The sequence below is a fragment of the Beta vulgaris genome, chromosome 3, assembly GCF_026745355.1.
Source record: "Beta vulgaris subsp. vulgaris cultivar EL10 chromosome 3, EL10.2, whole genome shotgun sequence".
NCBI lineage: Eukaryota > Viridiplantae > Streptophyta > Magnoliopsida > Caryophyllales > Amaranthaceae > Beta > Beta vulgaris.
The window spans coordinates 27,540,760-27,612,848 of NC_079204.1; the positions used below are offsets into that span (position 1 = coordinate 27,540,760).

At 36.0% G+C, this 72,089-nt stretch overlaps 4 protein-coding genes and 3 long non-coding RNA genes across 7 annotated transcripts in view; 2 read left to right on the forward strand and 5 right to left on the reverse strand.

The window, feature by feature from the left end:
* Positions 1-3,458: 3,458 nt before the first annotated feature.
* Positions 3,459-6,599, forward strand: LOC125496021 (uncharacterized). The gene is made up of 3 exons (XR_007272674.2): positions 3,459-4,643; positions 5,772-5,836; positions 6,483-6,599. It is a non-coding gene; the product is annotated as an uncharacterized LOC125496021 (long non-coding RNA).
* A 2,505-nt stretch (positions 6,600-9,104) lies between these two features.
* LOC104884040 (heat shock 70 kDa protein 8) lies at positions 9,105-13,041 on the reverse strand. Its single transcript, XM_010668631.3, has 2 exons — positions 12,784-13,041; positions 9,105-10,973 (listed from the first exon to the last, which is right to left on the reverse strand). Exon 2 carries the CDS (start codon positions 10,970-10,972, stop codon positions 9,257-9,259), a length of 1,716 nt encoding a protein of 571 aa, XP_010666933.2. The 5' UTR covers position 10,973; positions 12,784-13,041; the 3' UTR covers positions 9,105-9,256.
* A 19,295-nt stretch (positions 13,042-32,336) lies between these two features.
* On the reverse strand, positions 32,337-35,796 carry LOC104884039 (40S ribosomal protein S18). Its single transcript, XM_010668630.4, has 4 exons — positions 35,636-35,796; positions 35,345-35,505; positions 34,060-34,248; positions 32,337-32,639 (listed from the first exon to the last, which is right to left on the reverse strand). The coding sequence occupies exons 1-4, from the start codon at positions 35,636-35,638 to the stop codon at positions 32,534-32,536; spliced, it is 459 nt and encodes a 152-aa protein (XP_010666932.1). The 5' UTR covers positions 35,639-35,796; the 3' UTR covers positions 32,337-32,533.
* A 1,641-nt stretch (positions 35,797-37,437) lies between these two features.
* Positions 37,438-40,938, reverse strand: LOC125496022 (uncharacterized). Its single transcript, XR_008968790.1, has 3 exons — positions 40,631-40,938; positions 38,252-39,953; positions 37,438-38,162 (listed from the first exon to the last, which is right to left on the reverse strand). It is a non-coding gene; the product is annotated as an uncharacterized LOC125496022 (long non-coding RNA).
* A 5,748-nt stretch (positions 40,939-46,686) lies between these two features.
* Positions 46,687-48,417, reverse strand: LOC130590912 (uncharacterized). Its single transcript, XR_008968789.1, has 3 exons — positions 48,281-48,417; positions 47,510-47,569; positions 46,687-46,830 (listed from the first exon to the last, which is right to left on the reverse strand). It is a non-coding gene; the product is annotated as an uncharacterized LOC130590912 (long non-coding RNA).
* A 541-nt stretch (positions 48,418-48,958) lies between these two features.
* LOC125495578 (uncharacterized) lies at positions 48,959-50,118 on the reverse strand. Its single transcript, XM_048640339.1, has 3 exons — positions 49,616-50,118; positions 49,322-49,451; positions 48,959-49,198 (listed from the first exon to the last, which is right to left on the reverse strand). Exons 1-3 carry the CDS (start codon positions 50,116-50,118, stop codon positions 48,959-48,961), a joined length of 873 nt encoding a protein of 290 aa, XP_048496296.1.
* A 15,969-nt stretch (positions 50,119-66,087) lies between these two features.
* Positions 66,088-72,089, forward strand: part of LOC104884038 (primary amine oxidase 1) — a 7,475-nt gene continuing 1,473 nt past the window's right edge. The window contains exons 1-3 of the mRNA XM_010668629.3: positions 66,088-67,360; positions 67,941-68,054; positions 70,415-70,953. Of these exons, the coding sequence (XP_010666931.2) occupies positions 66,125-67,360; positions 67,941-68,054; positions 70,415-70,953 (1,889 nt within the window). The 5' untranslated portion in view covers positions 66,088-66,124. The remainder of the gene's footprint in view (positions 67,361-67,940; positions 68,055-70,414; positions 70,954-72,089) is intronic.

The following is a 72,089-nucleotide window of genomic DNA, read 5'->3' on the forward strand; positions in this document are numbered from 1 at the left end:
GTTCAGTTATAATAACTAGTTACTTGACTTATTAGTTTTAAATGATTAAATAATATTAATGGTTCTATTATTATTTTAAACTTAATTAATTTAATAATGGACGACTAATTATTGGTGCTTAATTATGAACTCGATTAATAATATATTTTCGAATGGTTATATAATATGTAATAATATAACTTTAATATTTCGATAATTTCTAAAAGTATAACTAAAGGAGCTATTTCACCTAGTTACTGATTAAAGAGTCACCTTAAGAAATTATTAACGATTAAGAAATAACGACCTGTTAATGAGACCTTTATGACGTTATAATGAACGCTATGACCTTAATAAGCGCTAACTAATATTTATGCTTAATAGCTAAATAATGAAACGTTCTTTAATAAAACTATTCTTGAATAGATAAAAGAAGATAAAGGATATTACAAGCCTCCCCCGGCTATCATGGTTGCTGCTAACACCCGCATTCCCCTTCGAAGTATGTTTTATGATCATGATTAATATTATGTTTTATATATGGATTGCGGGAAATGAAATGTTTTATGGTGGTTATGATGATACGATGCTATGAAATGATGACGATGATGTTATGATATGAAATGAAAGAATATAATTATTCATGATGATGATGATATGCTTAAAAGAAATGAAACAAGATAAATTCAAGTGAAAGACGATTCTTGGCAAGTATTCTGTTATCCCGGGTCGTGCATGTACCTTCCGGCCGGTTAACCACCTTCCGTTTAGTGAGGGCTATTGTCCTCGGGTGGCACCGCGCATTCTGGGCCAATAACGCCACCTTTCGTTTAGTGAGGGCTTTTGTACTTGGGTGGCTGCCTTCCGTTTATGATGTTACTATGTTCTGGAGAGACGTCACTTCCGTTGTAGTAGCCAAGTTAACAAAGTAAAAGATATATGATGATGAACATGATAAAGAAGAAAATGTAATATGATATGCTATGTTTGCAAAATAGTTTTACTTATTCTCTCCTTCATCTTTATAAACAAAATTATGTGAAATGAATTTACGATGTTAGAGTAGTATGTTACTGAGCCTCGGCTCATGACGTTTTGTTTTATGTTTTAGGTATGAGAGAACAGTTGTGGATCACTATTATACTGTGTTATGGAGATTATGTATGATCTATGAGGTTTTAGGATATTTTGTATGATGGACAAAAAAAGTATAATTTTACGATGAGTAATTGTATAGTGAATTTTTAATTTTAGGCTATTATTTTATTTGTGGGCCATAACCCACATGATTAAGTTATACTTCCGCTTACAATTAAGGTTATGTATTTGTCGGGGCGGTATAGAGTGGTATCAGAGCCAAAAGCTAGTCGTAAGTGCGGAGTAATAGACTTTGCACCGCCTAGGTGTGGTCCTTTGGGAAATTAGATATTGAGGAAAACTCGAGGTTAATAAATGACCATTTGGGTTAATATAGCCTGAGATATAAGACAATGGATGAAAAATATGAGGTTTACTTCCATGAATGATTTATTAGGAGTTGAGGATTATTTGGGTTATTAGAATCTTAAAGAAGTGAGGATTTGAACTTATGATCTTTTGAGGTATTATTTGAAGATTAGTACAACCTAAAGCTTTGGGGTTACTAGAGTGTAAGATGTTAAATGGAAAATTTTGAGATTTAAACTTGGCATGAATTATCTGAAAAGATTGATGTTGAATAACCTGAGGATAAAATGATGGCTATTTGAGTAATAGGGACCAAGGTGAATGATCTTTTGAGGTATGAGTAGTAATATTTGATGCTCGAGGTAATACACGAAATAATATTTAGATATGCCATGATGAGTAGGGTTATATTATTTGTGGGATGATAAAAAGGCTAAGCTATATGAAATCCTGATGGTTATAAGTTGAGATTGAATTTTACTTTATAGGAGTTCATATGACGATTTTGGAGATTCAAAAATTTTGAAGGAATTTAAAAATTCTACTCGAGGAATTAGAAAGCAATTACCGTTACTTCAGTTATTAAGGATTTTAGTTTTGATGGTTGAAGCACTTCATAATGTGATGCGAACCACTTTTTGGGATGTTATGGGATTTGTAGTGAAAAATAAATTATGACTAAGTAATTGAAGAGTTAGGCAAATCGATGTCTTGAAGGAAAATAGAAATTTGCTACTTGGAGATGTACTAGCTATATGGAATATAATTAAGAAATAAGCATGATATCGAGATGAAACTTAAGGTGCATAAGTGCTCGATTTTTTATTTTTATTTTTTCTATTTTACCAAGATTTGGGATAAAGAATTTCTAAGTTTGAAATGTTGGTTTCTTCGTATATGTTATTGAGATGATCTAAAAATGAATTCAAGTGATCAAGTTACCAATAAAAGAGGATAAGAGAAAAATGTTGAGGAAATTGAAATTGTGATGAGAAGTAAACCATTATTTGGATCAGTGATGCCTTGAATAATTAAGATCATGAGTATTGATGTTAGCTAGGTAAGGAAGTTGGTAAGGAGTATGTTATGACATTGTCAGCTTAGTAAGTGCTTAACTTTGAGGCTATGATAATGATATTGATTTGGTATGATAAAGTGATGATTGAAAATTTGGGAATGCATAAATATTAGGTTTAGGGATCTTGGATGAATACCTTAATAGATGATATTGTTATTATAAAGACAAGGGTAAAATGTGATGCTTATTTGTCCCACGAAGTTTGCGAATGTATAAAAAGCACGATTAGACTCTTCAAAGGGTTTATAAGAATGAGAGGAAGGGATTGATATATTAAAAGGCATACTACCGTACTGAATTTGAGTTTAAACTTTCTTGTAAAACTGACGGACCACGTATGAAATTGAGTCATAGATATTTGAATCCATGAGGATTCAACATATGTTATGGAAAGTAACGTTATATCGAGAATATGTGAATGATGTGAGTTAGAGAGTAGAAACTAGTGATAGAAATAGTACGAGAATCTAGGCTCTTATTTGATGGATGTATAAACTTATTGTGGAATGGATATTGATGATATATATGTTAGATGTTCTAGGAATTATGCGAAATCATTTATGAAAAGTAGTTATCTTACCATCCCCTAAGCAAATCAATAAAAGGAGAGTCGTGAATAAAAGTAGCAGATAGCACTATTCTGATAGAGAACATAATTCGAGAACCTAGGCTTGTATTTGGACAATGGACGAATGTACACCATAGTTAAAAGAAATCCTTAAAATATGTGTGGATGTCGAAAGAAAGTATAACTGATCAATTCATGGGAAATATTTTGCCAACAAAGTTAGGCCTTTTATTGACTTTTCAAACATTGAGATTTCGATATGAAAAATCATTTGTTTATAGGTGTGCTCTAGACATTAATGTATAAGTTTATCCAAACATGTGTTGTTTGTGACTAAATGAAAGTTTAGTTGACCAAGAATATATGCTATGTATATGTGATTATGTGATTATGTGATTCTGAAATTTTTTTATAGAACAAAATGCGTGACGTTTTATAGCTGACTATGTTTTTAAGTTTCGCGAACGAAACTTTTCTAAGGGGGTAAGTATGTAATATCCTAAAAACTTAACCAAGTTTAATGAATTAATTAGTTATAATTAATCACTAATTTGACTAAGAGTTAAAATTTTCCTTCTATTATGTTAAACATAAATTACTAGACTTTGTAAAAAGAGGTAATTCTATCCTTTTGTTTAACCAGAAAATATTAGACTTATATTTAACTATCACCCAACTAGGTGGTTGAAAGTTGAAACAATGACCATTTTCTGATTTCATAAATAATTAAAGGAAATTTATTATAGAGGTTGACTCCTTTCTTCCTCCTTCTTCATTCCTTCACTTTCATGGCAAACACATGGCAAACATGCCCAACTGGCTCAGCTTTTTCTCTACCCAAGCCACTCACACCTTCATCTAAGTCAACATTTCACTAAACATATTATTCAATTCCATAACTCAATGGTTTACATCCACAATTTTGGTCAAAAACCACCCAACAGAGCTCATGGTTTTTGAGCTCCAACAATGGCTATAAATACACAATCTCGTTGCTCAAACACACCACACAGATCAACATTACTCCAATTAGAATTACCTCAAATCTAATCAAGAAACAAAAGGGGAGAAGAAGAAAGTTAAAAAGGCCAAAATTCGTAAAGGCTATTTCGCACACCAACACCACCATGGCACCACCACTACACCACGACGCTTGACCCCCATTCAACAGTCAACACTACTCGCCCCTCCTACCACCGTCATTCGCTGAACCACCACCGCACCAGCCACGCCAGCACCCACCCTCTCTCTCTCTCTCTTCCTCGCACTCTTCTTCTTTCTCGCTCATCCTCGCGCCTTGCTGTACCACGCCACTGGAGGTTGCCGCGCTTAGTCGCGCCCCCACCTCACCGTTGTCGCCGGTCATCTGCGCACGCCGGAGCTCCGTCGCGCCAGCATCCGCGCGCTCGCGTTCTCTCTCTCTCTCTTCCTTTCGCCCTCCTCTTCGTCGCGCCTGCTGCACGCGCAGCACCACCGAGATCCCCGCCATCTCTTCGTCCCTCCCTTCGCCGCTTGTCGCCGCCGGAACCGTCCTCCTGCTGCAGATTGTCATCCCTGCTCTAAGAAGCAGAGGTAACGACTTCTTCTGTGTTTTCTTGTAAAAATTCTGATCTTCCTAAATTCATTTATCTAAGCCCAAGTCTAGCTCTTTTGTTGTTATATTATTTTGGGCCTACGAGAAAACTTTTGGACTAAACATAAGTGTCAATAAATCTGATTTTATTGTGCTGGGCTAAAAAGATAGTTTAAACTTGTTGTATGGACTTGTTATGATTATTTATGGACTGATTTAGTTAGTTTTATTAAACCACTTAGCTTATTTCCTAAAACCATGTTTGCGCTATAATTCCTAATGACTACTAAGCTATTTGAGTTAGTTAAAACTTATTAAAATCCAATAAGTTTGTTATTTATAACTTGAGTTTAAGTTATGATTTCTCCACTAAGGGCCTATTCTTTTCGGCATAAAACAGCTGAACTGAACTGAACTGAACTGAACTGAGTTGAACTGAACCGAATTGAACTGAACTGATCTGATCTGATCTGATCTGAACTGAACTGATCTGATCTGAACTGAACTGAACTGAATTGAACAGAACTGAAATGAATAGTTATATGTGAGAGTAAAAGTATTGTCAAGAGCTGAACTGAACTGGTCTGAACTGAACTGAACTGAACTGATCTGAACTAAATTAAACTGAACTGAACTGAACTGAATTGAACTGAACTGAACCGAATTGAACTGAACTGAAAATAAGTTGGGGAGAACAGGCCCTAATACTTAAGTTCAGTTATAATAACTAGTTACTTGACTTATTAGTTTTAAATGATTAAATAATATTATAATAATATTAATGGTTCTATTATAATTTTAAACTTAATTAATTTAATAATGGACGACTAATTATTGGTGCTTAATTATGAACTCGATTAATAATATATTTTCGAATGGTTATATAATATGTAATAATATAACTTTAATATTTCGATAATTTCTAAAAGTATAACTAAAGGAGCTATTTCACCTAGTTACTGATTAAAGAGTCACCTTAAGAAATTATTAACGATTAAGAAATAACGACCGTTAATGAGACCTTTATGACGTTATAATGAACGCTATGACCTTAATAAGCGCTAACTAATATTTATGCTTAATAGCTAAATAATGAAACGTTCTTTAATAAAACTATTCTTGAATAGATAAAAGAAGATAAAGGATATTACAAGCCTCCCCCGGCTATCATGGTTGGTAAGCAGGAATTCAGGTAACGTCTACTGCTAACGCCCGCATTCCCCTTCGAAGTATGTTTTATGATCATGATTAATATTATGTTTTATATATGGATTGCGGGAAATGAAATGTTTTATGATGGTTATGATGATACGATGCTATGAAATGATGACGATGATGTTATGATATGAAATGAAAGAATATAATTATTCACGATGATGATGATATGCTTAAAAGAAATGAAACATGATAAATTCAAGTGAAAGCCGGTTCTTGGCAAGTATTTTGTTATCCCGGGTCGTGCACGTACCTTCCGGCCGGTTAACCATCTTCCGTTTAGTGAGGGCTATTGTCCTCGGGTGGCACCGCGCATTCTGGGCAAATAACGCCACCTTCCGTTTAGTGAGGGCTTTTGTCCTCGGGTGGTTGCCTTCCGTTTATGATGTTACTATGTTCTGGGGAGACGTCCCTTCCGTTGTACTAGCCAAGTTACCAAAGTAAAAGATATATGATGATGAGCATGATAAAGAAGATAATGTAACATGATATGCTATGTTTGCAAAATAGTTTTACTTATTCTCTCCTTCCTATTTATAAACAAAATGATGTGAAATGAATTTACGATGTTAGAGTAGTATGATACTGAGCCTCGGCTCATGATGTTTTGTTTTATGTTTTAGGTATGGGAGAACAGTTGTGGATCTATTATACTGCGTTATGGAGATTATGTATGATCTATGAGGTTTTAGGATATTTTGTATGATGGATAAAAAAAAGAATAATTTTACGATGAGTAATTGTATAGTGAATTTTTAATTAGGCTATTATTTTATTTGTGGGTCATAACCCACATGATTAAGTTATGCTTCCGCTGACGATTAAAGTTATGTATTTGTCGGGACGTTTCAATGAGTGGGTCTGTTTGAAGAAATTATATCATACGTATACGTGGTGTTAGATGAGTGCGAAGACTTGGAAATTCTTTACTGACTTGACGCTTAAAAAATGAGCTCGACAAACTACACAGCTCGAGCGACATCAACGAATATGTGAGTGCATGTGGAAGCAAGATGACCTTATTTTGGTCCTCGGTTGTTAAAATTTGTGATAGATACATAGAATTACAGCTCTTCGAGTGCAAACGTGGGTCTTGGGGTCTTCTCTCTCTCGAATAGTAAGAAATCTGATTTTACTATGCTGGGCTAAAAAGATAGTTTAAACTTGTTGTATGGACTTGTTATGATTATTCATGGACTGATTTAGTTAGTTTTATTAAACCACTTAGCTTATTTCCTAAAACCATGTTTGGGCTATAATTCCTAATGACTACTAAGTTATTTGAGTTAGTTAAAACTTATTAAAATCCAATAAGTTTGTTATTTATAACTTGAGTTTAAGTTATGATTTCTCCACTAATACTTAAGTTCAGTTATAATAACTAGTTACTTGGCTTATTAGTTTTAAATGATTAAATAATATTAATGGTTCTATTATAATTTTAAACTTAATTAATTTAATAATGGACGACTAATTGGTGCTTAATTATGAACTCGATTAATAATATATTTTCGAATGGTTATATAATATGTAATAATATAACTTTAATATTTCGATAATTTCTAAAAGTATAACTAAAGGAGCTATTTCACCTAGTTACTGATTAAAGAATCACCTTAAGAAGTTATTAACGATTAAGAAATAACGACCGTTAATGAGACCTTTATGATGTTATAATGAACGCTATGACCTTAATAAGCGCTAACTAATATTTATTCGAGTACCCACTTGGCTCATGTTCGCCGCCACGCCCAATTCGTGCTCAAGCTCGAGCTTGCTTGGTTTATGCTCGAGGAAGCTAAGCACGCTTATGAAGTCATAGTCTGCTCGAAGAGGATATAAGTCTACTGCTAGCTCGAGCTACTCATCCCCTCCCCTGCTCAAGGCTCGAAGTACTCGTCCATCTCCTCTGCTCGAGCACTTGTCTCTCTCTCTTACTCGAAATCATGCGTCAAGTCTCGGCCCTACTCGACGTCTTATTATTCCTATGTCTCAAGCTTCCTCGTCGACAGCTAGTTGCACTTCCCTCGACCTTTTGATTGCATGAAGGCACTTACGTTGCTCGAAGGAAACGAGTGCGCGGATTGAGCCTTCAATCTGCTCCAAGTGAGTTATAAGTATTTGAAAAATGAAAGTTGGCGCCTAAAATATCGACAAGTAGCATTAATATTGCTCACCTAATGACAACCAAGTATTAAATGAGTTCGAAGAGGTGGATTTTCTTAGCACCCAAATACACATTGCTCGAGCAACGTCATGCAGACTCAAAATATTTTGGGTGCACATGAAAATAACAAGTCAACGTCAATTTTATACTTGGAAATTATTAGATGCCTACATTTCAAAAGGCACCAAAGTGGATTACAAAATACACCTTACAAATACATATATTAGCAACTGGCACCTGGCCCACTTGTGTATACATATATATTGTATACTTAGTCTACAAGGTTCAGAGCTACTTTCGGGTATAATGGTCAACAAAATACCGCTGAACACGCGATCTACACAGGGTCTTCTATCACATACTGTGCATGGGGCTAATGTTTGGGCCCTAAATATGGCGAGCCCAATAACATGTGACAAGGTGAAAATACCTTCACCGGGAACTAAGCATTCATCACATAATAGCTCGTAGCCTTGCTAGGCCCATAATCACTTAATGGACTAGAATACCCCTACTGGCAGTACAAATTACAGTTCCCATCCGGAACAACTCCCTATAAATAGGGAACGCTCTCCCCATAATTCAGGTATCTAATCTCTATCACTTGAGAACTTCTCTCACTACTTTCTCCCTCCACAAAGTTATTTACTGACTTGAGCATCGGAGGGGCGTTCCCGGGACACCCGGGGTAGGTTTCCTTATTTGCAGGATTATAGCCGACCAAACGATGTCTACTCGACACAGACGGGGCACAGCTCGAGACGACTCCCAAAATATCACATACAATTTACTCGAAACAATATCAAAGTAATCATTTTAATACCAACTTCATTGTAATTCAATACTAACGCACATTTACATTAATACCTCCAACTTATAAAATTACTTTGGTCTCTTTGTTGAGGTCTGAGGGCTCCAACAATTGCATTGCCAAACAGGCAAACACACCTCGCTGATGCCTATGCTAATGCTACTTTATGCCTAATTATCTGTGGTTTTTTTCCGAGCAATATCCACCGCCATAATTATCAGTTAAGAACACACGCATTGAGTGAGAAATTCTAAGGACAACCAGATCTTCGGGAATAAATTTATTATGATAAATTTATTATGATGTGCATTAGCATGATACTTTATTCAGAGAATTACATAGAAACTCATCACCGCTACCTCAGTTTATTACCACCTACAGAAAGAAGCGAAACTATACAAGACGGAATTATTTCATGCCTACGCCTTCTTCTGTACTGTGATCAAATCCATCGTAGATCCATAAGTCCTTTTAAGAGCTTCAGCACACCAGCCATGCCCATCATCTATAGTTGGCATCCTAACCTCCATGATTGGAGTGACAGGCTGCTGGTTGCCTGGAATCACAATGCCAACCAGGACTCTCAGAACATTTGAAGCATCAATATCCATGCACACGTTAATCTCGGGAACTCCTTTTGGCAATGGAGGGATCCCACTAAGCTTGAAATACCCAAGTAAATGATTCTTCTGTATGTTTGTTTCATCGCCTTCATAAACAACAATCAAGGACTCAGTCTGGTTATCGTGGACAGTCGTAAAAACCAGGTCCTTCCTTGCAGGGACTGTAGTATTCTTTGTGATGATGGGGATGAAGTTGTTTCCACTAGCTTGAATCCCGATGCTCAGCGGAGTAGCTTGTATCGTCAGCAGGTCCAGATTCCCGAATGGATCGCTAATACCAGATGCCACTGCTCCTTCCAGTGCAGCTCCACGAACTGCAGCTTCAAGTGGATTCATTCCTTCATAGAGTTTCTCTCTCTTGCAAATGCTCTTAATGAGATCTCTGACCCTGGGAATCAAGGAACAGCCTCCAACAAGTATTATATCACTAAGATCATCTACTTCTACCTTTGCATCATTCAAGCATTGTCTTACAAGGTCTTCACACTGATCGAAAACAATCGTGTTTACATCCTCAAATTCCTTTCTGTCCAGAATCTTTGTAAGCCGTATACCATTCCCCAAGTCGACATCAATGTCAAAGCTAGTTTGAGAGGAAAGCATATGTATAGCATTCTGAGTTGCAACTCGAAGAGCAGCCATCGACTTGCTAACATCGAGTCTGTGGCCTGAGAAAATTGAATCGTACTCGGGTAAGAGATGACGCATCAGGTTCTGAAGGAGGTCTTCCCCCCCAATGGCAGCTCCTGATAAGGCTTTTATCTGTGAAACACCACCAGCTGTGGCACAAACAGCTACATCACAATAGCCAGCTCCCATATTGAAGATAAGGGACATTTTCTCACTTCCACTGCCCATATTCTCATGTACAGTATGTTGCTGCTGCTGTGCATATAAAAGTGCCACGGCAGTTGGTTCAGGCATTAGTCTCAGAACATGAAGACCTGCCATAGCACAGGCACGTTCAATCCTTGAGAGCTGGAAACGGCTGAATGAGACTGGGATTGTCAGAACTACATTTTGTACAGGCCGTCTTAACTGAAATTCAGCCATGGCCCTTAATTCTACAAGAAAAATGGCAAGAACTTCTTCAGGTGTAGTAGATCTCCATGCATTACTGACCAAAGCAGCAATAAAGGGCCGCACACCAATGTCCAAGGTCTGAACTAAAAAGGGTAGGCTTTTGGTAGCGTGAACAACAGGATCTGTGTCAACCCTACCAATTAGGCGCTTCATATTGAAGATTGCAGAACCAGAAAGGATTTCATGCTCATGGGTAGGTTCACTGCTGACTCCACCAGTAGGGACTTCGTCTTTGAAGCTCACATATGACTGCATTATTTTCTGGTTCCTAATGTTTTTAAGTAACTCCACTTCAGAACCATTCCAAACTGCTACACTACATTGTGAAGTACCGATATCAACACCAATTGCAATTTCTGGAAAGCTAGAAGATTTTTCCCCTCCAGTGGTTTCACTGTCAGAAGCTACTGTGTATGCTTGTTGGGACATTCTGTTTCAAACAAACAACTTCCTTAATAGATCACATTCTTAGACAGAACAAAATTCATACATATAAAAAGCATCAAGCATGCATGCTCCAGCATCCAAAACCAAGTAAGATGACCCCCTTTGAAAATAACATTTTGTTTCTGAATCATGTTGGTCATTTATATAACTTGCAAAAAACATATTCATCTAGACATCAGAGATATACTCCACTGTCCGAACATCTAACTCGTACAAAGACATTGGACAGTTGAAACATGCACATTGAAATCAATGAAAGCTAGAAAATACAGCCATATGTAACAGTAGTAACCCAAAAATTGCTATTATCCGAAAATGTGAAAGAATATTTGTCTGACCCACAAAATTTCATCCTTTGGATAAAAGATTGGGGAGAAGCGGCATAAAATGAGAATGGGGGAATAGAATGATCAGTCATATTAGTGCTGGATCTATTCTCCTCCCATCAGCAGTACTGTAAATTGCAGAATGAACCTTATTCCAATACCATTTGTGAAATCAGAAAAAAAAAATTAAAAGAAAAAGAGGAAGAAAGATGCATGTAGACAGTAGACCTTGTAATTGGATGGGATAGGCCAACTGCCAACTTGGTGCAGGTTAACAGCGGGTATGGCTTCAAATACAAGTGTTGATCATCAATAGTATCTTGTAACAATAGAATGAAAGGGACTCCAATATCTGACTCCTTGAGTCAAGTTCTAGCTCAAGCTATACCCCCCCCCCCCCCTAAAGTAAAATCGCTGAGCTTTTAGTAAGAGCACTATGCAGGCGTATGTAGCACAAAAATACTATGACCTGAGGTTTCGTGCTACATAGGGCAGGATCCCCCAACATTCAGACATACTATAAGTCTATCAATATGATAGCCAAATCATACAAGCAATTCCTCTTCAAGTGAACACATTTTTAAACCAAGGAAACATTATGTGTTTCACAAGAAACATAAGTGAGGGAAACCTCATTAAAAGTAAAAAAAATTATGAAGGATAGGGGATGACAAATTTGAAATCAAACAACATGAACAGCAAGACAGCAACAAAGCTGTCCAAACTATGCTACATCAGCAAAAGCTCAAGCAAAACTCAATAATATCAATAAAATTAGAGCTATTCTGTAGGCATCGATGCTCCAAAACTAGATGACTGATAAACACAAATGATTCAGCTTCGAACACACAAATTATAATCTATTCAGGGAAACTCTGAGGTAAAATCAGCAAGCTTCTGATAAGAACCCTAGGCAGGTTCTCCCAAGTTTGGGTAAATGCAGCAATTTCGTCGAAAAACCTTCTAGTCAGAAATTATAGTCAATTTGATAGTCAAGCCATAATTGCCCAGCAACTTGGATCTCATAACCTTTATAAGAAAACATCTCCATGATCAAAAATTCATTCTGTGTTCCACAACATAATTAAGCTCCAACCCCATATTAGTTGGCCAACAATTTGACAAAATTAAGCAGTGAGCCCAGAAATTAGATTGTTTCTTCTTCAGCCTAAACCCATGAAGAAAACCCCAGAAATACAGAAAAATGGCATCTTCTTAAACAGAAAAAATAGAGGCATTAGCAGAAAAATATGGCTGACAAATTAACATAGAGATTACAACAAGAGGAAAAAAAATCCTACAACCCACTAAACAATTAATACATGAAAAGCTACGATTAAATCTCCACATTAAAACTGAAATATTACAAAAGAAAAAACATAGAACGTAAGTAAAGTATAAGTTGACGATTGCCAAATAGACAAATAATACATGCAATATTCAAAGAAAGAGAATTGTGTAACATACATAATTGGGAAGCAGCTAAGAGAGAGAAACAGCGGTAATATTGTAGAGCCAAGAAGTTTGAGAGAAGAGTTCTAGTCCAACCGACTGAGTTGCAGATGTAAAGACAAAGACAAGGAGTAATATTGCAGTGGGAACTGGGAAGTGAGTGGAATGTCCTAGAGCATGCCAGAAAAAGAGGTAGAAACTACACTACTACTCCAGAAGCTCCCTCTTTTTCAGAATTTGCTACTTCCCGAAATTTGATGTGCACCAGTCTATGACCGGATCGGACCGGACCCGAAATTGAAACCGGCTGAATCTGTGTGAATCGGAATCTAGCTTTTGTGAACCGCAATCAAACCGAAATTATTTTATTTTTCAAAACTTTTTTTATTTTTTATAAATATATTTATAAATTAAATATATTAAAAATTCATATTTTTAATAACAATAATCTTAAAATAATAAATAGTAGGTTTTTAAATTTCTGATGTTTTAATTTTTTTAACATGTAAACTTTTTTTTACTAAAATAATAGAAATTCCGATCCAGACCGGAATTTTCCGGGTTTGGACCGAACCGGACCGGAAACCCAGAATCGTGAATTGTGGACCGCAAATAGGACCGAAATTCCGGTCCAGTCCAAATTCCCGACCGGTTTGTGCAAACCCCTATTTATGCATATTGGCTTCGTAAATGTTAATTAGTTTAGTTCGTTAAAATCTGAGCAGATAATACATATGATATAATATTAAATTCATTTACATTATTTGTCATTGTAGCTTACTTTACACCAAAAAAATGAACAAATTATGCAAATTGGCAAATTTATTGGCATTTTTATAAAGAAGATGTCAAGAATATATGGTCATAAAGGTCACAATTTTGGTATGTTTTTATTAAAAAAAACGATAAACTAAATTAGAGTTGAATACTTTTACCTCTAAAATTAAATATTAGTGGTGCATTTTATTTACGTAATGGCATTTGATTGGCAAATTATGTTCATCTCATAGATATACTTTGATAATCGGTATACTATCGATTCTCCTCATACTCATACTCGTTCTTTCCTTCCACGTGATGGGTTTATATAATTTACCAAGGCCATCATTACATCATGGATAATTTACGAAATCCAAAACCAAGCCCAAATCCAAGCCATTAGCCTACATAGTCATTAATATGAACTAGACCTCCTATTAAATCACCATGGACTTAACCTAAAAATAAAAAAGTCCAAAAATCTTAACCGACAATAATATATCATCGATATTATTATCTAAAGCAAAATTTTAAATCCTACTTGGCAAGCTCATGTTCACAAGCAATTCTAGAGCACAACCAATGCAAAACTATCATATAGGGTGTCCATATAGGATTGGCCTTGGGTAAATCCGAAATTTACAAGATTTCGAAAATTATATGGCTTAATTATGGGTTTGAGGTAATTATGGATGATTTGCGTAAATTGTGAAATAAATAAGGCAAGGTAGTTTTTATAATCTCCAGTTCCATTTTATTTTGGCCGAAAAATATTCACTCCCATATTGTTATACTTCCGTTTTTCCTTTGTAATTCATATATGGTAATGAAATTAAAATATCAATCATGCATGATTTATGTTAATTGACAATCAACTATAATTTCAGCCAATCAATTAGACCATTCACATAAATATCCGAAAATAATATATTTTACAAAGCTCTTTTTAGTACAAATAGTAATGATTTATCATGCGTCATCACTACTCAATTTCGTGTTTTCAATTCGCACTGTCATGCCAACTTCTTCCCCCCACCTCAAAAGCAATATCACGCCCTCCACCAAACCTAATACAATCTCATAGTTAGAGGTGTCAAAAACTGGGCCGACCCACGGGTGAACCCGCATGCGACCCAGACCCAACCTGTTCCGAGCCGAGAGTGGTCGGTTGGAAAGCCGACCCATTCCGACCCAGTGTTCACCCGTGCCCAGTTTAACCCGTGGAATTAGTAACCCAACCTGAGTTGGGCCGACCTAGTTGTACCCGTACCCAGTTGCACCCGTGAATAACGACCCAGACCCAACCTGTTTCCGACCCAAAATGACCCGCACCCAACTTCACCCGCCAATGACCCAGTTAAACCCACCCAGTTATCACCCAACCCAGTTATCACCCAACCCAGTTACCACCCAACCCAGTTGTGACCCAACCCAGCTATCACCGACCCAGTTTTGACCCAACCCAGCTATCACCGACCCAGTTGTGACCCAACCCAGCTATCACCGACCCAGTTGTGACCCAACCCAGCTATCACCGACCCAGTTGTGACCCAACCCAGCTATCACGACCCAGTTTCGACCCAACCCTGTTAGCACCCGACCCAACTAAACCCGACTCAATGCCATTCCGACCCAACACCATTTATTTGTTTTTGGGGTGCAAGACCGAAGACGTATAAGATTACCATTTATTTCAAGTTTTATCTTTCTTTTATTTTTTTCAAAAATCGATGGAACACATTTTTTGATTTTTTCTGACAAGTACATTAATATTTGGAGTAGTTCTCGATTAGGCGGAGGCCGGAGATGAAACACATAGTTTCTGTTGTTAGACATGCATTTAAGCCATGACTTTCGTACACCATAGGACATAATCCATAAGGTATCTTAATTCTTAACCTCCAACTTTTTTTTAATTTATGTAAATAGTTGAATTGAATTAATCATTATGTACATTTTCAGCCCATTTATATTTGGAACGTGTTTGAACGTGTTTGAACAAGTGTTTTGAACGTGTTCATTATGTACATTTTCAGCCCATTTTCAGCCCATTTATATTATCCATAAGACTTACTTAATGTTTAAACGTGTTCGGTCCTTGTTACTTAATGTTTTAATGTCTAATAAAGAAATAGTGAAGACGAATCTCTCTAACGATCAAACATTTGTTTTACTTAGTATTTAATAAATATTAGAAATAAAATAAATAAAATCAGACTTAAAGTATTAAATAAAAAAAATATATGAAATTAAAATTGAACAAAAACTGCCATTAATCATTCCAAGCTTCCAACATCATTACAAAATCAGCAACCCTAATATAAAAGGGGAAACATCCATTACATCCAACAAGTTAGATTATCATTACTAATAAGCAAAAAAATTACATAATGATCATCATTTACATGGCCCAACAAAGCAGCAAAAAGTTAGTACAAAAAATTCCAATATCCTACCAAGGCAGCCACTAATACTCCCCTTCAATTCCAAAAAATTTCAAAAAGTTAGTACAAAAAGTTGGTATCTCATGACCTTCATCAATGAGAGTGTGTTCCCATGTTTCAAAAACTTGGTATCGGGTGAATTCTCCATCTTCACCCTCTACATAAATCTCCAAATCATCCTTGCTAACACCACCACCAGCCTCCAAGACACCACCACCAGCATGTACCCCACCACCACCAGCTTCCAAACCACCACCACCAGCCTGCACCCCAACACCACCAGCATGTACCCCACCATCGACAGCCTCTAAACCACATACTATCACTTTTGTAAACACATTTTCTTTAGGGTCTTTTTTTCCTTCCTCACTAAGTCGTCTACATTTCTGTCTTAGAGATCTCCTACAACCCCCCTCTCATAAATCACCTTACCCTTACCTTTGTCCAATTTTGCACTTGATGTACCTGAAATTATAAACTCAAAAATTTCTAAATAAAAGAAAATATTAAAAATAAATACCAAAGACAGATTTTTGAGAGAAATAAGGCAGCAAAAAAGAATAAAATATCTAAAACATTTGGTATAAAAAAATAGCTCTCAGGTGCAAATTTCACCTCATCATCGAGCACTCGACTCTAATTGACAACACAACTTAACACAACAAGAAAGCCAGCAAAGAGACACAAGCATCATCAATACCAACCAAGTATGTATCATGTTCAATTAAGGCAGCAACAGAAATGAGAGATGCATTGTGACACTAAGGGCAAAACAAGTGTGTAAAGTTAAATGTTGGCAAAAAAAGTCGCTAACAACCATAGGGCAAAGGTGGAAGACAAGAGAAAGAACAACTACAGCTCTCAGGTACAAATTTCACCTCATCATCGAGCACTCGACTCTAATTGACAACATAACTTAACACAACAAGAAAGCCAGCAAAGTGACACAAGCATCAACAATACCAACCAAGTATGTATCATGTTCAATGAAGGCAGCAACAAAAATTAAGAGATGCATTGTGACACTAAGGGCAAAACAAGTGTGTAAAGTTAAATGTAGGAAAAAAAGTCGCTAACAACCATAGGGCAAAGGTGGAAGACAAGGAAAGAACAACTACAGCTCTCAGGTACAAATTTCACCTCATCATCGAGCACTCGACTCTAATTGACAACACAACTTAACACAACAAGAAAGCCAGCAAAGTGACACAAGCATCAACAATACCAAGCAAGTATGTATCATGTTCAATGAAGGCAGCAACAAAAATTTAGAGATGCATTGTGACACTAAGGGCAAAACAATGTGTAAAGTTAAATGTAGGCAAAAAAAGTCGCTAACCATAGGACTCCAATTATCTTTGCGCAAGGGACATTAATTTATTAAGCAAAAGGATATTGAACAACTAAACCAAACCCAAAATACAGCCATCAACAATGGGCCAAAACAAAAACCAGCAAACCACCATCACCAAAACAGCCATCAAAGGCCAAAACAAAAACTAGCAAACCACCATCACCAAAACAGCCATCAACAATAGGCCAAAACAAAAACCAGCAACAAACCATCACCAAAACAGCCATCAACAATAGGCCAAAACAAAAACCAGCAACAAACCATCACCAAAACAGCCATCACATATAAGCCAAAACAAAAACCAGCAAACCACCATCACCAAAACAGCCATGAAGGCATGAACCATCAAACAAAAACATCACAGTTTAAGGGATTGAATCATAATCAATATCAAAAGGCTCCGTATCCTTAACAACCTCAAGAGACTCCTCATCCTCATCCTTAGAATAACCAAATATCCAATTTTGGCAAGTCACTATAGCCTCAACATTTTTGGGCAGCAAACGTGTGCGGTACTTTGTTAAAATTCTGCCCCCCATACTAAATGAAGACTCGGAAGCCACAGATGTAATGGGAATAGCCAAAACATCTCTAGCCATCCGAGCCACAATAGGATAAACAGTCACATGAGATTTCCAAAAGCCAAAACATCAAAGTGGTCATCTTGGTCAGGAGGAACATGTGGGGCATTGAAATATGATTCCATATCATTTTCAACACCCCTACTAGCAGCAACATTGGCACCAAAACTCAAAAAACAGCAAAGTAAATAGTATATCACTAAACTATTCCCAAACAGCAATCACTAATAGATTAAAATGATACACATAATAGCCAACCTTTCCTAAATTGGCCTTCTTAAATGGACGGGCAAGTGACCTTGCAAAACTTGGAGTGGAGGACTCAGAACCGGTAGTCACAGAAGATGTAGTGGAAGAAGATTGTAGGTGAGAATAAACAGTAGCATAGTGCATATACAACTCACTAAAAGCATCAACAGCTTCTTTAACCTTACCATTAAGATCTTCAGGCAAATAAACAGTAGCATACAACTCATGAACAAAGTTTTTTTTGTAACGGGGATCAAGCATAATAGCAATAGTAAGAATTAGAGAATAATTTTGCCAATATTTGTTAAATTTTTGATACATAGGAGCCGCCATAAGACGAATAGAATCAGTTGGGTTTTCTTGAGCATAATACAAAAGACTTTCAATCAAAACAATATTCTCCACATATAAGTTAGCAGTGGGGTAATCAGAACCAGAAAAAAGACATGTAATATCATAAAACGGTTCAAGAAAATCACAAACATTTTGGACAGTTTCCCATTCAAAATCACTTAAAGAACATCTAAACCATGCTCAAGCAAACAATACCTATCTACAGCCTCCCTAGCTTCTAAACACCTACGAAGCATAAGAAAAGTAGAATTCCAACGAGTACGAACATCACCAATTAACAAACCAGAAAAACCAGTGTTGACATACTTAACACAATCATCAAACCTCTCTTTCCTAATGTTCGAATAAGAAACATATGAAACAACTTGTTGCAACTTTGTAACAGTTTTATCCATAAACTTAAAACCAGCTTGAACAATCAAATTCAATATATGGGCAGCACATCTAATATGAAAAAATTTACCAGAACAAGGCAGCATATTAGTCCTATTTAAGTCCCTCCATTTCTTGAATCATAACATCATTGGCAGTAGCATTATCACAAGTTAAAGAAAACACTTTATCTCTAATATTCCACTCATCAAACAAATCAAGAGTAAACTTACCCAACTCCTTACCAGTGTGGGAACCAGGAAAATGTCTAAAAACAAGAATTTTAGAACGTAGCACCCAAGAGTTATCAACATAATGAGCAGTCAAAACAGTGAAACTAACATTGTTAAGAGCAGACCACAAATCACAAGTACAACAGATTTTTCCTTCTAAATTACCTATAGCTATTTTTAATTGAGTTTTAAGGGAAGCAAACTGATTAGTACAATGCTTAAGCATAGTATTCCTAGAAATATGTTTCACATTAGGATTCAAGTAAGAAAGTAATTCTCTATGCTTAGCATGCTCAACCATCAAAAAAGGATATCCATGACACATAATAGCTTCAGCAAATATACGACAGAAAGTTTTTTGATCATAATGAACCCCAGGTTGAAGTTGCTTAACTTTTAAGTAAGGTTCACATTTTTCTAAGTGTTTATTTTGATTATTAGTACCTTGTGTTCCCTCAGCACGATAGGTTTTAACATTACAGTGCTTACATGTAGAAAAAATCTTACCATCTTCTGTTTTAAACAAAGTAAAGTGCTGCCAAACCTTAGCTGTACGCCTCCCAAACAGGACAGGGTCATGGGTTTGGGGAGAAACAGTTTCCTCATCAACAGACAAAGAATTCGACCCAATAATAGAGTTCAGTATCAATGGATGAACTGAAAAACAAGTCAAACGTATTGAATTCTAGGGTTAGGGTTCGGTAATGTGTGGGAATAGATCAGATTTAAGAGTCAAAGTCAAGTTTAATGGTTTAGGGCAGGTTTAAGAATGTTCCAGATCTCCCATTAAAAAAACAGTCACATAATGAATTTATTATTCAATTCAATATAAAAGAATTTATTCAATTTAATATACAACTATAATTATTATAACAAAATAAATGTTCCAGATCTCACATTTAGGGTTTAGGGCAGGTTTAAGAATGTTTACAAAATGTATGTTCAGATCTCACATAAAAAAACAGTCACATTATGAATTAATTAATCAATTTAATATAAAAGAATTGATTAATTTAGTAACAATTATAATATTTTCACAAATTTATGTTCCATATCTCACATAAAAAAAACAGTCATGTAATAAATTTATTCAATTTAATATAAAAGAATTGATTCAATATAGTATACATTTATAATTGTTTTAACAAAATGTATGTTCAAAATCTCACATAAAAAAAACAGTCACATTATGAATTAATTAATCAATTTAATATAAAAGAATTGGTTCAATATAATATACAATTTTAATTATTTTACAAAATGTATGTTCCATATCTCACATAAAAAAAACAGTCATGTAACGAATTTATTCAATTTAATACAAAATAATTGATTCAATTTAGTATACATTTATAATTATTTTTACAAAATGTACGTTCAAAATCTCACATAAAAAAACAGTCACATTATGAATTAATTAATCAATTTAATATAAAAGAATTGGTTCAATTTAATACACAATTTTAATTATTTTACAAAATGTAAGTTCCATATCTCACATAAAAAAACAGTCATGTAATGAATTATTCAATTTAATACAAAATAATTGATTCAATTTAGTATACATTTATAATTATTTTTACAAAATGTATGTTGAAAATGTCACATAAAAAAACAGTCACATTATGAATTAATTAATCAATTTAATATAAAAGAATTGGTTCAATTTAATATACAATTAGGGTTTAGGGTTTAGGGTTTAGGGTTTAGGGTTTAGGGTTTAGGGTTTAGGGTTTAGGGTTTAGGGTTTAATCCCCAACCCTAAACTCAAACCCTAAACAAAAATCCTAAACTCTAGACCCTAAACAGAAACCCTAAACTCAAACCCTAAACAAAAACCCTAAGCTCTAGACCCTAAACAGAAACCCTAAACACAAACCCTAAACAATCAAACCCTAAACAGTCAAGCCCTAAACAGTCAAGCCCTAAACCCTAGTCAAGCCCTAAATAGTCAAGCCCTAAAGGCTAAACCCAAATACAAAGCTCAAAAGACTGTCCAATATAAACAAGAACCCAGAAAAAAGCCCAAAACTTGCACCCAGAAAACAGGAACATACATGAACTGATGAACAGAACTTATGAGAACCCAGAACACAAACCCTAGATCATTTTATTATTTAACATAAATAAATTTTATTAATTTTATTATTCAATTTAAGTAAAAGTGTAAAATCCGAGGCTAGATTCTAGAACACAAACCCTAGATGATTTTATTATTCAGATCTCACATAAAAAAACTAATTATGATTGTTATATATAATTATAATTATTATAATTAAATGAAGAACTAATACAAAGGCAAAATAAAAGGCAAACCGCAAAGGCGCAAACATGGCTTTGTAACATACAATGGCAAATTCAGATCTCACATTTTCCGTACATAAATAAAAGGCAAAATAATACAAAAAAAGATAGAAAAAAAATCACTATGAAGAACTGAACTTGAAAAACAGTAGCAAACATGGCAAAAGATCACAAAATAATCTAGATCTGGACACAAAAAAAACTTAAAAACATACAAAAAGTAAAATAGTAAAAAAACTGAACTTTACTGAAATAGCAAATATGGAAAAAAAATCTCACAATTTAGATCTCACATATTCCGTAAAAAACTGAAATAGCAAACATGGAAAAAAAATCCCAAAATAATCTAGATCTGGACAAAAAAAACAAGTAAAGGTAAAAAAAAATATAGATCTCAAACAAATGTCACATGATATTCAAAAAATAGTATAGATATCAGATCTCACATAAAAAAAACTTTAAAACATAGTCACATACTCACAATCTCACATATTCCATATAAAAATAAAAAGTAAAATAATACAAAAAAAAGATACAAAAATAAATCACTACGAAGAACTGAAGTTGAAAAAAAGTAAGAAACATGGAAAAAAGATCCCAAAATAATCTAGATCTGGACAAAAACAACAAGTAAAGTTAAAAAAAAGTATAGATCTCAAACACATGTCACATGATATTCCGAAAATAGTATAGATATCAGATCTGTAACATACTCACATTCACAATTTCAAGTAAAATAATAAAAAAATCAAGATCTTAAAAAAAACAAGTAAAATTAAAAACAAACATCATATTCCAGAAATCTGCAAACTGGACCAGCTATATTCCCACAATCACATGCAAGTGCAGATCTTCCTAAATCTAAAAAAAAAAAACGAAAACGAGAACTCTAGGAAAAAGAAAACTTACCTGGTGGTTGCGACATAATTTTTTGAAGAATAAATTTGCGTTTTTTTTTTTTTTGCTTTATTTTGCTTCTTCTTGGACGAAAGCTTTGTTTTTTATGATCTTCACTTCTTAACAGCTTCAGCAATCAGCCCTTAAGTCTTCAACCCTTCTGAGCCGTGTGAAACCCGAATAAGAGAGACTATTACCCCAATCTACAATTTGCAAATAAAGAGTGAAACCGTAATAAGAGAGAGGAGAGACTGAGAGAAAAGAAAAGAAAATGAAGAAAATGAGAGATTAGATCTGAGGAAGTGAGGAAGTGAGGAAGTGAGAGGATGAGAGAAAAACCTAATTCAGAGAGAAAAGCCGGAATGAGAGAGAAATGAAGTGAGGAAATGAGCGTGTGACTTAGAAAATTAGGTTTATATACCAAGGGGCGTTAGGGGAGGTTTAGGGTTAGATCAAGGGTTGAGATTTATTCATTTATGGTTAGATCAACGGTTGAGGTTTAGGGTTAGATCAAAGGTTGAGATTTAACCATTGTTTGAATGAGTGGGTAAGATTAATTTTTGTAAGTTCATTTAGGGTTTTTAGTTAAGATTTCTGATTTTAGATTTCATTTAGAGTTCATTTAAATTTCATTTGTAGTTCTTTTAGACATTTAGTATTAATTTGTAAATTTGTTTAGTAATACTAATTACTAATTATTAATATTATAAATTAATAAAATTACAAACTTTAGAAATTTAATTACTATTGTTAATTATGAACAAGATCATTAATGTAAAAATAATTATGAATGATGTTTACTAACTGTTTTAATAATTCGTACTTACTTTAAAAGTTCAATGAATAATGATGTAATTGTATTGATGTGAAAAGTTTGTGAAACAATGAAAGTTTAAATTATTAATTGTTAAGTATGAAATGCATTAATGTGTGATTATTTAAGTAATGAAATAGACGGATTTATAGTATGCTTTGATTATTGTTAAAACTGTGTAATAACATCGATGATCAATCGTATGATCATTTGATGGTTTTGACTTTTGATTAATGTCGAAGACAATCAATCTTAATATCTCATGATCAATTTGATTTATGTCGCTAAGCTAACTAACAAACTGTTTAAGTTTAATAGTCTATTGACTCTAATATTATAAGTTTATAATCAATAATCCTTATGGTTGTTACTTGTTACATGTTAGTTGTTACTTGTTACTTGAATACTTATGCAATCATCAATAAGAATAACTAAATAAGTAAATAACTAATAGAGTAATAGGCGATACTTAGGCAATAGGCCAACTTTATGATCATTTGATTTATGTCAACCTTAACAGCTTAACTGAACGAAATTCGATCAATGTTTCATCCTCTACTGATACAATGACATGATTATTATTTCATACTGATTATAGACCATGATCTACTTTCATAGCTTCAATATTTCATCTTCATCCTTTAGTGATATAGTGTATGATTATGTATAATCTTCTGAACGATCATATGACATATTCGATTAAGTGATTAACATTGATGATTGTTACTTGTTGAGTTGTTCCATGATCGATGAAAAGTCTAACAATTTTATAATTACAAATTGATTAAGATGCTTTCATTAATGTTTTAACGTCAACCTAATTCTTTAATTCTAACTCTTTTTGTTGCTATATAGTAACTGATTCAGATTTCAGACAAAAGAGTAAGTAAGTCATTAACTAACAAAATGTTTAAGTTTAATAGTTTATTAACCCTAACACTATAAGTCTATAACTCTATAATCAATAATCCTTATGGCTGTTTGTTGTTAGCTGTTACTTGTTACTTGTTATATGTTAGTTGTTACTTGTTACTTGAATACATATGCAATCATGAATAAGAATAACTAAATAACTGAATAACTAATGAGCGATACTTACTAGTTACTACTTAGTAACTTAGTCAATAGGCCAATTGCCAATAGCCAATAATGGTGAATGACCCAATAATATAAGTATAATTTATAAGTCTTATTGTAGTAACATTTCAAATTAATAATAATAATATAAGTATCAAACTATTAATGATTCAATGTATTATTAAAAAATTAACAATTACCCAACCACAATTCACAATATCAGTATAATTACAGATTACTATAATATACCACTATAAGTATAAAGTATAATGACTATAATAGTATAATCTATACCACAATATCATAATACGCCACGGAGCCGCCGGTTCGATATTTAGTCGTTCCAAGAACCAAGTCGGCAAGTCCCACCGAGATCCGATTTTTGTCGACCCAACTCGAAATCCGATTTATTCTGACCCAAGTCCCAAGTCATTCCGATAGTCGATTTGTTGAACACTCAATTAATTCTGAAGGTCGATTTATTCTGACGCAATTCATTCCCATATCGATTTCTTCCGACCCAAGTTATTCCGATATCGATTTCTTTCGAGCCAAGTAACCCGAAAGCCAATTTCTTCCAACCCAAGTAATTCCGAAAGCCGCATTATTCCTACCCAACTTATTCCGATATCGATTTCTTCCGACCCAAGTAACCCGAAAGCCGATTTCTTCCAACCTTAGTAATTCCGGAAGTCGAATTATTCCGACCAAAGTTATTCCGATATCGATTCCGACCCAAGTAACCCGAAAACCAATTTCTTCCGACCCAAGTCATTCCGAAACCCGATTTCTTCCGACCAAAGTTATTCCGATATCGATTTCTTCCGACCCAAGTAACCCGAAAGCCGATTTCTTCCGACCCAAGTCATTCCGAAACCCAATTTCTTCCGACCCAAGTTATTACGATATCGATTTCTTCCGACCCAAGTAACCCGAAAGCCGTTTTCTTCCGACCCAAGTCATTCCGAAACCCGATTTCTTCCGACCCAAGTTATTCCGATATCGATTTCTTCCGACCCAAGTAACCCGAAAGCCGATTTCTTCCGACCCAAGTCATTCCGAAACCCGATTTCTTCCGACCCAAGTCATTCCGAAAGCCGATTTCTTCCGACCCAAGTTATTCCGAAAGCCGATTTCTTCCGACCCAAGTCATTCCGAAAGCCGATTTCGACCGACTTCACCTTATTCCATTCCGACCCAAATTCACCCAACCCAGATACCGGCCGACCCAGTCTCACCCGACCCATTTCCGACCCAGTTCCGAGATCCTCTCACCCAGTTTCACCCGACCCAAGTTCACCCGACCCACCCAGTTCCGACCCATGACACGGTGTCACCCAGATTATTCCGACCCAAATCATTCCGACCCAGCCTGGGTCAACCCAAACCCAGCCAGTGACCCAGATTGACACCTCTACTCATAGTCCAAACAAAAAGTGGGCTCCCTAAAATTAAATATTCGAATTTCTTCGATGTTGAATATATGATTTCAACACTATTTTGTAGAGGTCATGTTTATTTCCACAATGTGTCCAGTATGTTCACACTTTCATATCAATAAAAGTAATGATATTTGGGCTTATGTTGAATACGTTAAGACAACAATAGATGGCTATCGTCCATATTTTGATTTTTAGAATATGATGTTTTATGATCTACAATGCATTCCTCCAAGAGCATATAAAGTTGATGATGACTATTTTGAAGACATTGATTTAAACAATACGGAGTGTTGGCTTAACAATAAAGTGTTGCTCGATTATCTTTCAAGTGATGCGAAAAATGTAGTTTGAACAAGTATTTTAAATGTTCTTTGTTATTGTTGTTCTTTTTATGCTATTAAAATTTTGAATAATTTCCAATTAGGACAATGATATTGAACTATAATTCTCTTTCATTTTCAGTTTATTTTTTAGTATTCACTTGTTGACCAACAATTTACTTCATCACTTTCAAAGCATTTAATTTTCTATGTATAGAGACATTGACTACTTTTGACTCCTTTTTTGCTTGGTCACCATTACATCAGCTGACAATCTACCTAACAAAGTTAGTGACATTGTCCCACCAAATATCAATGAATTTGACCCAATAAAAATCGTGGATATGGAGTCGATATAGAGACCAACTTCATCTTTTATTTGTTCATTCCATCACCTCCAAAAAAACGGTTTTGTTACAAAAAAGTCTCTCTTTTGAAGCTTCTTATTTTCGAAGTTTAACATATGAAAAGTAAGCACTTTTTGTAATGGATCCCCAAATTTCCAAGCATGTGAAAGAGGTTAACAAGGTAATGCTCGAATTCTTGGACAATTGGTCCATGGTTGATGAGAAACTTACTACATGTCTTCAAAGTTTAGATAATATAGAATATTATTATTATTATTATTATTATTATTATTATTATTATTATTATTATTATTATTATTATTATTATTATTATTATTATTATTATTATTATTATTATTATTATTATTATTATTATCATTATTGTTTTCAAACTATCTTTGTGTTGTTATAGTTATGTATCGTCTATAATATGATTATAAAAACCTACTTTATTGTATTTCGAATTTTCAGTGGCATACACAGTAGAATTCCAAAAGTGTGGTTTGCCGCATGCGCATATTTTGTTGTTCATGCATCAAGAAAAGAAGTGCCCCGTAACTTCAGATATTGATATGATTATTTTTGCCGAGTTGCCTGATGAACGTCAAGATCCATAACTATATCAAGTTGTCACTGAGTTCATGATGCATGATCTATGTGGTGCAGCAAATACAAATGCACCGTGTATGATTGACAAGCAATGCAATAACCATTTTCTAAAGAGATTTATTGATTCGACTAAAGTAGATGATGAAGGATATCCAGTTTAAGGCGAAGAGATAATGGATCTATAGTTGAGAAGAGTGGAGTTCATCTTGACAATATGTATGGTGTTCCATATAATGATGAATTGCTACGTAAATATTGAGCACATATCAACGTTGAATGGTGTAACTAGTCAAGATCAATTAAATATCTGTTCAAATATATAAATAAGGGGTCTAATAAGGTTACTGCTATGGCTTATCAAGATAAACAGAAAGAAGGTTAATGGAAAGAAATAGATGAGATAATGATGTACTACGATTGTCGATATATTTTGGCATGCGAAGCAATTTGGACGATTTTTGGATTCAGCATCCATTATCGAACTCCTGCTTTGGAGAGGCTAAGTTTCCATCTACCAGGAGAGCAAACTGTTTTGTTTAATGACCATGCTGATGCAGAATCTATAGTAGAGAGAAGCCTCGTATCGACAACATGAAATTCCTATCTTGGATGAAATATAATGAAAAATATGAAGAAGCCAAAGCGCTTAGTTATGTGGAGTTTCCTACAAGATTTGTTTGGAAGCAGGCGCAGAGAGAGTGGACACCAAGAAATAAAGGTTTTGCAATAGGTCGAATCTACCACGTCTCACCGAAATCTGGTAAGAAGTTCTATCTTCGAATGTTGCTCAATTTTGTAAAAGGCACAACGTGTTATGAAGACATTGAACGGTTGATGGTGTAGTGTATCCTACATTTAAGGAAGCTTGCTATGCAAGGGGATTACTTGATGATGATAAGGAATATGTCGATGCAGTCACATAAGCAAGTTTTAGAAAATCAGGCCACCACCTAAGACATTTGTTTTCCATGTTACTATTATATGGGGAGTATGTCGAAGCCAGAGGATGTTTGGCATATGACTTGGAGGTTACTATCTGACGACATTCTGTACAAGCAACATGGTATTCAGAAAAATAAACGTACACAACTACGAACACATTATTTAATAGTTACTATCTATATTCTAAACCAATGTGCATACTTAATATAAGTTACTGCTATATAATTCGAATTTATGTTATTCACAGATTTACTGTTAAAAGACGATCAAATTGAAACTTTTGCATTGGCTGAGATTGAAACCACGCTCCAAAGTAATGGTAGAAGCTTGCATAGATTTAGTGAGATGCCTTTCCTAGATAAACTAATCATGTTTGAAGGACAAAACAAGCTCAAAGCAGATGGTAGCAGCTTGCATAGATTTAGTGAGATGCCTTTTCTAGATGAACTAATCATGTTTGAAGGACAAAACAAGCTCAAAGCAGATGAGCTTTCTTACAACATACAAGAAATGACCTTGGAACACGACAAATTATACAAGGGTATAACTAATGAGTAGTCCATGATTTATCGGGAAGTAATGGATGATGTGTCGAGTCGAGAAGGAGGTGTCTTTTTCGTTTACGATTACGGAGCGACCGGAAAAACATATGTCTGGAAGACATTATGCGCTGCAATAAGGAAGATGGGCGAAATTGTATTGCCTATAGCTTCGAGTGGAATTGCTTCTCTCCTCCTTCCACGAGGAAGAACGGCGCATTCGAGATTTAGTATCCCTTTTAATGTAACTGAGAATTGTACATGTGTCAGTATTCGGCCAGGGTCGGATTTGGTTGATCTTCTTATCAAGAAAAAACTTATTATATTGGATTAAGCGTCCATGATGCATAAGTATTGTTTTGAAACACTTGATAGAATTTTGAGGGACATAATAAGGTCTGTTGATAGGGATAACTTGCATCGACCTTTTGGAGGCAAAGTTATTGTATTCGGTGGTGATCTCAGGCAGATATTACCAGTTATACCAAAGGGAGGAGGCAAGATATCGTGTTCGCTACCGTAAATTTGTCTTACTTGTGGGATTCATGTAAGGTCCTAACACTTACTCACAATATGAGACTACAATCAGGTTCTTCGAAATCTTCTTTGATGAACTATAGAGAATTTTCAGAGTGGATATTAAGCGTGGTGAAACCGTAATTGAGGTCTTAATGATGGTGAAACCGTAATTGAGGTTGCAAAAAATATCCTTATAGATCTAGGGGTTGATCCAATTTCAGCAATTGTTGATAGCACTTATCTAAATTACATGACCATATTTGGGAAGCTAAATACTTCCAGGAAAGAGCTATTTTGGCGCCAACAAATGAGATAGTGGAGATAGTTAATGATCATGTTCTATCTATCATTCAAGGAGAAGAGAAATTTTATTTGAGTTCGGACGCTATAAGCAAAGAAGAGGGTAGCTTTGGAGTACATGAAATATACTCCACTGAATTCCTCAAATACAATAAGATGCTCCGATCTCCAGAATCATAGCATATGACTAAAGGTTGGTGCGCCAGTTATGCTTCTAAGGAATATTGATCAAACATCTAGATTATGTAATGACACAAGGTTAGTCGTTAAACATTTAGGCAATCGTGTTATTGAAGCTATTGTTATTTCTAGAAGTAATGTTGGAGAAAAAGTATTTATCCGAAGAATGACACTCACTCCGTCTGACTCGACCAAATTTCCTATCAGATTTCAGAGACGTTAGTTTCCTTTTATGGTTTGTTTTGCTATGACTATAAATAAAAGTCAAGTGTCTCATGTAGGCATGTATCTCCCGAAACTTGTTTCCAGCCATGGTCAATTTTATGTTGTTGTTTCCAAAGTTACGAGCAAAAAAGGTCTCAAGATCTTTCCGTTTGATAAAGAACACGGTGTGTGTACAAGTACAACCAATGTAGTTTACAAGGAAGTGTTTGCAAACATATAGATTGATTTCTAAGCTTTTATTTGTACTTTGTGATCTTTACCGCTCTTACATTTAGAATATATGAATTTGTGTAATTTGTTTCATTGTTATTATGTGACTCTTACATCTGGATCGGTGGACTGGAATTTGCCTTTTTCTTGGACCGGGACCAGACTGGAATTATATATATTTTTTAAAACAATCTTTTTTATTTTATGTAAATATATTTATAAATTAGATATATTGAAAATTAATATTTTTAATAGCAGTAATCCTAAAGTAATAAATAGTAGGTTTTTAAATTTCTAACTTTTTAACTTTTTTTAACATATAAATTTTTTTTACTAAAAATATTAGAAATTCTGGTCCAGACCGCAACAGAAACCCGAAATCAAGAATTTTTGTGGATCGCGGATAGGATCGAAATCTCTAGTCCGGATCGGATCGGTTTGTGCATACTCTTATTTACAGTTACATTATGCATATTGGCTTCGTAAGTGTTAACTAGTTTAGTTCGTTTACATATTATATGAGATTAAATTCATTTACATTATTTGTCATTGTGGCTTACTCTACACCCAAAAGAAAATTATGCAGATTGGCAAATTTATTGGCGTTTTTAAAAATATAAAATGCCTCAAATTTATGGTCATAAAGGTCACGATTTTGGTATTGTTTTTTAAAAAAAAAAACGATAATCTAAATTAGAGTTGAATACTTTTACCTCTGAAATTAAATATTAGTGGTGCATTTTATTTACGTAATGGCATTTGATTGGCAAATTATGTTCATCTCATAGATGTATTTTGATAATCGGTATACTATCGATTCTCCTCATACTCATACTCATTCTTTCCTTCCACATGATGGGTTATAATCCGCCACTAGTAGAATAAATGCTTATTGTTGCGATCATTAAGTGGTCTATTGCGACAGTTTTGGCCGCGCAACAATTAAGGAGACAACAATAGGTAATTAATATATAGGTAATGCTATATGCAGACCTTAGGGTTGCATATAAGCATTAAATACATTCCTAAAATGGTTTAAATTCTGATATTTATGATAAAATCACACATAAATCGATGTAATTAATGCTTTATTTTTCAAAAACCTTCCCTTTTAAGCCTTTTATGTGCAACCCTTAGTGCTGCATATAGCCTTTTCCTTAATATATTGCTGCGATTTCAAAGCCCATCAATATTTGAACATATTGTTGCGATTCTGGGTAAAACCGCAGCAGTATATATATATATTTTATATCAGATTCATAAAGTATATTGCTGCAGTAGCTAGGGAAAGCTGCATCAATATGCTGTATTTAATAATAAAAAATAGGCATATTGCTGCAATTTCTTGGAAAAACCGCAGCAATAGGTATAGGTGTAAGCAAACATTTTTTTTTTTTTTTTTGCATTTTGCCATTAAATTCGAACGATAAAAAATTCAGAAAACCATGGATAATTTACGAAATCCAAAACCATGCCCAAATCCAAGCCAATTAGCCTACATAGTCATTAATATGAACTAGACCTCCCATGAGATCACTGTGCTAGGACTAACGTATGCCACATTCGTGGCGTCGATTAGCAAGAGATTGTCCTCGAGTTTCAAAGTTGGGTGATATGGAGATAAACAAGGGAGAACTAGAGAATAGTGAAAACAGTGAAGGTATGGAGCTAAAGAAGCGAGAATAGTGAAGGTGACATGGACAATTTCGTGAATACTTACATGAGACTTATTAAGAATGTACTCGTGAATGCTAAACATTACCCCAAACTTAAAAGTTGAAATCACAATCGCTCCAAATAAAATAAATTTGAAGGCGTAAAACGTTTTTCCGAAAAACTGTTTTCCTTTATTTTCAGTTTTACATTGTTTGGTTGGCAAAAGACTGTAAAACCATTTTCCCTTGGGGTAAAATTACTCTCCCAATAATGAAAAACTATTTTCCTTTCAAAATGAAGGGAAAACTATTTTCATTATCTCTCTTGTACACTCCTCTCACTACCTCCTTACTTTCCCTTTTATCTTCCTTTCATTTCATCATTTTTCTTACATCAAACCAAAACAACGGAAAACTAATTTTGGAATTGTGTTTTCCATCGTAAATTCTTTTCCATGAAAATCATTTTACACTAAAAATGTTTTATGCCCTACCAAACAGAGCCTACAATCACCCCAAAAACTTGTGAAGGCTAAATCAGGATTCATTGGACAATGATTTAGACCTTTGAACATTTTCACTATTAATGGCCTATCGTTAAGCTTATCCATTATCAAATGGTGTAATACTTTCTCCGAGATACATGGGCTGAAGAAAACGATTTTCTAGATATCAAACAACACATCAGGCACTCCTACATAGAATCTATTTATTTTGAGCAAAAGAAAATTCGGGGCCGATAAGTAATAAATTGATAAACGGAATTTGGATTCAAGTACTGAATCAATGTCAAAAAAAAAAAAAAAATTTGGTAAAAAAAGCATTAGCATCCTCGCTACCACTGCAAAGTCTAAAAGCATACCTCCTCATAACAAAAGCCTCAAGGGTTGAAATTGAGATCTACAAAATTAACATTTAACTGCATAAATTTGCCAAAACAGCATTACTTTTCTCAGACTCATGCTAGCTTTTGATCAAAAAAACAAAACCGAGAGATAAATTTGTAGTAATAGATCCATAGAGAAGCAAACATAAATCCTTAACGCTTCTTTGAGACACCAACAGTCTTTCCCCTACGTCCAGTAGTCTTGGTGTGTTGTCCACGAACTCTCAGACCCCAGTAGTGACGTAGACCACGGTGGTTTCTGTAAAAGGGGCAGCCATGAACTCAAGTAAATCAATCAGCCAACATTCAACATTTATGCCAAGCAGGAGCAACAGAAAGCAGTTCACGCAATAAGGTTTATAAAATTTCTGCTTTTCTATCTCAACAACTGAAAATACATAAAAATTAAAAATTTTAGGGTGATATATATACTGGCAGTTTAGGATGATTACAAAATTTGAGTTTCAATTAATAGAGACCCTCCGTTTCCTAAAGATCTTCCCTCTTTCCGTTTAAGTGCGTTTCTAAAAGATCTTCCCTCTTATACTTTATTCCTTATTTGGAATTTCCCCCCCCCCCCTTTTTACCCTCTCATGTCCCTATCATATGATCCACCATTACATTATTAATTCAATTTTACTCCCTTTCTCTCTTACTTTAACCCTTTTTTATTTGTTTATTTATCTTAACCCCTTTCTTTCTCCTACTTTACCCACTCCACGCCCCACACAAATGAATCCTTCTTGGTATCTATAGGAACAGTAACAAGGAAGATCTTTAGGAAACGGAAAGAGTACCACACAATTCAATGGAGTTGATAACATCTTATGACTTCAAAAATTCATAATTTTTGTTCTATTAGAGATAGCTTGAAGAATATTCAAATTGAAGACCTATTTATAACATACAATAGCTCCTTTGTTCTTTATTATTTGCTACATATCTCCTGTTTAGAAGTTTCATATTAATTGCTACATGTCCATTTTTTAATATATGTTATCTCTACCTCTCTTCTCATCAAATGGCTTCCTCTTTTTATCTATTTTTATATCTCTCCTATTCCTTGATATGCAGGCCTCCATGTAGGGATTTATGAAGAATGGAGGAAGTAGTTGTAAGGTACACCCAACTGAACATTCATCAACCAAATACTTTAAAGAGCTTGATATGCGTAGGATTTTTTTTGTTTGAAAATACAATCATGATGGTGACTTATTATAATAGTAGAATAAGTTACAATGCTTCCATTCTAATTTATTTGCAACATATAGACTTTTACACTATTCATTTACTCTCCTTTGACTTATACACTATTCATTTACTCCCCTTTGACTATCTAGAATGATTAATAAGGTTAAACATAGTCATAAGATATCTTGTTAGATTCATCATGATGTATACTTTCAAAATATCAAATTTGTATAAAAATTACTTGTATAATTGAAAATATTAATGGTTAAAGTTGTAAATCATGTGGCATGAAAAAGTCATATGTTACAAATAAGTTAGGACGGAGAAAGTCCATACCACAAATTTATTATAAGTTTAGCTTATAGTTCCAATAAACTTTAGCCCGTTTACTGCAAAGAATTGGAAGCTCGTATATATAGTATTTATGTGAACAGCTCTAGCAGTTTTGAGTAAAATAGAGCAAGGGTGAAGCACAAGTAGAAACATACCTGATCTTCTTGAGACGCTCAAGGTCATCTCTAAGTTTCATATCAAGCTGGTTAGAAAGAACCTGACTGTATCTGCCATCCTTGTAGTCCTTCTGCCTGTTAAGAAACCAGTCTGGGACTTTGAATTGCCTAGGATTTGCTACGACTGTCATCAAATTGTCAAGCTCTGCAGCAGTGAGCTCACCAGCCCTGCAGCAAAATTTCACATTTGAGATTCTTCCAAGAGATAATTACATCACTCCTAAAATTAAAGTTCTTCGGCAGCAAGACATTGCAAAAACAGCAAAAAGAAAAATCAATATAAATAAACCCAAAAAAGGGACCCAAATTAAGAGGATCAACAGACATACAGACAACACAATGAAAAGAGGAAACTGTCAAATACATTTACAATAGCAAATAAATACAGATTTAAAAAATAACACAATAGGAGCAGATGCCATGGGATAATAAAGACAAAGGGCTTCATTGTGAATATTCCAAGGGTAATGGATAGCTCGTCCTTAAGGGCATGCTTAGATTAATACTTAGGTGATATAAGGTAAAAAAAAATCCCTACGCTTTACCCAGCCAATACCTCATCAGTTCCAGCCACCTTCATCCACAGTCATTCTCTAATTTTTTTTTCATATAGCCCATTCAAACCCTAAATGAGAAATAAAAGTAACTTCTACTTTGGATCTAAGAGTGTCAGAGCTAAAAGTAACTTCTACACAAGAATAACACTATATCAGCCATCTATTAAATATATGGAGCCAACATAGAATCATACCTAGCAGAACTTATCAGTCATTGAGATTCCAGAGCAATATATAGTCTGATTCTATTGAAATATACATCATATGAAGACATAAACTTGAAACAATACAAACTCTTGAAACATAGCAAATTATCTCTACACCTCCAACAAAATCAAATTACGAACAACCCTAACAAGAAGCACATCGACACGATCGAAGTTGCAATCACATCAAATATACAAACCTCTGAGCCATATAAAGCGTAGTATTAGTAACAAAGCTAAACTAAATTGAGATATAATATTCAGATTTTAAAACTACAAACTAGACTAAACTAGACATCATAATCATATAGTATTATTTCCTAAACAATTACATCTGCACATTATAGTCAATCCATATTGTCATCTAAATAATTACATCTGCACATCATAATCACATAGTACTATTTTCAGAAGAATTACCCAAATGCTAATTCCTTTCTTAAATCACAATAACAATTATCATTCAAATTTAAGATATTAAATGAATCTAAAAACAATAACCTTTTGTTCATATCAATATCAGCCTTCTTGCAGCAAATATTAGCATAACGACGGCCAATACCCTTGATTGAAGTCATAGCAAACATGATCTTCTGCTTCCCGTCAACATTTGTGTTTAACAAACGCAAAATGTGCTGAAATTCTTCATTTGCCACCAAAGACTGTTTATATTTGATAAAGCAAGAAATTAAGCCAGAATTAAATAATGTAGCCGATATACTAGTCAACAATTAAAATTAATGTCTTTAACATCTTTCACGTAATTTGAGAATTAGAAGAGAAAGATCGAACCATTTTCGCAGATGGGTGTGGATGTAGCTCCGAAGCTGTTGATTTTCTCTGTGTGATGGCGGAGGCTAAAACGCTGGAATTGAGGATGTATTTGTGAAAAGCTTGAAAAACCCTAGTATGAGTGTATGACAATTTGTTGGGGGTGGGGGTTGTAATTGGGCTTTGACAAACGTGTAGGCTGCAGTTTACATAATAGTATTAGGTAATAGTCCAAACCCAAACCCAAACTGAACCACACTCCTATTGTAATTTCTACAGGTTTTTAATGGGTACATTCTCATGGATAAATATTCTTGATTTTTTAAAAAATATTTATAGTTCAAGAATTTTTAAACTCCTCACTAATAGTGGCAAAAAAAATTGTTTCTTTGAATACAACTTAAATACAAATATTATACATATAAATTAGAATTTTGTATTATCATTTTTGAAATGAGCTGCAGGTGATAGTCTAGTGGTATTGACATCACCTCCGATCCTAGAGGTCAGAGGGTTGAGTCTCACCCCTTGCAAGGAGGGATCCCCTTATATTATAGATGAGGGAGAAGGAAAACTAACTTGTAGTAAGTTATACTTCCTCTGTTTTTTTTAGGACACTACTATTTACCGCCCGTATTTTACTAAAAATCGCTCATATTAAATTTACTACATTCCTAAATTACCCCTACATATACTCACTCTCACTCTCACTCTCACTCTCACTCACTCTTCTCCCACCTCACTCCAACCTCCATACCAACCTCCACTACAGCCACAATCACCACCACCACCACCATCACAACCACCGCACCACCGTTACCACCACCATCGCAACCGACGGACCATCGCCGCCACCACCATCGCAACCAGCACCCAAACACCAAAAACACCGGACTCCACCACCACGACTGGTGGGACACTACTAGCGAGTAGCATGGGTCCAAGGAAGAAGGTGAAGGAAGCCGGAGAAATCCAAGTAATGGTTATTGTGTTTTCGCCGAAAAAACCCACCACCACCGCCAACTCGCCGTCTTTTTCATTTCCTTGTCCATCGAGGAAATGAATTTTTTTTTTGTTTCCTCCACCGAGGAAACAAACTTTTTTTTCATTCTATTTCTTTTACTTCACAGAGGAAACGAAAAAACCAGTTCATTTTCTCGGTGGAGGAAATGAAAAAAATTTCGTTTCCTCGACGAACAAGGAAACAAAAAAAACGGCGAGTTGGCGGTGGTGGTGGATTTTTTCGGCGAAAATAAAATAATCATTACCTGGGTTGATGATTCTCCGGCTTCTTTCACCTTCTTCCTTGGACCCATGCTCCTCGCTTGTAATGTCCCGCCAGTCGTGGTGGTGGAGTTCGGTGTTTCTGGTTAAGGTGGTGTTCGTGGTAAAGCGGTGCTAGTTGCGATGATGGTAGTGGTGGTGGTCAGGCAGTTGCGATGGTGGTGGCGGAGGTTGTGCGGTGGTTGTGATGGTGGTGGTGGTGATGATTGTGGTTGCAATGGTGGTTGGTGTGGAGGTTGGAGTGAGGTGAGAGAAGAGTGAGTGTGAGTGAGACTGAGAGTGGGAAGGAGAGTGAGAGTGGTGGTTGGCATTGCAGTTAGACCGTGCTTGGGATGCTCATGATGATGATGGCAATCCCATTGAGTAGTTGATGAGTTGTTTTGATTATGTAGTTTTGATGATGTGTTTTGATGTACTACTTTATTAAATAAGTTTGTTTGGTTGATGTACTATTTTCGCTAACATTGTTTTGTTATGTAGTAAGAACTTCTAATTATCATGCGGGTATTACTAACTAGAACTCTGAACAAAGTAACATATTATACTAATAGATTGGTCATCATATCATAATATAAATATCATTATAATAATCATTACAACAAATAAGTCATAAAGTTACAAAACTATAATATAGGAGAAAAATAAGATATACTAGGTAGTGAGCGCATCTCACATCATACAATTTATCCAATCCATCAACACTATCATCATGCATGTTATGCCATAAGTTATGAATTGGTGGTATGGGTGATCAGGGTGCCAAATCCAATCTGAGATAATGCTGATAACTGCAAAGATGAGCAATCACTAGTTCCCTTGTCGGACCGGTTTCAGCTGATCGGGATTCCTAACGAAGTATAGTGACACACGGATAAAGGCTTCCCCCTGCCCCCAGTCCAACCAAAATGACTACGGCGTTGAAGATATGAGTAATAAGAAACAAGTCCTGCGCACATATCATCCAAATGAGCGTCAGTTAACGCTCCTCCTCTCCAGGTAATGCGCTTTATTGCTGCATCAATCTAATCATAGTATACAAGTCTGTAAAGTTCCCGATGAGCAGCAATCTCATTTGCCATACTAGTGCAGACAAAACCCCAATGGTTTTCACCTCTCGAAAAAGCATCTGCAATAGATCGAAATCCACAGTTACTGTCTGCCTTAACATTCGTCCATCTAATGATGTACTGAGTAATAATCCCTGGAACAGACTTGAGAAATGGAAATCCACTAGAACTGTCATCATTATCCACGCTTTACTAACCTACAGCAATCGAATTATATTGTTAATATTATAATTACATAAAGATCAATATTATAATTATAAATACATATAATTAACAAACATATTACCTATAGAGGTTAACATGCTCATAATTGAACCTACCAATGTGCTACCTTTCCTTAACGACCCACGAGATGTGTACTCAACACCACTCTTGTTGCGCTTTGTACTTGGATAGTTCTTTCGTGGTCTTCCTTTGGGGTTCTCAACGACATCAGGTTCAAAAGCTGAGCAACCGGGAATACGTAGATGATCCTCTAAAATCCGTGTAACACTCCGCAAGATGGCAGGATCACTATTTTGAACCTGGTCAACTAACTCTAAGAAGTATTGAGAATCATGTACTGCCTCAGATACAAAATCAGGGTTGTTCACCCCATCACCAAGGATCAAAGTAGTCTAATAAGGATGTAAGTTTGTCAGGTACAGACCCTGCTTCGCCTCGAAGTGTCTGCGTATGACGCATGAACAAGAAATGTCATGTGTGGTTCTCAATGAGCAACCTAAACTCTCATAGACCTCATCAGCCAACTCCCACATTATAACACCCCTGAATTTCGAGTGATTAATTCAATTAAATAATATTAAAATTCTATAGAAAATTCGGCAGAGTTCTGTTTGAAAAATGGACTGCCTAAAATTTAATTTAGGACTCGCGTCCGAATTTTAAACCTGTTTCAACAAATCAGCAATCCAAATTCCAAATTCCCAACAACTCCACCCATTCAAATACCAATAAAATTCCGGTATAAATACTCGAAATCCAAACGTGTTATTCCACGATTATTACGAGAATAATCGCTAAGGAAGAACTACCTGCACCAAAACTAAATTAAAGCTTATTTTAAACTATTACAACCCAGCCGAATACAGATTTAGGTGGATTAATATTTACAACCCTAAGTCTCAAAATATTGATTATATATAAGAAATGCACCATAACAGAACTATTATAATTATATTTACGCAAAACTAGTGGACGTTGCTCTCCGCCCATACCCCGACTCTAAGCCTTCATGTACCTGCATATATCAAGCATGTAGTATCAGCCAAACAGGCTGAGCAAGATTCAATACTGTAAAGCCAAATACATATGCAGGTAGGATGCATTAATTATATCCTACAAATCATTCGCTTTTGCAATCCCAATACTAAATAAAGCATTGTAAAACATTTTTCTTCATTTCTTTTCCAAACCAAATACTTTTCTATTTTCTGTGCTAAAACCGTTTCTTTCATAATCTTAGAATAATAAATCTATGGAATGGAACAAACTTTATTTCCCATTGGGCTAGCTAGGCCCTCCGGGTAACTATTAGACAAAGACCCCTAGTGTGCACACCCCACAAACGGTCAAACCGTAGCGGAAGATCTAAGTCTGAGGTACTGATCAACGTACCCCCCAACTATTCTGTAATGTCGAGACGATCCCGACAAAGTTCCAATTCCTTAAGACACCATAAAGGCAATCCCAACCAGTTTAAAAAGCATAAAACTATCCATAAATCTTTTCTGTAACTATTTTATAATTCAAGGTTTGAAAACAAACTATCCGTATTAGGAGGAACATCCTCCTATTCAAACCAATCTCAACTCAAGAGTGATACATACCTTTATAATCGTTTCTCGTAAATATGAAAATTTTAGTTGAAATCTCATCTTTTGTATACCTTTCTTGTAACTATTAAAGATTTAAGTAAGGAATCTTACCTTTTAAACTATATCAAACCAACTAGCTCAGTCAATACGGCTCCTCAATGAAACCGGAATCTACAATATAAATGTTTGTACTTCGTAAGTAAAAGACTTGGATACAACTAACTCTAGTTCACAAAGCCATCAACCTTTGTAATTTCACATAAAACATCAAACAAACATATCATGTTCTTTAACCATATAAATGACTTTCATGTTCTAACATCTAAGTCAAACCGTCTAAGTCAAACCGTCTAACTAAAACCCTTACCAAATTAATCAAAATCATCTTACTTTATATAAAATCAACATTAAAGAATCATATGTTCATATGGTAACTCAAAAGTTCATTATGAAGCAATTATCTGAAAAGTAGAGTTTTAAATCAACTATATAAAATATGAAATTTGAACAGAAACTTAATATGAGCATAACTTTCTCCTACGAAGTCCAAATCAAGCGTTTCTTGATCCTATCTTGAGTAAAATTTCAATACGAACAACTTTTGTGAAAGAGTATTTTTGCTAAAAATGCCCGTAAACTGCCTAAAAACGCAAATATATTCAATTCACTTGAACATTAACAAGCTTCCTACTATTCTAAACTAACTATTAAACTCATGAATGAACATTCAACTCAATAAATTCCACACCCAAACTCTAAAATCAAAAACCCCAATTCAATTTCAATCTAAAAACCCTAATTCATAATTTTTAAAAGAAAACTTAAATTAGTTGAGGAATTCATCTTACCCACTAATATAGATGATTGGGGATGAGAAATAACTTGCAAACGCCCCTAATTCGAGCACCAAATGCTCCAAATTACAGCAACAACGACCCCCTTTTCTTCCGTGCGCCGCCTACTTCTATGGTGTCACCTCTAGTGGCGGTGTGGTTGTGACGTTGGCAACGATGGTGATTGTGTGATGAAGGAAGAATTTTGAGAGAAGAAAATGGTGAAGAGGGTGAAGATGATGAAGAGGGTGAACGGTGGTGAAGCACCGTTTGAATGTCGTTCTTTTGTAAGTTTTGTTTTTTTTTTCTTTCCTTTTTCTTTCTTGTTTTATTTTTTCCCTTTTCCCCCCTTCTTACATACATGTGAATAAATTTCCTCTTATTACTATTACTAGTTAAATTACTTACTAAACTTATCCCACTATAAGCATATAATAAATTATTTATAAAATAATTGCTAAAGATAAATTAATTTAATTATTAAATAAACTAAAATATATAATATAGTTAATAAAATAGATAATAAACTGTTTCAAAAATCGAGGTGTTACAATCTACCCCCGTTAAAATAAGTTTCGTCCTCGAACTTGAAACAATTCTTAAACTCGTAGCGGAAATCCTACCACTTACTTTAGCTCATTTACTTTACATGTTTAGCCAACTATCTATTATTAAAGTACGAAAGATAATAACTATATAGTATCAAACTTGCACATAAACTATCTCACTAGCATACTCTCAACATGCCATTAACTTTCAGGTATAATCAAACACTTAATACAAGTCAAAATTATCTTTAAATATTAAGAATTGAAATGAAATCATACTAATTCCACCCTCTCTAAAAAAAAAATTAGTTACGTCCTCGTAACTACAAGCGTACCTATTGAAATAGGTGGGGATATTGAGCTCGCATCGCATCCTCGGATTCCCAACTAAGTTCATCGTTCTTGTGGTTCGACCACAATACTTTCCAGTTTAACTTCTCCATTCCGAGTTGCTCGAACTTTACTATCAAGAATTTTCATAGGGACCTCAACATATGAAAGGTTATCTTCTAGTTGCAAGTCATCAGGTGTGAGTACATGTGAGGGGTCACTAATGTAGCGACGAAGTTGAGAAATATGGAAAACGTTGTGAACTCGAGCTATCTCTGGAGGTAATGCCAATCTATAGGCAACTTCACCTATCCTTTCTAGGATCTCATACGGTCCGATGAATTTAGGGCTTAACTTTCCCTTCATCCCGAATCGATTACTCCCTTTATAGGAGAAACTTTCAAGAGTACTTTCTCACCGACTTCAAACTCTGCATGTCGTCTGTATTTATCAGCATAACTTTTCTGTCTATTTGTGCCGCTTTCATTTTCTGTTGTATCAGTTTTACTTGTTCTACAGTTTCTTGGATCATTTCAGGACCAAGAACACAAGATTCACCAATATCACTCCAACAAAGAGGACTACGACACTTGCGGCCATACAAGGCTTCATATGGGGCCATTCCTATTGAAGAATGATAGCTATTATTATACGAGAATTCTATCAAGTCCAGTCTATCTTCCCACGAGCCTTGAAATTCTAAGGCACATGCCCTCAACATGTCCTCGAGTGTTTGGATGTGCGCTCTGTCTGACCATCAGTAGCAGGATGAAATGATGTACTCATTTTCAACTGTGTCCCTAAGGCTTCTTGAAGCTTCTGCCAAAAATTAGATAAGAATCTACTATCTCTATCGGACACAATGTCCTTTGGCACACCATGTAAGCGCAAAACATTCTTCCTATATGCATCGGCTAGCTTTTGATGTTTCCATGTATCTTTCATTGGTACGAAATGGGCAGACTTGGTGAGTCGGTCCACAATGACCCAAATCATGTTATTACCATTAGGTGTTCTTGGAAGTCCAGAGATAAAATCCATAGAAATTGAGTCCCACTTCCACATTGGAATCTCCAAGAATCTCGCCTTGAGGTCTCTTGTGCTCAAACTTGACTTTTTCGCAAGTCAAGCACTTGGAAACGTACTCGGCGACCTGTTGCTTCATGTGAGGCCAAAAAGGTGATTTTGAGGTCTTTATACAACTTGTCACCTCCTGGATGTACCGAATATGGAGTCAAATGAGCTTCATCTAAGATTTTCTTCTTCAGTCAGGTATGTCGGAACACACCACCTTCTTATACGAAGACTCCCATCTGCATGGATCTTAAAATAAGCATCTTCAGTATCTTGAACCTCTCCATCTTTTTCTTCAGAAGTGCATCAGTAGCTTGGTTCTCCTTAATCTCATCGTACACATCTGGTTGCAATGTAAGGGAGTTAAGCTGTGCTCCAACTCGGACAAGTTCGACACCAAAATTCTGAAATTCATCTCTAAGTATCCTTCTCGAAAGTGTTGTGTACAATGAGTGAGAAGATTTCCTGCTAAGCGCATCAGCGACAACATTGGCCTTGCCTTCATGGTATTGAATCTCCATATCGTAATCCTTAATCAGCTCTAACCATCTTCTTTGTCTCATGTTCAACTCTTTTTGCGTGAAGATATACTTGAGGCTTTTATGATCAGAGTATATTTTGAATGAAGTACCAAGCAAATAGTGACGCCAAATTTTAAGAGCAAAGACTACAGCAGCTAATTCAAGATCATGTGTGGGGTAGTTCGCCTCATGAACTTTTAATTGTCTAGACGCATAAGCTACAACTTTCTGTTTCTGCATAAGCACACATCCAAGGCCATTTCTCGAAGCATCTGATACACCTCGTAGTCTTGATCCCCATTAGGTAAAGTTAAGACTGGAGCTGTAGTAAGACGCCTCTTCAACTCTGAAAAGCCTTCTCACAATCATCATTCCATTCATACTTGGTGCACTTCTTCATCAAACTTGTCAATGGGCGAGCTATTTTGGAAAAATCTTTCACAATCTCCTATAGTAGCCGCTAGACCAAGGAAGCTGCGAATTTCAGTCACATTCTTCGGAGTAGACCATTCAGAAATGCTTGAATTTTAGATGGATCAACTGAAACACCCTCCTTAGAAATGATATGACCCAGAAAAGCCACTTTCTCGAGCCAGAATTCACATTTGGAGAACTTTGCATACAAGTGATTTTCTCTCAGTATTTGCAAAACAGCACGGAGGTGCTCTTCATGTTCACTCGCATTCTTTGAATAAATCAATATATCATCAATAAACACAACAACGAATTTATCCAAATAAGCTCTGAATACCCTGTTCATTAAATCCATGAACACCGCTGGAGCATTAGTCAAGCCAAAGGGCATAACTGTAAACTCATAGTGTCCATAACGGGTACAAAACTGTCTTTGGGATATCTTTATCTGCAACACGAAGCTGATGGTAACCTGATCTCAAGTCGATCTTAGAGAATACTCCTGCACCGGCCAACTGATCAAACAAGTCATCTATCCTTGGCAATGGATACTTGTTTTTCACAGTGACGTTATTGAGTTCTCTGTAGTCAATACATAATCGTAGGGTACCATCCTTCTTCTTCACAAAAAGAACTGGTGCACCCCAAGGTGATACACTAGGTCGAATGTAGCCTTTATCTAGCAATTCTTCTAATTGAGTTTTCAGTTCTCTCATCTCAGCAGGCGCCATTCGATAAGGTGGCTTAGATATAGGTCCCATTCCAGGTACCAAATCGATGTTAAATTCCACATCACGCTTTGGAGGCATATTAAGAATATCATCTGGAAACACATCTTGATACTCATTCACAACTGGGACATCTCCGAGCTGTGGTCTTTCCTTACTATATCATGAATATGGCAAAGGTACTAGGGCATCCCTTCCTTAAATAAGACTTAATGTAAGAGCAGAAATAATCTTCACTGGACGGCGACTATAAAGCACATGAACACCCTTATGACTCTCTATTGTTATTTTTGTTTCGGACAGTCTATCTTGGCTTTATACTTTTCTAGCCAGTCCATCCCTAGTATTATATCAAAATCTTTCAAAGGAAAAACTATTAGGTCAGCGAATAAGGTAGTTTCACCATAAGCTATAGGGACATCTAAATACATCCTATTACACGTGACACTTAGACCAGAAGGAACAGAAATATCGGCCTCACAAGGTGTGACACTTTCTAAGTTTAACCTTTTTGCAAAAGTTTCAGATATAAATGAATGTGATGCACCTGAATCAAATAGAACGTAGGCAGGTGTAAAATAGATAGAGAAAGTACCGGTCACTGCATTCCCCTGGTTATCTGCATCTGCTTGCTTAAGATGATTAAGGTTGCCCGTGTTCTTTTTCTCAAGACTTCTCTTAGCCTGAGCAGCATTAGCCGTTCCTGCGCTACGATTTGTAGCTGCAGAAGTAGTTGGCGATTACTAGCTGTACTAGCAGTGGGTGTCCTCAACACCTCATAATTGCGGCCAATCTTAGCATCAGGGTTAGTGAAACACTCATAAGCTCTATGCCCCTCCTTCTTGCAATAATTACACGTCACCTTATTGCCTTCACAATCCCTCCTGGATGATTGTTTTCACATCTTTTGCAGAAATAACGACGAACAGGTCCTGGGTTGTTTTGAGATTGTGATTGGCTCTGGGCTTGGCTACGGGGCTGAAACGAACTCTGAGCACTCCTTGAGGCTTGTTGACTCTGACCTCCTCTATTGAAGTTACCCCTAGAACCCCGATTATCAAAGTTTCTGCTCTTGTTTTGACTAAAGTTATTACCCTTATCCCATTGTTGGGTACTTTCTTTTGTAGGAGCTTTCATCTTTTCTGCGGCTTTCCTTCTCTCCTTGATTCTCTCGGCATTGCTAGCACGAGTATAAACTTCGTTCAAGGTCGTGAAGTCGGCCGCTCCCATATTGCTAAGAAGTTCAAGATCAAGTTTTTCCTCGAACCTCTAGCTCTTTCTTGTTCATTTGGGACCAATTCAGGCACGAAACGAGACAACTCAAGGTATTTGTATAAAAGTCTTGGAAGACATATCTCCTTGCTCCAGCTGTTCAAACTCAGATCTCTTCCTTTTCCTCATATGAGGTGGGAAGAACTCAGCGCGTAGCGCCTTTTGAACTCTTTCCAACCAAATTCCTTTGTCTCCACCTCCTCAAAACCATCCTCATCGTATGTGACTTTGGTGGTAAAATTATCTTTGTTGTTGGTCCACCAGATATCAGCATCTTCAGTGAGATGGTAGGCTGCGGAGTCTACTCTCATCTCTTCAGGGACCTGGAGAGTGACGAAGATCTTGTCAAACTCTCTAATCCAATTCTCCATCTTCACGGGGTCGCCTTTTCCATCATACTTAGGCGGCTTCTTCCCGTCAATTGCTTTATGCACAGCAGCAACTTCAGTGATAGCACTTTGCTAGTGCTAGTAGTAGCAGCTCGTGCTTCCGCTAGCAATTGCACAGCCTCAGTCATGGCCTTATTAGACTCGGCCATCTGCCGCATCAAAGCGCGCATCTCTGATGATTTACTTCTTTTGCGCTTGTGCATCTTGTAAGCACTACATAAGGTAAAAGAACTTGAATCTCGATAAAACACGAGTATAACACATTGATTGTCATAAAAGAATATTAACTCTCAAATCACGATCTACAAAAACAATCACATAATTAATGTAAGCATATAAACAACACAGAATATACACTTCCCGTGTATAACCCATCTCACTTTCTCACCTCGGCTTGTCAAAATTTTAGTTTCCTATCATCTTTAACTTAACCCAGTCCTTTATTAACCTAGGCTCTGATACCAACTATAACACCCTGAATTTCGAGTGATTAATTCAATTAAATAATATTAAAATTCTATAGAAAATTCGGCAGAGTTCCGTTTGAAAAATGGACTGCCTAAAATTTAATTTAGGACTGGTCCGAATTTTAAATGTTTCAACAAATCAGCAATCCAAAATCCAAATTCCCAACAACTCCACCCATTTCAAATACCAAAAATTCCGTATAACTACTCGAAATCCAAACGTGTTATTCCACGATTATTACGAGAATAATCGCTAAGGAAGAACTACCTGCACCAAAACTAAATTAAAGCTTATTTTAAACTATTACAACCCACCGAATAAGATTTAGGTGGATTAATATTTACAACCCTAAGTCTCAAAATATTGATTATATATAAGAAATGCACCAGAACAGAACTATTATAATTATATTTACGCAAAACTAGTGGACGTTGCTCTCCGCCCATACCCCGACTCTAAGCCTTCATGTACCTGCATATATCAAGCATGTAGTATCAGCCAAACAGGCTGAGCAAGATTCAATACTGTAAAGCCAAATACATATGCAGGTAGGATGCATTAATTATATCCTACAAATCATTCACTTTTGCAATCCCAATACTAAATAAAACATTGTAAAACATTTTTCTTCATTTCTTTTCCAAACCAAATACTTTTCTATTTTCTTGCTAAAACGTTTCTTTCAGAATCTTAGAATCATAAATCTATGGAATGGAACGAACTTTATTTCCCATTGGGCTAGCTAGGCCCTCGGGTAACTATTAGACAAAGACCCCTAGTGTGCACACCCCACAAACGGTCAAACCGTAGAGAAGATCTAAGTCTGAGGTACTGATCAACGTACCCCCAACTATTCTGTAATGTCGAGACGATCCCGACAAAGTTCCAATTCCTTGAGACACCATAAAGGCAATCCCAACCAGTTTAAAAAACATAAAATATCCATAAATCTTTTCTGTAACTATTTTATAATTCAAGGTTTGAAAACAAACTATCCGTATTAGGAGGAACATCCTCCTATTCAAACCAATCTCAACTCAAGAGGATACATACCTTTATAATCGTTTCTCGTAAATATGAAATTTTAGTTGAAATCTTATCTTTTGTAACCTTTCTTGTAACTATTAAAGATTTAAGTAAGGAATCTTACCTTTTAAACTATATCAAACCAACTAGCTCAGTCAATACGGCTCCTCAATGAAACCGGAATCTACAATATAAATGTGTGTACTTCGTAAGTAAAAGACTTGGATACAACTAACTCTAGTTCACAAAGCCATCAACCTTTTAATTTCACATAAAACATCAAACAAACATATCATGTTCTTTACCATATAAATGACTTTCATGTTCTAACTCTAACTCAAACCGTCTAAGTCAAACCGTCTAACTAAAACCCTTACCAAATTAATCAAAATCATCTTACTTTATATAAAATCAACATTAAAGAATCATATGTTCATATGGTAACTCAAAAGTTCATTATGAAGCAATTATATGAAAAGTAGAGTTTTAAATCAACTATATAAAATATGAAATTTGAACAGAAACTTAATATGAGCATAACTTTCTCCTACGAAGTCCAAATCAAGCGTTTCTTGAGCCTATCTTGAGTAAAATTTCAATACGAACAACTTTTGTGAAATAGTATTTTTGCTAAAAATGCCCTAAACTCCTAAAAACGCAAAATACGAACCTGAACTGGTAATTCTACAGAATTACAACACTATATTCAATTCACTTGAACATTAACAAGCTTCCTACTATTCTAAACTAACTATTAAACTCATGAATGAACATTCAACTCAATAAATTCCACACCCAAACTCTAAAATCAAAAACCCCAATTCAATTTCAATCTAAAAACCCTAATTCATAATTTTTAAAAGAAAACTTAAATTAGTTGAGGAATTCATCTTACCCACTAATATAGATGATTGGGGATGAGAAATAACTTGCAAACGCCCCTAATTCGAGCACCAAATGCTCCAAATTACAGCAACAAGACCCCCTTTTCTTCCTTGCGCCGCCTACTTCTATGGTGTCACCTCTAGTGGCGGTGTGGTTGTGCGTCGGCAACGGGTGTTGTGTGATGAAGGAAGAATTTTGAGAGAAGAAAATGGTGAAGAGGTGAAGATGTGAAGAGGGTGAACGGTGGTGAAGCACCGTTTGAATGTCGTTCTTTTGTAAGTTTTGTTTTTTTTTTTCTTTCCTTTTTCTTTTCTTGTTTTATTTTTCCCTTTTCCCCCTTCTTACATACATGTGAATAATTTCCTCTTATTACTATTATAGTTAAATTACTTACTAAACTTCCCACTATAAGCATATAATAATTATTTATAAAATAATGCTAAAGATAAATGAATTTAATTATTAAATAAACTAAAATATATAATATAGTTAATAAAATAGATAATAAACTGTTTCAAAAATCGAGGTGTTACACACATACGTGTTTCCTCAACTCGTAAAAGCTCTAAATAGTAATGAAACTCGACCACTTAATATATGCAAAGCTGCATTCTTGTACAAGATCCCATGTCGACGCCGACTCTCCTCCAGGTCATTCTCCACTTTTTTCACCCGATTTTCTATCCCACTATGAGAAATAGAAAATATGGTGTAATGCACATGCACTACTAAAACCCCAAGACTTCAGAGCTGAGTGTGCACTTTCAACTCGACTAGTGCACGTATTCCCAAGATGAAGAACAATGTCCGTCCATGCCCGAACAAACTTCTCTTTGTACACAAGCCAAGTGATTTCAACATATTTGATGGTTCCATGCCAATATCTGTAAATATCTCTTATGCATTCAATGACCGCTAAATAACCCATCTGGGAGGTAGACTCAATTATCAGATACTAACTTCGCTTCAAGAATCTCGGCCCAACATTGGGGTTGCCCATGATGAGATTCACTCTACTCTGCACATCTTTCTTGATATGCCATCTACATACCAAATGTGCAGAGTTAGGGAACACATCTCGTACCGCTTTCATAAGACCCAAGTCACGGTCAGTTATGAGTGTAACAGGGTCAACCTTCACCCCAATAAGCAACCTAAACTTGTCTAACACCCAGTTGTAACTATCAGTTGTTTCATTGGACATTAGAGCATAACCAACCATAAAGTTGTTATTACAAGGTGTCATCCCAATGAGCTCCAGAAAAGGCATGTTATACTTGTTGGTTTTTTACGTTGCATCCATACCAACAACATGCAGATATAAGTATGGAGGATATCTGCTGACCGAGGGTGCACTATGAACGCCTGTGTCATTACATTTGTCTCCTCGTCTTGTCTTATCCAATAAATGTAGTTGTACTCTTGATCAAGGTGTAGGAATTGTTGTACCACGTCTCTACCATCCATTGCTTCCATTCTATCCTTTTCCTTGAGGTTGTACAAGAGTCTCATATTTGGATGATCATCGTAAAATTTCTCATTAACGGCTTTCATGATACTAGCAAGCCTAACATGCGACTTAATCATATCGCGAGCGAAAACCTCTATCGCAGGACTAAGGCCGATAATGGGTCGGTGGCCCTCATGATAATGAATGAACTCATGATTATGCATGCCACTTATCCCTAGATCTGCTTTGATCACCCATCCTGTTTGATCAGGATAATCCAAAAACATTATCTTAATTCTTGCTCTACATCCACATCCTTTTGTTTTCACAGCTACACGTTCAGCTACGCTAAGATCCCTGCCTTCACCCCGACATCTTTCACCCCGATTATATCTCATATACACATACTCTCAATTACTAGACTCGAGTCTATGATTTGACGAAATTACCATCACAAACCCAATTTCAAGTGCCATGGATTTAACCCAAGCTTGTACTTTCTTTTTCTCAGCCCAAATCGTTTCATTGTAAAACATGTGATTATAATCTATATAATCACCCCCAAAATCTGGCAAATAAACCTAAAACATTTAAACATTTACTATTTAAACAATATATAATCACTATTGACATGTAATGATCATTAACTAAATTTTTGCATGCCGATTATAATTAGTTCCAACATTACGCAAACATATTCATTTTTAACTTATAATTACACACCATCAATATATTTTCACAACAAAAAATCAAAAAAACTTTTATTAATTATATTTTAGATAAGCGATTTAAAACATTTCTTTCCTCTTGTTAAGGTGGGGGGAGCATAGCAGTTCAAAAAAGTGTACTAACAAATACGAAAACGAAAAAGCATTTCGTTACCACGGTAACGAAACGATTTTCCGTTTCCTCCACCGAGGAAATGGAACAGATCAAATAATGTGACCGCTCGTTGGAGGCGGAAAAAAAAATACTAACCACATTACATTTTGATCATACTGGTGGCGTTGACGGTTCTTCGCCGGACATTGTTAAAATGGTGGTTTGTGACAGTAAGGTGGTGCTCTGGTAGTGGTGTTTGGCCGCATTGGTGGCGGCGGCTCCGGTGATGGTGAAGTTGGCCGCTGGTGGTGCTGGTGTTCACAGATGGTGGTGGTGCTCAAGTTGACCGCCGGTAGTGGTGATGTTCACAGGTGGTGGTGCTCAAGTTGGCCGTCGGTGGTGGTGGTGCTCAAGTTGGCTGCCGCTGGTGGTGGTCGGGCAAGTGAGAAATGGGTGACAAAGTTGGAGTGAGTGAGAGTGGATGAGAGGTGAGAGAGTAAGAGTGGAGTGAAAGAGGGGGGGTATGGGGGGATTTAAAGAGAAAAATATGGACGATTTTTAGTAAATACGGGCGGCAAATAATGCTAGGTTTTTTTTTTTTTTATCTTTCTCACTTTTCTATGCTCAACTCCTAATGCACATCTTTAAAATTAAATATCTTTCATTATATATTACTAAAATTTATAACGATTGAATACTAATAATGTACTAATTGAGACGAATCAAACAAGACCCCATATGACTGTATTTTTTCTTATAAATTGAAAGATAAATTGAGAAGCTTCTCTCTAAGTATGAATAGTGTCATGATTATAAGTGAGAACGAAGAAAACAAAGGGAGTACTTGATTACTACAATGCAAACAGATATAGAAACCATCAAATACCAAAACCCATACAATTAAAGAAATGGTTACATTTTTCATACGATCTCCTCGTATATATAAACTCCAAAAATCATTGTATCATTTCTCTTTTTTGCTTAATGATTTTTTTAAATGACATTAAAAAATTCTCAATAAGGATAATATTTAACTTATTGCAATCGAATTACTAATTAGGTACTAGGTTTCATGTGAATTAGAGATACCCCCATGTTGCAACACTTCTCATTCGAATTAATAAGGGGAAGCAAAGAAGAAATCGAGTGGGTAACATGAATTCTTCATCCTCAAATAAGTCCGTTGAGTCATGTAGTATTTTGATGATTGTAAACAAATGATGATTATCTAACTAACATGTGTGTTTGAGATGTGCATATTACATTAACATGAAACAATTCATCAAAGGTTAAATATATCACATCATGAAGGTTTTCCAACAAGTGAAGTTCTTAAAAGAGTTCCTATAAGGAACACAAATAGAGCGGTTCCTAGGTACATCCAATGAGGAACATTGAATATGAAGTTCTGGAAGAGTTCCTAAGTGGAAACAGCAATATAACGTTTCAGAGTTGAAACAAGAAGTTCCTGAGCAGGAACTATGAGTGCGAAGTTTCTTAACGGAACTAGCACACTGAAGTTCCAAAAGTGGAGCTATCAACATGCGGTTCATGAGTTGGAGTAGCATGGAGCATGAAGGCAGAAAATATGAGTTTATTTTCTAGGATTCATGTAACTATGTGGAAACATGAAAGGTAATGGAACAAGGTCTAAAGGAACTCGTAAGGTCAAAGGAACTCGTGGAACTTAGAGTCAAAAGTATTTAAGAGTCAATAAATCTGATGCATATTATTATCTTAATCTATAAGAATTTATTAAGAGTTTATTTCTTAATAAATCTCTACGTGGTTAAATATTTATAAATAATATGTGTTAGTTGTTTTAGGATAAGTTTTAGTTTTTAAAAGATAAGTTTTTAATAAAATCGGTTTCTTTAGGAATCTGATTTTAATTAATTTAATTTTATCTTTTTAGTTTTTGGAATATAAAAAGGCTAGATTTATAATACGTATAATGAGTATTGTTAAAGAAATTGTCTGTCTGTTCCTCTCTAAAGGAACAGACGTGGTAGTCTATTAATCTAAGTTAAAGGAACTAACTATTAAAAGGAACTAGACTTAGGATGGAGCATTACAACGGTACAGTTATGTCAGTTGAGTAAAATATGCCTCGATTATAGGTAACCGTTTTATTTAAGGAAAAATCTGATTTTATGGAAAATCTTTTTAAGGAAAAGATTTTATTTTTAAAAAAGATAATAAAAATATTATTAGGTTTTTATGGAAGAAATTTAAAGATAATATTTTTATTAAAGTAATTTAATTTCAGATTTAATAATTAATATGTTTTTAATTAAATCAGATTTTCAAATTAATGCTCAAAGTGGTTGCTAAAATTTAGGAAGCAGTAACTTAATTCTCTCCCACGTTTAACAGTGATCATGGGATGTGTTAAGGAACGTGTTCCTTAAGGGAAGGAACATCATGGGATAATGGTTTAACCACTAACACATGATTCATCCCACGTTCATTCTAAAAGACTACTATAAATATACAAGTTCAATTGAGTTTCTAATTGTCTGACTAGTGTCTTTCCATAGTGTTAGACTTATGTCATTCCATAAGTTTGGCTTAAGGAATAGCGTTACAAAAGAAATATATCATCTATTCCTTATTTGAGTCAGTTCCTTTGAGTTTCAAGTTCCTACGAGTGCCATGTTCCTTTACAGTTATTCAGTTTCTATATACTAGAGTTAAACCAAATTATCAAGCGCCTGTATTTGAGTTTGGGGTTAAAGGGTTTGAGTGAACTCTTGTAATGGGAACTTGGTAAAGGGTTTGAGTGAATTATTGTATCAAGTTCGAGTTAGGAACTTGAGTAAGTTCTTGTTGTGTATGCGTAGACTTAGGGTGAAGTCTATTTAGGGGTGAAGGGTTTGAGTAAACCTTTTGTAAAGAGTTGTGGGAACTCTTGAAAGACTTAGAGTTAAGTCTAGAGTATAGAGTGGAGATTGTGAGAGAGTTGGAGTTCCGAGTGGAACTTGAGTATTTAATAGGTTGAATCATAGGAGATTTCATATTATAGTGAAGAGTTTAAATCCTGAGTAGGCCGTGGTTTTTCTTCTTGTATTGAGACAAGAAGTTTTTTCTTCTTGTATTGAGACAAGAAGTTTTCACGTAAAAATCTCTCTTGCACTTTCAGTTCCTTATTGCTTATATTTTAAATTCCACATTATTTGGGCAATAAGTTCCACACTATAATTCACCCCCCCTCTTGTAGTGTTCATAGTGAAATAACAAAGTCCTACCAGTGGATTATTTTCTCAAATTAAGTAATTGTGTAGGAGCGATATGTTACAATAATGGGTGAAAGCAAACTACAAGTCCAAGAATAGAAAAGAAATATGAGAAATACATATGTCTTTTCTTTTTCTTGGATTAAACAAAAGGATTTACAAATAAATACACTAATGCTACAAGCAATCTATAAATTGTAAAAGCTTCCATAAAAGTTAAACTAAATTGTAAAGTACTTCGTATTTTTCCCTTTGCTTCGAGCTGTCTCACAATACCTTCTACAACTTGTCCCGCGGCAATATCTTGACCAACTCCAGTACCAATAGAAGCAAGCCCTACATCCAATCCAGCAAGAACAACTAAAGGTTAAATAATAAATAAAGAAGCAACATATAACACTAAGTCCTAGCTCCAAATAATTTGAGTTTTCAGATCTAATACTTCTAGTCTTAGCAGCCCATTTGACAGGTCGTGATAAATGCTGCCGATGGTAATGAATCAACATTTAATACTACTATGCCCTAATATATCACATAGCAAATAAAATACTAATCAAAGAGCAACAGGTGACAACCTTGTGGTATCGACATTACCTCTGATCCCAAACTTTCTAAGATCGAGTCTCAATCCTTGCATAATTTTAAAAACCAGCCGCATTTCGAGATAAAAAACACAAACTTACCAAAATCACAGACACAATAATTAACTACCTTCTCGCACATATAATTTTCAACCAAACAGATAAACTTGGAAAAAATAATGAACTGAGACTTACTTCCATTCCTAATAAACCGTTTAATGATCCATTTGTAAAAGTTCAAATTGGTAAATGTATTGGAATAAAATGTATTGGAATAAATTGTTAAAGATTCTATGTAAAGAAGAATTCATGTGCTTGATATCTCCATGATCATTCATCCATATTATTTCCTAATACTATTCTAGGTATTAGATAATATATAACTCTTTCATTTAAAAAATTTGACATCTTGTTTTAGATAGAATAAATGCAATTTAAATTTCAGAATAACATATGCAAAGAATAACCCAAAGATCATAAAAGATAAAAGATAATAGGAGGCAGTAGACAAAATAAGCAATTGATACATTAACCATAGAAGTTAAAAGATAATACAATTTGATCTGTCCTAGCAAAGATGGTGAATAGGCAAAATCATGGTGAATCGTTGGAGTGAGTAATAAAATGAGGAAAAAATCATTTTCCTTATTGGCTTCATACCCCAAATGAAGATCTAGTAATTGAAATTAAAGAGAAAAAATGATGAGATAACCCTAACTAATTTTCACATAATGCAATCACCAAAACTTCCATATCATTAGCATCAACCAAGAGAAATCCAAAATTTTTAGAAAAAAACATACCCATGAGCATCACACACAATCTTCAACTTGGCTTTGAAAACAATTAAAAGTATCCGATTTCAGAGAACAAATTTTGTCACTACTAATATCAGCAAAGATAACTCATCGATTCAACTTGTTTGAGTTTCGCAACAAATTTCAATATTATTAACACAAAAATCTTGAAACAAATTTATATTCAATTGAAAGATTGAGCAGTGTATTTTTTTGGGTTTTCAAGTTTAAATAATAGAGAAAGAAGAAGGACATCCCAGAAAAAAAATGAAGGAATAGAAAAGGTAGAGTACGCTCGACATTTTAATAGTTAGCAATTAAATTAGTTATAACATAATTCTGTATTTAAGAGTCGCTAGCCAGTGCTCCTCATTCTTTGTTGGTTGTTGCTCTGCGAAAGCGTTGAGGTTGTTGAGTTTGGAGTATTTTATAAATTGAAATCTTAAACATGTTTAAATTATTTCTCGCTTTAGGGTTGTCCTATTTTCAAAGGAAATTCCGTCGGATTTTCTATAGAAATTTATTAGAACAGAGTTTGAGAATCAAGGCCGTGTTATAATAGTTAATTTGAATTGAATAGAAATGGGAGTTGAGTTCCACACTCTCCGATGTAGTTCGGTGAGTGTGATGGTAATAGTTCGGGTTATCTTGACCAAGGTTTCTTATGTTGTGCTTAATCCTCTATAAGCTGGTCGGGAGAATTCAGGTTGTTACAGTCAAAGGCTTAGAATTATTGATTTTAAACACTTCTACCTTTTCCCTTAAACTCTATGGTCAATGAACTAGTGCAAACATTAATTTTAGTGTAGGACATTTCCAAGAAAGGTCTCCGCAAAAGGATGGGGGTGGAGAGACATGCTTATCAGGTTCCATGTCCAACACATAAAAATCAAAAGGGAATTGTGATTTACCAACTTTAACTAACACATCCTCTACTTTACCCCTAGGATAAACACTGGATCTATTAGCTAACTAAATTATCACACCCGTTTTATGCAAATTACTAAGTTTTAAGACTTATACAATGAATATAGAATCACATTAATTGATGCACCTAAGTCTAACATGGCTTTTGGAAACATGGTATCACCTATAGTACAAGGGAATGTAAACATGGCTGGTTCATTACACTTATGAGGTAATCTCTTTGGAAAGATAGCAGAGACATGCTTACTAGCTTGCACTCTCTACACTGCCTTTTATTTTTGCTTTATTTTCTAAGTACACAATTCTATAAGGAGCTTAGCATACCTAGTTACTTGATTCAAAGCATGAAAAAAAGGAAATGTTTGCCTCACTTTAACGGAAGGTTTCGTAGATGTATTTGTTGTACTCCACCTTTCGAGTTTCTCTCAATGCCTCAGGAAATGGTGGCTCTAGTTCATATGGTGGAGGAGGTGATTTTTGGACTCACTCCTCTTGTTGAGGTGGTGATGATTTCAGATTCAATGTTAATTCGTGCAGAATCACCTCTTCCTCGATCTCTTTGTCTCGGACCACCAATCTCTCGTTGCTTGCTATCTCCGTTTCACTTCTGAATGTGATATAACTCACGTCTATTTTAGGATTGAGCTCTATTTGGGATGGAAATCTCATTTAATGCATAGTATCTAACTTGGTTACAATTCGTACAAGTTGGCTTTCTTGGCTCTCCAAGTTCTTGATGCTCGGTCGAGTTTCTTGTGGAACTACACCATGTTAGTCACATTTTTAGTTTAAATATTTAACATTCTACAGGGGACATGCTAGAGCTTGATCCTTGGCCTTGGGGCCTAGGAATAGGGTGTAGTGGTGGCCTTTTATAGTGCTAATGTTGTTGCTGATCACCAAATCCTGAAGTTAGAATGAACTCTCCACCCTTCCTTGGAAGTATGGGAGTAGGGATCATGTCTCTTATAAGGATTGCTATCCCCTGCCCAGGATAGACCAGCTGGTGGACTCCACTAGCGGGCACGCGTTGCTAAGCTTCATGGACGCGTTCTCGGGGTACCAGCATCTTAGCCTACTGGAGGCAGACAGAAAGAAAACAAGATTCATAACAGATAGTGGGGTGTATAATTACAAAGCAATGGCATCTGGCCTCCGAAACCCAGGAGTCACGTACCAAAAGCTGGTTGATAAGGTCTTTGCGGACCAGAAAGGACGAAACATAGAGGTGTACGTGGATGATTCTATCGTGAAAAGTAAAATAGAAGGGGATCATCTGATCGACCTCGAGGAAACCTTCGGTACATTGAAAAAAATATAAAACGAAGCTCAACCCAAAGAAATGTGTCTTTGGAGTAAGGGCCGGGAAGTTTCTGGGGTTCATGGTAAGTAAGCGAGGAATAGACGCGGATCCAGATAAAGTCCGAGCAATCATTGATCTGACTGAGCCAAAAAGCGTCAAATATATATAGAGACTGACGGGAAGAATGTCAGCCTTAACCTGGTTTATCTCGAAGTCGGCCGATAAAGACTTACCACTCTTCATATATATTGTTGACGGGGATTAAGAAATTCGAATGGGGAAAAGAGCAGAGTGAAGCCTTCTGAGCAGTTAAGGAGCACTTGAGAAGTCTGCCAACTATAACAAGGCTCGAGACGGGAGACACATTGCAGTTATATATATCAACCTCTCCCTAAACAATCGCGGCCATGTTATTGGTGGATAAGGAAAAGAAGCAGCAGCCTGTATACTTTGTCAGCCACATTCTCAACGGTGCAGAAAGTCGTTACCAGTTGGTAGAGAAAATAGCACTAGAAGTCATCATAGCGGCAAGGAAGCTAAGGCCTTATTTTGATTGCCATCCTATCAAGGTCTTGACCAATCAGCCGTTAGAAAAAGCTTTGCATAATATGGACAGTTTAGATCATTTACTGTAGTGTGAGTTATCAGAGTATGACATCAAGTACAAACCGGGAACCGCTATCAAGGCACGGGCGTTAGCGGACTTCATAGTAGGAGCTTCATATGAAGAACATGAGGTGAACGAGAAAGAAACTTGGTTCTTAGAAGTCGATTGATCTTCGACAGTAAGTCATGCTGGTGCCGGGATCGTAAACAATCCCAAAAGGGAATACTTACGAGTACGCGATAAAGTTTGCTTTCCCGGCATCAAATAACGAATCCGAGTACGAGCCAGCTATCGCTGGTCTCAAAATGTGTATAGCAGCAGGAGCAAAAAGTGTATCTTTAAAAACGGACTCACAGCTTGTGAGTGGTCAGCTCCTAGGGGAATTCAAAGTTAGAGAAGCGAACATGCAGAAGTACGTGGAGAAAGCTAAGGAAATAATTTCCCAGTTAGAGCAATTTGAAATACAGGCTATTCCTAGAGCTGAGAACGTAAAAGCAGACGCTTTATCAAAATTGGTTAGCTCAGATTCGTTCAGCATTGAGAAAACTGTTACGGTCGACATCTTAAAAGATAAAAAGCATCACAAAGAAAGTAGTGACCGTCAACAGTATAAACCAACAAGGGGAATGGTTCAGTGAGCTGGTGGAATACAATCTAACAAAAACGGTTCCTAGGGATTAGATGTCCGCAAAGAAGTTAAAGCGGCAGGCAAGCTGGTACATAATATATCAAGGGGAATTGTACAAAAATTCATTCAGCCTACCAATATTAAAATGTGCAATGGTGGAAGAGTCCGTGAAGATTATGGAGGAATTACACGAGAGTGTCTGTGGAAATCATATAGGAGAAAAGCTCTGGCATTGAAGGCATTGAGAGCAGGTTTCTATTGGCCAAGTATGTTAGCGGATGCTTAGAGTTACGTAAAAAATATGACAAGTACCAGAGATTTGCTCCCGTAATAAACAGACTCGCCAATGATTTGCAACCTATTATGTGTCCAATACCATTTGCCCAATGGGGGATGGACATCCTTGGACCATTCACGACCGTGACAGGGGGCAGGCGATTTCTCATTGTAGAGATTGACTATTTCGCGAAGTGGATATAAGCTCAGCCAACAGCAAAAATAAAAACAAATACGAAAGTTCATCTGGCAGAATATCATAACCAGAATTGGAATTCCCATGGCTATCGTTTTTTATCAGGGCATCCGATTTGATTGCCGGGCAATACAAGTGTTCTTAACGGACTTAAGGGTAAAATTTGCTTACTCAGCAATCTGTCACCTTCAGAGGAATGGGAAAGATGAGGCCGCCAACAAGCAGATATTAAATACTCTAAAGAAAAAGCTGGATGAGTACAAGGGAAGATAGGCCGAGATGGTACCATTAGTGGTATGAGCAAATAGGACATCCGAAAAGGAAGCAACAAGAGAAAGTCATTTCAAATTGGCCTTTGGCGCCGAAGCAGTGTTGCCGGTAGAGGTAGGGTTTTCCTCCTATCGGATAAAACACAAGATCCTGGAGCAGAATGCTCAGGCGCTTAAGGAAAATCTGGACTTATTCACAAAGTAAGGCTGATGGCAGAACTGAGAGCAGCAACATTTAAAGATAGGATCAGTAAAGCCTATAACAGAAAAGTGCTAGAAAGGCCGCTAGAAGTTGGTGATTTAGTCCTACGAAGAACATCTGTCACCTAGGGATGAAAATATCCAGTGGATGACCCGCTCACCCGGTCCATCTGCGTTAAGAAAGCGGGTGAAAACCCGAGATAAACGGATGAAAAGCGGGTGACGGATAACCGGGTGACAGATCCGGGTGAAATTTTTTCATCCATCACCCGATCCACCAACCGTTTATCACCCGATCCATCACCCGTTTTTGTTATATATATATATATATATATAATTGTTTTAATAACTCAATAGCCCAAAAGTTACCATATGGTAATATAACCCTCTAACTCTCAACACCCTAACATCATTCACTATCTCACTTCCCCAGCCACCATCTCTAGTCTCCTTCTCTCTCTTCATGTCTTCCTCTTCAATTGTCGCCGGAAAACGTCAAACTCGCCGGAAAAAGAAGCCAAATAACTTAATTAAACTCTTCTTAAGTTACTTTGTCAAGTAAAATTACTTTTTTTTTGTAAGAATTTTGAGTTAGATCTAGTTTTGGGCCACCTCTTCAAATGAATCGTGGTGAATGTTAAGAATAATAAAGGGGATTTGCTTTGTTTTACTCATGCAGCTTCTGTTGTTTTTGTTTGAATGCTATTGCTGCTTTTTTTTTTTTTTTTTTTTTGTATGTAAGCATGAAGTATGCTTCTCTTTCTTGCTTAAGAGACTCGGGTGCAGAACTAAAAAGTAAATATGTTCCTACTGTTGGTTTCTCGATATTCTGTAGACGTTAAGCACAAAACCTCTGACATGTTTATAATAGTTAATATGCGGCATTCTTAAGAATCTACACTTTTCTATGTTTCATTCTCATTAATGTTTATAATGTTAATTTACTGATAAGGAAAGGATTTAGTGGAGGAAAATGTTGAAGGGGGAAAATCTAGCTATTGCAATTGGACTCAAACTACTGTACAAATTTGTAAAGAGTAGCACATACTCTTGGTACTTTACCATAAACAAGTTTAATATCTGTTTAGTAATATAATATTTGTGGCTGTATATTAATTAATTGAAGTTTGGATTTAATTATTTGATGTTATTGATATTATGTATTTATTATTATTTTAATTTTAACATAGTTCATCCGATTATCACCCGACCCATCCGTTTCACCCGTAGGTGATGGATGGATGAATTCGGGTGGATGTTTGACCGGGTGATGGATGGATCGAGTGGGATGGATGGATGCGGGTGATGGATGTGGGTGATGGTCCACCCGCCCCGAACCCGATCCATTTCCATCTCTACTGCCACCGATAAAGCACATTCAGAGGGAAAGCTAACGACTAATTGGGAAGGGCCCTAAACCATAGCCAAGAAGCTCACTCTTGGCTCCTTTATATTGAAAGGAATGGATGATAAAAAGCTGAAGAATTGTTGGAATGCTAGCGTCCTCAAAAAGTTTTACGTTTGAAATATGATATGTAATCGGCCAAGAGCCATCTTTGTCATATAAATAATACGAATGGTCGCAAGCGTTCTATCCATCTTATTTCTTATTTTTATGTGAAAAATCATCATGTTGTTAAATTAGACATTGGCCATATAACATACCTAAAAATAAAAAATATATAGCCAAATGACAGGCTCCAAGCACACTAACGGCTATATAACAGGCCCAATGTAAAAAAATATAGCCAAATGACAGGCTCCAAGCACACTAATGACCATATAACAGGCCTAGTGCAAACAATTAGCCAAATGACAGGCTCAAAGCACCCTAACGGCCATATAAAAGGCCTATTGCAAATAACAAGCCAAATGACAGGTTGTGTAATAGCGGCCATATGACATCCGTAATACGAATCATAGCCAAATGACAGGCAAGTATGATAACAACCACATAACAGGCTAAACGCAAAATTTAGTATGTTGCAAGAATTAAAGGTTTTTCACGACCTATAATCGCAATAACTATTCACGACCTCATATCTCATCTTGGATATGTTCGTTGTAATAAAAAGAGAAATATAAAAGCAACATTATATTACGAATTAAGGCAACCATTAAAAAAGGCACTTGAAAATTCAGAACAAAAAATTGCAGTTATAAAGTATCAAGTTACATGCCATAATGGGCTGAATACAAAAACATAATATTACAATTAAAGCTACAAAATTAAAGGTTGTTAGAAGCCACAGAAGATCTCGGAGATGATCGCCAAAATTTTCAAGAAGGTGGCTCTTCTTTATCCGTAGTGGCCAGCAGGAGGTTGGCAATCACATCCTCAGAACATATGAAGGGTTCACCTTCAAGAGGACGTGTATGAACGCCTTCAGCAAAGGCGACCTCCATGTGCTCCCAATCCAGAGTTGGATGGGTATGGAAGACACAGGTCTTAGCGGCCATTCATCCCCCATCATATCTCTCCCCCAGGAGCCCGACAAACTCTTCGGACTTCTTGAAGTCCGCAACAGCAAGGCGACTGGCATCAGCTTTGGCCTTCTCAATAGCAGCAGTCGCCTCCTCTTTAGCAGCCTTCAAGGCCAGCTCCAATTCATCAATTTTATTCTCGGCCTCTTGCAACTTCTCGGCCTTTAGGCGGAGGTCCACCAACTCTGTGTCAGCTTTGGCCTTGGCCGTCTTCTTAGCAGTCATGTCCAACTGCAGCTTACAACACGAGCCTCAGCAGCTTTGAACTTAGACCGATAGTCGTTGCTGACTTGCTCAAAGCACGCTGATACTCTACATATTGCTCTATCGGCTCCACAACAGAGTTGTTGGCATGTAAAAAGAAAAGAGAAGAGAAAAAGAAGTTAAAAAAAAGACGATAAGAAACTTAGCACATCTAAATCATGTGTAAGCTGGGCTGTTGGCGCCACCAGCTTATCGGCCGGACAGTCTATTGGCAGTTGGAGGCCTTTAAGAAGTCGATAGCCCAAAGTGTCGCCATTAGCAAGGATATCTGCATAAAGAGACTCATCCTCACTCACATCCCAACTCGGTCGGTACAACTGTATGGGAGTAGTAGGGGGCGAAAGAAGGCAGACTTAATGGTATCACAAAGGGTTATCTCCTTCTTTTCAATCCATTCGTGGATCTAAGAGAAGATTCCCAGATCCACATCCGAGAGAAAATTCGGAGCGCTGAGAATCTCATAAATTCTCTAGTGCATGGACGAGCCGAACCCCAATGCCGTCCTAATACTACTAATAGCAGCATCGAGAGGAGACATCTGAGGAATGGCGAGAGCTGAATCCAGGACAGGAGAGTCCACAATTTGGACATCAAGACCAACAACTGGCGTCTTAGACGCAGAAGCAACCTCCATAGCAGGCCGCTTGTGAGGGTCCTCCACTTCAGCTTCCCTGGGGCGCATACGGCCAACACTACTGCCTCCCCTGTTGACTGGTACCTGAAAAACTGGTTGAGAAAGGGTATGGTCCCCCTGCCAGGGGCGCGACCTTGAGTTAGCCCTGCACGACGGATAGAATGCCCGGCAGTGCGACCACCATGGCCGCGGTCGGCACCTCGCGGACCTCTAGTAAGGCCGTGAACGGTGTCGTAATAAAAAATGGGATCTTACGGAATTTGAGACATTGGTTTTAAATCTTCGTCCAAACCTAACTCCTCAAGATCCAAACTACCGGCACCTGCAAGAAATCAAGAACAAATTAGCTACATTGATACAAAAATAAACATAGCATTTGCCAAGTCCTATGTCGGACCAAGAGTCAGGGAACACACCTTCAGGGTGAGTCTGACATAGGAATAGGGCAGACAACGGCTCATTCCCGAGAATGTACTTAGCATTTGGAAGCCAAGTACATGGAATTTATGCCTTAGCATCATCGCCACCCTCAACGACTACACTCCCCACATCAGACTCAAAGGTTGCTTGCTCGGCCGCAGATAAACCGTAGGAGGGAACATCCTCCATCATGGGGATCAGCTTCGTGAAATGTTGGCGAAGAGAAAAAGTGGTCGGCACCTTCAACCAGTAAAAAGCTGGCTGCCAACCTTTCGACCCAGTCACCTTGGGGTAGACGGTTAACTTATTTTTCCCTGTCAACAATGACCACCAAGCCTTCTCAATAGACTCGTTCCTCCACAACCAATGAAGCCGGCAGAAAAGGTTGAGAGTCTCGGGGAAATCCAAGAACCGGCATACCCAGATGTAAGAAATAAGAATCCTAACGGCTAGTGGGGTTAGTTGGGCGAGACAAATATTAAAGGCTTTTAAAATTTTCACCAACACAAGGTCTAGGGGAAAACGTAGCCCAAATCCGTCACGCCAATTCTTGCAGATGGTCACTGTTTTCGGACCGCTGCTATAATCCAAGGGCAACTAAACCCTAGAATGCAGAACATCATCCCGGTTAGGAATAAGCTCAGGACGAGAAGTGGGAGCCATGAGAGAGCTTTCCCAATGGCAATCTAGATGCGAAGAACAGTCGGCTCCCGGCCAAAAGTAAAAGGACCAGGGCCAGCCTTGTCCATGTTGGCAATCGAATCTTTGTCTGAACTTAAATCAATAACAGGAGGATGAGTAGGGCCGACATCTCGAGCAAGACGGTCGTAAAAGTTAGTGTCCGCCATGACCCCGACATCCGCTAGGCTATCAAGCCAAGCATGTTCCCTCGAGGGTTGAACATCAAGTCCGAGAACAGCATCAGGCGGGGGATTACTAACAATCCTACGAGCTAAAATTTGATGTCTCAACTCTCTAAGCGTCTGCTTATCACCACTCATCCTCGCGGACAAATATTGAGTTGTCAGGTTTTCTTGCTCAGGGGTAGAGCGGTCATTTAGAAACTTAGACCTAAGCTCTTTCGCCATATCGGTCGTAAGGGGAAAGGGAGCTAGAAGGCGAGTCCTTCCTTCCATAGGGCCAGAAATTGACGAACTTTGTCCGCTATCAGGGGAAGACGGTTCACTTTTAAACATAAATTCATTACTTAAGGTTTTTTGACTATCTGAATGGCCTGACATAGTTCTAAGTAATGAAAGTACAACGAAAAACTAATTAAAGGGGTTTTGAAATTGGTACCTGAAGGAAAATTCGCCGGAAGGCCTTCCAAAGTACAAAAGAAGTATCCCAAGATGCAGCAGAAAGAAAATTTCAGTCCAACGACGCTGGAGAACCATAAAACTCACCGGAGGAAAAGTCGAAGCAGGAAAAACTAAACCCTCGAGCAAAACCCAGAAAAGAACCGAAATTAGGGGAAATTCCTCAAAAGCTGTGAATGAAATGTGGTAAAATGCCTTTTTGGAGAAATTTGAGAAAGAAAGATGATGTCTTCATTAGAAAAAAGCTTCGAAGTTATTGGAAAACAAAAAACTAGAGAAAAGGGTTGAAGAAAGACGAACAAGTTGAATAAAAAATAAAGAAAAGGAAATTTTGCTTTTAAATACCAAAATAGACGGCGGTGATGAAAAAAACGCATCAACAGCTATACGCCAAATGTCACCTCTATAGCACACCCTAATAAATAAAGAGGGGGTAAAACGAGCGGGATTCCAGAAACACTAATGATTACACTTTTTGAAATCTACAACTTATCCCACGTCAACACGTGGTAACATCAGGGGAGCTACCCAAAAGAGCATGCAAAATTCATTCACGTCCTCAAAGTCAACATCAATGACGGTCACGACCCCCAATGATGTTGGGGGGCTAGTTGTATAGGTAGCAGCCAAGTCAACTGTCGGACACGTCCTGGAGTCCCACAAGAAACACTTCAAGACACGAACTCATCAGAAAGGAACAAATCCTCCTTGTTAAAGGACTGAGACGACTCTCGCAGCCATCGAAAAGGACAAAATAAGGGAATCTTCCATCCAATCAGACTTGTCATAGTCGTACACGTGTCAAAGGATTACTCATCCTGTTAGATGAATAGTACTACTATGAATAGTTCAATGGTACTATTTCTGTAGGTACATTCTCTCATACTAAAAATAGCTTATCCCTCTAGCTTTCTCTCTCTAGATCTTCATTGGACACTTGCTGACTTGAGTGTCGGAGGGGGATTTATCGCATCCCCCCGAGGGTAGCTCACATTTGTTATCTTGCAGCTCACCACTCCCGAACAAGCCTTGATTACTGATGGACTTCTCTTAGGTCCGCCACCGTTTCACAACCGAAACACGCTTTATATTGGTTGTGTCGAGTAAACCATTGATTAATATATATACTCATGATAAATGCTTCACACTTCTTCGTCAGCAAATGGGATTATATCTAATGTGATAAAACAAAGAAAAAAATTGCTTTGTCAGGAAGATGGCTGATTGCTATAAACTTAAGCACAAGTAACATAACTAAAATTATTGAATGCCTGTTCAACAAATAAACTCAATCAACTTTGTTCCCAAAGCAAGACATTACTGTGCGTCGAAAATTAGCTGATGACAACAAAAGATTCAAAGTGCGGCAAGACATTCTTTATATATGAAAATAAAACAAGAGGCTGGTGTTATGGCAAGTAACATGTAGTAGCATATATAATGCGAAATCAAAGCTTTCAGATAACTGCAAAAACCAAACTCTCCTCTATTTGCTTCACTTTTTTACTTAAGCCTGAATTAACTATTCTTAGCTCCATGAATATTCAAGTAATCTTACTATTATTATTATTTGTTACATTGAATTCATGTTCTCTTATCAAAAGTTTGCAGCACCCGCTAGACCCTCTAAGCCCTAAAGAGATCAATAAAATTAGAACTATAATACAAAATTCTCATCTCAAAACCCTTTCTAATTTAACCTACCACTTTCTGGATGTTGAAGAACCAAACAAAGATGATGTTTTACATTGGCTATCATCACCAGAAAGAAAAGAAAATCGCTTTTCTCGTCGCGCCAAGGTGGTGGTCATAGGTGGTAGACAAACACATGAACTCATAGTAGACTTATCAAAAGGGCTAATTGAGTCAAACCATGCTCACAATGGTCATGGTTACGCTTCACTCACATTCGAAGAGCTTCTTCAAGCAAGCTTACTCTCAAAAAAAGACCCTAAGTTCTTAAATTCCCTCACAAGAAGAAATCTTAACATCTCTCAAGTTTCATGCCTTCCTCTCACAAAAGGTTGGTTTGGAGAAGTTATGTCAAGAAGAGAAGTTAAGATTACATGTTTTTATAGAAATGGAACTACTAATATTTATGCTAGGCCTATTAATGGGATAACCATAGTATTTGATCTGGAATTAATGAAGGTTACAAAATATATGGATCGTTATCGAGCTCCATTGCCTACGGCTGAAGGTACCGAGTTCCATGCACGTCGACTTGAGCCCGGCCCAACTTATCCTAACACAACAAATAGTAAATTTAGTATCCAAGGTAATGTGATTAGATGGGGTGATTGGAAATTTCATGTTGCATTTAATTCAAGAGCAGGAATGATTATATCTACTGCTTCCATATATGATTCAAAGGAAAAAAGGTATAGGAGGGTTTTATACAGAGGTCATGTTTCTGAGACGTTTGTACCATACATGGATCCGACTGAAGATTGGTATTATAGGACGTTCATGGACGTTGGCGAATTCGGGTTCGGAAAAGCAGCAGATAGCCTTCAACCATTTATTGATTGTCCAGGAAATGCTAAATTTATTGATGGCTATTTGATTGATGCTTTGGGTATGCCTAATAAGCTTCCTAGAGCTATATGCTTATTTGAAAGGTATTCTGGTGATGTTGCTTGGAGACATACTGAAATTGGAGTTCCTGGAAAAGTGGTAAATACTATGTTTCTTTATAGTACAATAATTTTTCAACTTTTTTATTCCCTCTATCTGAAATTAGTTGATTTATTTATTTTTTTTATTTTTTTAAAGAACTTTCAGAACAATAGCTAGGTAAGTGAAATGAAATAGTAGAAAATAAGATAGTTGACTGCATGTGAGATTTGAGAACCAATATAAGAGTAAAAAAAATGAGGATTTGTTATTGATAAGGGTATGTTGCATTTAAATTAGGAAAATATAAGAACAGAAAATAGCAAGTACATTGAGAGGAAGGTTTGGTAATCCTGTCCACCTTTGGTTTTAGTAGATGAGAAATGATTATATTTTTTTATGTTTTGAATCAGTGTTGCCAACAAAAATAAGAAGCTAGCACCATGTGGGATCAATGTACTCGTGTGAGGCAATTTATACAATACAAGAAAAACCGATGGATCGGATCAATCTAACCCTTATTATATATAATTGGGAAATATGTATGGTCACATGGTGTGAGAATATTCAAGTACAAATGAAAGTTTGTTACGTAGTATTTTATTGTTGCTCAACATTTTTTACTATTGATCTTTTGCAGATAAGAAATGGAGAGCCAGAAGTTACACTGGTTGCAAGGATGATAGCTACAGTTGGAAATTATGACTATATTCTTGATTGGGAGTTTAGGCAAACTGGTTCCATCACAGTCGGGGTATGGTTTTAGTATTTGATTTGATTACTTAACTCTTATTCGATTATCTTTGTTTTACCCATTGTCAAAAAAAAAAAAAAAAAAATCTTATTCGATTCATCTTAACGGTTTAATTTTTTTCCAAATTGAAAATTATGGCTATAAAAATAAAGTAAAAAGGTAACAGAAATGCTAGTGCGTGAGCCTTAGAGCACCATTATTCACGATCTTAAACAAATATCATCCCGCTCTCTTTTTAACTTTCCCTCTCTAAAATATAACATCCCACAATCTTTTTGCACCTATCCTCTTAACCATTAACAAAAAAAAAAAAAAATCATCCCAGCTATTTTTTCTTCTCTATCACTCTCTCTTACTTTTTGACCCCACCCAACTACTTTTCTCTATCTTACTCTTTACTTTTTATTTTTTTGAAGCGTAAAAATGAAAGATAATTTCATATAAAATAACCAAAATTAGATAAAATCAGTAAATCGCTGAAAAAAGTTATCCAGAATTTAGCAAAACGGGTCTCTATTTATAGAGTTCGGAAAAATAGAGTCATTGGTGTTTCTTTAAATTTATTTTTTCACTTTGTATTTTTCAAAATAAAATCGTTTGGAAAATTTACAACAATTACTATATTATTATAATTGGAACTTCCATTATATAATTCATACTACTGCACTACTTTAAAACTTATTATTATTTTTAAAAAAATTTATGAATAAAAATTATAATATATTGAAAGTATACCTGAGATTAATCCAACAATATATATGGTCAAGGTCGTTATATACAGTGAAAAAGTCAAAGCATTGTACCTTTTAAATGAAGAATTTGTCAAAAGCCATCTTTTATAATCACTTTTTGCGAGAAAACCACCTATTACTGGACATAAAAAAATTCATACTCTGGATGTTTCTAGATTCGTCTGAACATATATTTTTCAATTATGAACTTTTTATAATATTTACCTTGTTTATATTGAAAGATGATGCATGGTTAAAGTTCTCCATCAGCAAAGCTTCAAAGTTAAACGTTATACATTAAATAGAATCAGAAGTGATAATATTTTAATACTCACTTCTTGAGAATGGCATTCATAAGATCCCAAATTTGACCCCAAAAATCAAAGGAAAAATTGATAGGAATGACTTCAACTATGGACATTCCGCGCGCCATTTTCAATTCCAAATAAGGATGTTTATTTAGCGGTACCAACTATGCATTATTTTTGCCGAAATGAGTCTCAACAGGTTATTGATTTGCTACAACAAGTAAAACACTTTTTTTCTTTTTCTTTCGCCAAAACCTTTTTCTTCCTCCTCCTCCACCTCTTTCTCACTCCTCCATCTACCATGTTCTTCTCTATCCTGGACCCTTCCTCCTAACTGGTTTTAGGTTTCCTCCCTCTTTCTCTCTCCTCCCTGCCACTCTCTCCTCTTCCCTTCCCTGCAACTCCCTCCTCCTCCCTTGCAACCCGACCCACCTCCGTAACCCCATCCCCTATTGTTACCCCCCCCCCCCCCAAAATTTTCTCTACTTTGCTTTCAAGCTCCTCTACACAATTAAAAGGAACAGCCCAATTCCAAAAATTGGATTTTGAATTCAGTTTTTATCCGATTATCTTTCACGCCTATTCTCATCTAAGAATTGGTCTTATGAAAATTGAACCTTATGAACATATATTATTTAGTCAAAAATAGATTATATATTAGTTTAAAATGATTACAATAAAATCTTCTCATATAAGAATTGTTCTTATTATATTGTTAAATTTAATAATGTGAACCATATTAAATGACACATACAACAATATAAAAAAGGGGATAAATTATTAGGATTATTTTTCTTATACGTTTTTAAGCTTTCACTAAAAAGTGGTGCACTATCATAGCCTATAATTATAAGAAAGAGTGATAAACAATTTATGTAACGCAAAATTTTGCTTCTCGAAATTTGCCAAAATTATAAGAAAAAGGAATAATTGAAATTGATAGTTCCAATTTTCAGTCATTATAAAATAATTTCAACTTTATTATCTTGTAGTAATCCCAATTTTATAGCATAGATTCTCAAACTAATTCGAACTACTATCACTTTTCATGTACCCAATACATTCAAAATGGTTTAGTGATGGCAAGAAAAGGAAAGGTTTGGATTGATTTGAGAAACAACTTCTTAAAATTGACATTATTTTAAAATAATTTAACGTTGACATTATTTTAAAAAAACTAGTAAAAGTCGAGATTATTCATGTTAAATTTTCTAAGAAAAAGTGGTATATAAAAGTCTATTTTAACAAATTTGGCTTTTACTTGTGCATGAATATTATAGCAAAATATCAGATATTATTCATCTAACTTTAATTACAACAGGTTGGATTAACGGGAGTATTAGAAATGAAGGCAACATCCTATACATCAACTGACCAAATAACAGAAGACGTTTACGGCACCTTGGTAGCACCCAACACAATCGCCGTCCACCACGATCACTTCGTCACATATTATCTGGACCTCGACGTCGACGGTAGCGAAAACTCCTTCGTAAGATCTTCGTTACAGACAGAGAGAGTAAGGGGATTTCCATCGCCTAGGAAAAGCTATTGGAGTATAAAGAAGAAAGTATTGAAAAGAGAAGCCGATGCAAAAATACGGCTTGGCTCGGAGCCAGCTGAGTTGATCATGGTGAATCCTAATAAGAAAACTAATGTCGGAAATCCAGTTGGTTACCGACTAATCACGGGACAACCAGCTTATTCTCTTCTTGCTGATGATGATTATCCTCAAATGCGTAATGCTTATACCAAGTATCAGGTCTGGGTGATTCCTTATAATAAGTCAGAAAGGTGGGCTGGTGGCTTTTATGCGGATCAAAGCCATGGGCTTGACGGCCTAGCTGTATGGACCCGCAGGTAATGTTAAAACATATACTCAGTTTTTGACATTTATGCCCATATATTAGTTGCAACTTGCAACGTTCATTTTTTTGGCTTATATTTTTTCTTTCTCCTTAGTCCTAGCACATTTTTTTGTGTCCCTCCATTTACCTCCCATTCTTGATTTTTGTGAACATTTCAATTTGCAATGATTAAATACGGAGAAAATATAGTTTCTTTTTTAATAAAATTGGTAAGAAAAAAAATCTTATAAGCTGTCCTCCAACAACCCCATTGAAAGACCTATTATAAGCTAGACATCCCCCAAAATCCTCCTATCCCCGTTAAATTCCAAGCAAATACTTGTGGTAGGATTGTAGGAATTGAACTCTATACTTTGCTAAGGAAGATGTTACATTTTTGGACTTTGATGCTATATGATTGCGTACTTCAATTTGACCAATTGTTTACACTGCATCTTCGTAAAATAAACATAGGAAATTTGCAGTTTTATGAGATCTAACTATAGTGTCACATTTTTTTAAAAGAATTGTGAATTTGTATTGCAAAGACTCACTCTAGTAAAATAGAAATACAGAAGTACTATTTGCTAATTCATCTTAATGAAAATTAAAAATAATAATCAGTTACCAATGTGTATTAGATGTAATCATTAGTTATAGGATTTAATCAATCCTTTCATGAGCCTATGCCGTACCTTTAATAAATAAATATTTGGATTACTTAAAAACTTAAAAAAGGCTCTATCTTAAAACCAATTGGTAAAAATATGATGATAAGTTGAATATTGCATCCCAAGATTAGAGAAGTGTTTTATTTCGTTTCTCTTATTCAATATCAGACAACTCCATAGATTTTACATGAGATCCTAATACGATGTAAATCTCAATGTCACTTTTTTCAAGTGATCGTATCTCAATGTAAGTTCATTAACTGGTTAGTTGTCCAAACACTATCCATAACGTTGTGTCCTTTAATTAATCTGACATGTCATGTATAAACATTGTTGTGATGAATATATCTGGGAGATTTTTAAACACCGTCCAAAATTTCTTAAAGTCCCCTCAAATCACACTTGAAATACAGTTTTATCCTTAACTTTCTCTTTCATCCTCACTATTATTAAACTCCCATCATTACCCAAACAACCA

Excerpts from the sequence above, each read along its gene's own strand:
- LOC104884039 (XM_010668630.4), bottom strand. Across the intron at positions 34,249-35,344 it reads GATATTGATATGAACAAAAG|GGCTGGTGAGCTCACTGCTG; the intron begins GTTATTGTTTTT and ends ATTTTGCTGCAG. Across the intron at positions 32,640-34,059 it reads GAGCGTCTCAAGAAGATCAG|AAACCACCGTGGTCTACGTC; the intron begins GTATGTTTCTAC and ends CCCCTTTTACAG.
- LOC125495578 (XM_048640339.1), bottom strand. The coding sequence starts at position 50,118 with ATGAGATATAATCGGGGTGAAAGATGTCGGGGTGAAGGCAGGGATCTT. Across the intron at positions 49,452-49,615 it reads GCGTTCATAGTGCACCCTCG|TTACAACTGGGTGTTAGACA; the intron begins GTCAGCAGATAT and ends AACAACTGATAG. Across the intron at positions 49,199-49,321 it reads TCCCTAACTCTGCACATTTG|ATGGGTTATTTAGCGGTCAT; the intron begins GTATGTAGATGG and ends TCTACCTCCCAG.
- LOC104884040 (XM_010668631.3), bottom strand. The coding sequence starts at position 10,972 with ATGTCCCAACAAGCATACACAGTAGCTTCTGACAGTGAAACCACTGGA.